This window comes from Carex rostrata, chromosome 1 (assembly GCF_964058835.1).
Source record: "Carex rostrata chromosome 1, lpCarRost1.2, whole genome shotgun sequence".
NCBI classification, from domain to species: Eukaryota; Viridiplantae; Streptophyta; class Magnoliopsida; order Poales; family Cyperaceae; genus Carex; species Carex rostrata.
The window spans coordinates 20,616,761-20,688,849 of NC_135918.1; the positions used below are offsets into that span (position 1 = coordinate 20,616,761).

At 34.2% G+C, this 72,089-nt stretch overlaps 4 protein-coding genes and 1 long non-coding RNA gene across 10 annotated transcripts; 2 read left to right on the forward strand and 3 right to left on the reverse strand.

The window, feature by feature from the left end:
• The first annotated feature begins 2,348 nt into the window (after positions 1–2,348).
• Positions 2,349–3,519, forward strand: LOC144575345 (uncharacterized). The gene is made up of 3 exons (XM_078325477.1): positions 2,349–2,582; positions 2,652–2,984; positions 3,082–3,519. The coding sequence occupies exons 1-3, from the start codon at positions 2,388–2,390 to the stop codon at positions 3,517–3,519; spliced, it is 966 nt and encodes a 321-aa protein (XP_078181603.1). The 5' UTR covers positions 2,349–2,387.
• Positions 3,520–7,323: 3,804 nt separating this feature from the next.
• Positions 7,324–8,485, reverse strand: LOC144563858 (chlorophyll a-b binding protein 5, chloroplastic-like). The gene is made up of 2 exons (XM_078313328.1): positions 8,257–8,485; positions 7,324–8,148 (listed from the first exon to the last, which is right to left on the reverse strand). Exons 1-2 carry the CDS (start codon positions 8,391–8,393, stop codon positions 7,497–7,499), a joined length of 789 nt encoding a protein of 262 aa, XP_078169454.1. The 5' UTR covers positions 8,394–8,485; the 3' UTR covers positions 7,324–7,496.
• Positions 8,486–11,766: 3,281 nt separating this feature from the next.
• Positions 11,767–17,394, reverse strand: LOC144563868 (phospholipase D gamma 1-like). Its single transcript, XM_078313336.1, has 10 exons — positions 15,952–17,394; positions 15,728–15,844; positions 15,409–15,603; positions 15,061–15,306; positions 14,826–14,894; positions 14,572–14,719; positions 14,341–14,489; positions 14,080–14,250; positions 12,319–12,522; positions 11,767–12,229 (listed from the first exon to the last, which is right to left on the reverse strand). The coding sequence occupies exons 1-10, from the start codon at positions 17,377–17,379 to the stop codon at positions 11,936–11,938; spliced, it is 3,021 nt and encodes a 1,006-aa protein (XP_078169462.1). The 5' UTR covers positions 17,380–17,394; the 3' UTR covers positions 11,767–11,935.
• A 10,813-nt stretch (positions 17,395–28,207) lies between these two features.
• LOC144563876 (protein POLLEN DEFECTIVE IN GUIDANCE 1-like) lies at positions 28,208–34,816 on the forward strand. 3 transcript variants are annotated; one of them, XM_078313352.1, is made up of 13 exons: positions 28,208–28,429; positions 29,857–30,514; positions 30,602–30,753; positions 30,966–31,024; positions 31,138–31,241; positions 31,331–31,419; positions 31,505–31,578; positions 32,618–32,768; positions 33,225–33,392; positions 33,568–33,665; positions 33,944–34,066; positions 34,167–34,235; positions 34,401–34,816. In XM_078313352.1, the coding sequence occupies exons 3-13, from the start codon at positions 30,738–30,740 to the stop codon at positions 34,599–34,601; spliced, it is 1,152 nt and encodes a 383-aa protein (XP_078169478.1). In that variant the 5' UTR covers positions 28,208–28,429; positions 29,857–30,514; positions 30,602–30,737; the 3' UTR covers positions 34,602–34,816. The 3 variants fall into 3 exon arrangements, with proteins under 3 accessions (XP_078169478.1, XP_078169471.1, XP_078169483.1); XM_078313345.1 differs by lacking the exon at positions 30,966–31,024 and having other exon boundaries at positions 28,221–28,429; XM_078313357.1 differs by lacking the exons at positions 28,208–28,429; positions 29,857–30,514 and having other exon boundaries at positions 30,580–30,753.
• A 4,744-nt stretch (positions 34,817–39,560) lies between these two features.
• Positions 39,561–44,455, reverse strand: LOC144546120 (uncharacterized). Of its 4 annotated transcripts, XR_013508715.1 has the most exons (13): positions 44,316–44,455; positions 44,083–44,145; positions 43,472–43,580; positions 43,281–43,369; positions 43,103–43,196; positions 42,898–42,923; positions 42,651–42,745; positions 42,401–42,500; positions 41,849–42,280; positions 41,214–41,396; positions 40,164–40,604; positions 40,014–40,046; positions 39,561–39,797 (listed from the first exon to the last, which is right to left on the reverse strand). It is a non-coding gene; the product is annotated as an uncharacterized LOC144546120 (long non-coding RNA). The 4 variants fall into 4 exon arrangements; XR_013508711.1 differs by lacking the exons at positions 39,561–39,797; positions 40,014–40,046; positions 40,164–40,604 and having other exon boundaries at positions 40,615–41,396; XR_013508724.1 differs by lacking the exons at positions 39,561–39,797; positions 40,014–40,046; positions 40,164–40,604 and having other exon boundaries at positions 40,615–41,396; positions 41,793–42,280.
• Between the last annotated feature and the right edge of the window lie 27,634 nt (positions 44,456–72,089).

Consider the following 72,089-nt stretch of genomic DNA (forward strand, 5'->3'; position numbering starts at 1 on the left):
AGGCCTCCGTTTTGAGTGAGCCGCACGGTCATATCCCTCACACACACACCATTGGCACTATCATTATCGATCTAATGTAATTGAAAACATTTTTTTTATCAATGTTCCAATCAAACAACACTTTCATAACTGCTTGAGATAAATTTGCACCTGAATGCCTCCCTCGCAAGCGCATAAACCTAATGATTCTTTTCTGCATAGCCCAATTTTCATCAATGAAGTGAGCTGTCACACACGTAGCTCATATTCTGCCGTGAAGTCCACAAATCCATGGTGCAACTCAATCGGCATGAAAGTGAATCAAAGAACTGATAAGCCTTGAACATATCCAATATCTCCTTTCTACAAGTAATCCGTGATTTCATTAGAAAAGAGGGACAGAGGGATTTGACAAAGTCTACAAAATACTCATGCTCAACAATACGAAATGGATACTCATGCATGACAATAGCAAGTGTCAACTTTTTACGGCTCAACTCCTCATCATACTTGAATGTTTCTACATTTGTATTAAGAACTCTCTGCCCCTTACAATGGCTATGTTTTGCCTTTTGATGATTCCATAAATGTGTAGTTCCCTTATTGCTATCTCCTACAAACTTTTGAGAGCAAACCTTGCAAGTTGCAGTGAAATGTTTCAGCTTCTTTCCATCTACTACACTAGTGCCAATCTCAGTTCTAGTAAAATGATCCCAAATTGCTGAACTCAGTTTCTTCTGCTTTTTACTAGGTTGGTTTTCATTTGTAGCACCATCAATATCAACATTAGCAGTAAGTGTTGGAGTCAAATTATGAGGCGGCTTGCTTTCAACAAGTCTGCTCAATGATGCCATTTAGACTAAACACCTAAAAGATTAGAAGAATTAGACTTTTTGCAAATAACTTTTCTACATTAATTTCATTCAGCTAGCATAATTAAAATAATTAAATAATAAAGGTGGTTAATTGTGTCTAAAGCTATAGCTGTACCAGGAAAGGAACTTGTTTCGCAAATAATCTCAATGGTATAATACAGATTGAAAATTAGATAATCAGGTATAATACAGGTTGCAAGTAATGAGGCTTAAATGAATTTTAGCTTTTTTTATGTGCGTTATATAATTTAAGCAACTTTGATAAAAGACAAAATTTGTACTTTTTTTATCACAGTTTCTTTGTTTCCTGGAAAAGGTATTTTTCTTGAGATATTTTTTATTAAAATACGTACATGGTCAAATATGAAAACTTCCACAGTAAAAAAAAGGCAGAGATGGCTGCGTGGCATGGCCCAGTGCCACTACTTGCAAGATTTTTTGAGAAATACGCTGATCAACGGAGAAAAATATTTGATTATCTTGTGATATTTTATTTACCTTGAAGGATGTCGGACGGAAATTGCGTTGAAGGTTTCTCTCTAAATCGCGTCGGTGGCGAAGAATTTCGCCTCGGTCGCTCTAAATCGCGTTGAAGGTTTCTCTCTAAATCACATCGAAGAATTTCGCCTAAATCATGTCTAGGGTTTTGTGCATCTGTCGGTGTTATGTGAGATAAAGTGGAGGAGCGGAAAAGTTATAATTGAGAAACAGGAAACAACAAAATAGGAAACCCAAAAATCCGGATATCCGACAAGACAAAATATTCGGATACGGATAATTATCCGTATTCGTATCCGTATCCGATTCAGAAATTGATACCGAATTCGTATTCGTATCCGAATAATAATATCCGTATTCGTATCCGAATTCAGAAACTATCCGTATCCGAATATCCGAATCCGCAAAAATTCGAATACGGATCCGAATACGAACGGATAATATCCGATCCGTTTTCACCCCTAAGCATTGGTCATGGTCACGGCTACCAGTGGGGGTACCTGCACCGAATGTCTCGCCAGATTGGGGAGAGCCCAATGGTTTTGAATGCCCGACATTTGGCAAGAAATGGCACGGAAAACACGAGTTCACGAACCAGCCTCATGGAAAGCCAGTAGGTATCAGGCTGGTCTGAAGTCAGATTCAGAGCCTGGGTGACACGCAGGTGATCTGGACTCCGTACTAGGAGCTATATAATGAGGATAACCTGCCGCAGATTGTAGCGGACGATAAGGAGGTGTGGCTCTACAGGGGTCCGCTGGTTTGCTTCTGGATAGTGGAGCACCACTATCCAGACAGGGTGCTCCATCAGTTTGGATATGATCCACTCATCCTTGCAGATCCAGACGTCCCGAGAAATGTGGTCAGGAGTCTACATGGGTACGGGTAAGTTATGGTTTTTTAGCATTTTGAACTTAATATTAGTTCTTGCATTTAAATTGTAACTAAGATATTAATTACAGTACGGCCCATGCTCATTACCCCGATAAAGATTGGAGTTCGCATTACTTGGTACACTACGATAGGGCAGCGAATATGAGGGACAACTTGTGGCAGATGCCAGTGGATGGGATACAGTTCCAAGGACATCCCCTATTGAGATATCAGGCTTGGTACCTGCGGATCTGCATGGCATCAGTATATCTAGAGGGAGATTACGGCAATTTTCTACGCTCGAAGATATTCGAAGATGATGGTTATACCCCCACTGGCCGGAAAGGGGCTCGCGATGTAAGTAATGCACCTAAGACAACACATTTTTATCAACTTTTTTTTTATCTTAACTTTGTTTTTTTTTAGCTGCTACTAGCGATTAAAGGTGCTGCGCGATCAATCGTCTGTCTTGGAAAACGTGGCTACCGAGCTTTTGGACATGCGATGTTGAACTTGGTTGCCCCCTGCATTGAGAACCACGGCCATGAGGCAAAACTAGTCGCCATGCTGCGAGATGCCGGAGAGAAAATTGATTGGCGCAGAGTACAAGCCGCCGAGCCCAACGAGCCATTTGTTAGGGCTAGTGAGATGCCACCGGAGCCCTCAGAGCAGCCAGAGTGGGACTACCATCGTTGGGTACTGGGCATATCCGGTTGGCACACCTTCCTTGATGAGCATGGACGTCCAGTTCTTCCCCAGGTATCTCATTTTTAATTTTATGTCAAATTAGTTAAATTAAGTTAGTTAAAATTTTCTCATTCGGTAAATTAAGATTGAATTATTGGTATCCTTGCAGGGTCCTACCTTCATGCCGCCACCGCCTCAGCCGCATGAGCAGCATGAGTTTTCGGACCCCCAGCCTATGCATGAGTCTCCGAATTTCCAGATCAGCGTTGATCCATCAGTGTACCCATTTGAGCCCACAGACATATCCCCACGTCAGCTGTATCCGGCGAGGGCTCACGATTGGGAGGCCTCTGGTAGCGGGACTCAGCCTGACTATGCGTCCCAGTTTGTGGATTCCGTATTCCATACCCCCCCGCCACCGCCAGCTACCCACGAAGCCGAGGATCCATGGAGTATAGCACTCACGATGAGCATAGAGGCCCAGCCCGAGGAGAAGATTACACCAGCTCGTAGAGCGCAAGAAGGAGAACCACAGTGGAATGACTGGCATGTCCGGAATTTTAGTAGGGAAAATAGGGGTAGACCACCTGACCGATATTCGCCTTAGGATTTCCATGGATAGAGAGTTTTCATATAGTTTTAGTTCAGTTTATTTATGTTATGTTTTATTATGTTTGAGTTTAGTTTTATAGTTTTTGTTTAGTGTAGTTTATCGTTCTATGGTAGTATTTACACAACTATTATTTCATTTGGATTGGTAAGAAATTATTGATGTTTCGAATGTTCAATTAATGTCATCCTTTGTATAGAAAATGAAATCTACCATAAATCAATGAGCATATTTTAGTATCTACATAGGCCCCTGGCATTTTTTTTTATATTAATATAATAGTCTTTTTCGGTTAGCAAACTCATTTGTAATTTGAAAAATAATATACATGTATGTAGAATTATAGATAGATCAAGCCATCTTGTTATACATTAATATTTTGGCAAATATTTTGTTTCATTGTAGAAACTTAGAAATACAGAGGTATGAAAATTATGAAATATTTTGAGGTTATCCAAGGAAATTGAATCCATTTAAAAAAATAAATAATCGTATTTATGCTACGGCCGCGGCTTGTCTTACCTTATGTACTTATTTATGCTATAGCAGCCAGCTTTCCGAAAAAAAAATCAAACAAAATACTTTTTCTACGAATCTGTACTACTAAAAGCACCCATAAATAATGCTAGAAGTCGAATCGTCTCTGTTTAGACTAAATCTCGGCCATTCATCAAATAAAATCCACGGTTTTGATTTTTAATTCAAAACCGTGGAATAAATCCACGGTTCTGATTTTTAATTCAAAACCGTGGAATAAATCCACGGTTCTGATTTTTAATTCAAAACCGTGGAATAAATCCACGATTCTGAAATGTAAATCAGAACTGTGTATTTATTCTACTGTTTTGAATTAAAAATCAGAACCGTGGATTTTTTTCACGGTTTGGGTATTTTTAAAATTCTGATCAGATCTTGGTTATTGTTATTAAAATATTTGTAAAAAAGGGTAAAAATAAAAATCACGGCTTGGAGAACTCGTCATCGTCATCGTGCGGCTTGACTCTTCATAATCGAATGGAGGAGAATGACATCAAGTTACTTTTCAGACACACACACAAAAAAAATATATCGAAAAAATAGAGTATTATAAAATACTAGAACGTTTGATTTTTTTTTTTTTGTTATTGAAATATTAGAGTTTTGCTTATATTTTTAGTAAAATAGATAGAGTATTATAAATTTTGAATTAATTACAAGGATTGTGACAAATAAAAGTATAAAACGGATGAATATTTTTCGGGCTAGATTTTTGACAGCTGTAAAAAATTAAGTTTCTTAGTGTGTTGTTAAAATTATAAATTTTTCGGATCCGAGTTATTGATTTCAATTTAAAAATCAATTACAAATAAAAAAAATATTGTTGTTCTTCTAATAAATTCAAATTCTAAAGTACTCCATCTATTTCTATCAATATTATTTAAAAAAATATATTAAAATATAAAAAAAAATGACTTTTAATGAATAGATGAAGTACCTTAAAATTTGAATTTGCTAGAAGGATCACCATATTTTTTTTTATGAGGGTTCAAATGCCTCTATTTTGTGTACCTCCACCATGCCTCCATTTTCTAAAACTCAAAATTTAATAAAACCGTTAGGTATGATCTATATCATTTTATCTAGTCACATGTAAAAAATTATGACATTTTAATTTTGTTTTGGTTGTCATCAAGAGCTTGTAAAAACGTACTAATGTGGGTAATTTCTGGACGTTGGTTTTTCAACTTATTGATCTACATAAAAACCAGCCATTTTTATTAATACCCTAAAAAAAAGTTAATTTTAAAACTGCCCTCATGTTTGGTTTTTTTTTTAAAATGCCCCGACCACCAGGCCCATGGGCGGCCCATTTCCCATAGCGGACAGCCTGGCTCATGGGTGGTCCTCTAGGAACCAAACTGCCCCCCCCACCCCCCACGGGCGGTCTGCTATTTTTTTTAGAGATCTGATCTTAATATTTTCATTTGTGAAGTTTTTGTTTTTGTTTAGGGTGTATGTCAAAAAAATAAGACATTTGATATATTTATGAGTGATGTCATAACTCTTTATAACTTTGATTTGATTTGTCAGTTGGATATCATTAAGTCTAAAGATAATACTAATTAAGGACTTGGCCTTGATTTAAAAATTTCCAAGTTCTGACAGCTTGTTGATCTTCTTCTCTTTATTTCTGGTACTAAAACAGTAGTTTAGAGCTACTAAAATATGTTCAAACCTCAAATTAGATCTTTGTCCATGCACAAGCACCTTAGACTGGCCTCTGGTTTGGTACCAAGTCCAAACTCAGTAGCCAAGCACTGGGCAAAGGCCACTGGTATAGTGCAATGCACTAAAAACATCAAATTTGACCTTTGCTGGTAAATCAGTAAGTATGGATTGATACAGGGACCAAACTGCAAAAGTGATTACACCAGCATGTAGAGCATTATAAAATACACAAAATTGACATAAATTTTAATTTATTTGGATTTTTCTACTGTTAGTTTATGAATTTGGGTAACCCCCGGGTATCCGAAGCATCAGAATTGTAAAAAAAACGTCGTTTAGTGCCTCAAAAATGCAGTTTAAGCTTTCGTTCAACGGTAGGCATACAACGATCGGTATTTTGTTTAGTCAAAAGCCTAAGTGATTACTCAAGAATTATCCATATAATTATTTTAAAATGCATTTACTATTTATTGTGTTCATTTGCTTATCTCCAAGCAAATGATATATGTTGACAATAATCAAATAATTCAATTATTCTCTCTCTCGCTCTCTAAAAAAATAAAAAAAAGTTGACATCATTGATGCAATCTAACCATATTTCCTTGTGTATATTTGAATAAAATATATTATTAAGAAGAGGAGGGTTCAAATGCCTCCATCATGCCTCCGTTTTTAAAAACTTTAATAACTCAAAATTAAATCTTAAAATTCAAAATAAAACCGTTGGATATGAACTATATCATTTTATCTATGCACGTGTAAAAAATTATGGCATTTAAACTTGTTTTGGTTGTCATCTTGAGCTTGTAAAAATGTATACTAATGTGGATAATTTCTAGACGTTGATTTTTCAACTTATTGATTTATATAAAAACAAAATCAAAATGTGATAATTTTTTTTATGGACACAGAGAAAAAATAATATAGATCACATCTAACAATTTTATTTTGACGTTTAAGTTTTGAATTTTGAGTTATTTAAGTTTTATAAAATGGAGGCATGATGGAGGCACAAAAAATGGAGGCATTTGAACCCTCCTCTATTAATAATCAATGTCAAGTTCTTAATTAGTGTTATCTTTAGACTTGTGATATCCAACTAACTAATTAAATTGAAGTTATAAAGAGTTATGACACCTCACTCATAAATATATCAAATGTCTTATTTTTTTTTTGGCATACATCCTAAACAAAAACTTTACAAACGAAAATATTAAGATCATATCTCTAAAAAAAAAAAAAAATAGAGGACTGCCCGTGCGGGGGGGGGGGGGGGGGGGGGGGAGATTGATCCCTAGAGGACATCCCATAGGCCAGGCGGTCCGCTATGGAGAATGGGCTGCCCATGGGCTTGGCGGTCGGGGCATTTAAAAAAAAAAAAACCAAACATGAGGGCAGCTTTAAAATTAACTTTTTTTTAGGGTATTAATAAAAATGGCCGCATAAAAACAAAATTGAAATGTGATAATATTTTATAAGCACATAGAGAAAATAACATTGATCACAGCTAACGGTTTTATTTTGATTTTAAGTTTAAAATTTTGAGTTATTAAAGTTTTGAAAAAAGATCATTAATTAAAGCACTAATTAAAGTTCTCATCAGGCAACAGAACAGAACAAAATGATTATACGTACGTACGTACGTACATATCACTTAATAATTATATCATTCCTCGCATAATTAGAAAGGCCTGATGATAATTTACACAAGCTAGCCACCAACGTCCATGCATGGCTTAATTTGCTTATTGATTGTTAATTTCACTTCACTTGCCGGGCACAAAGTTGGTGGCGAAAGCCCACGCGTTGTTCACCGTTGGATCTGTAATATGGTCGACGAGGTTCTCAATAGGTCCCTTGCCGGTCACAATCGCTTGGACAAAGAAACCAAACATGGAGAACATGGCGAGACGACCATTCTTGATCTCCTTCACCTTGAGCTCGGCAAATGCCTCAGGGTCATCTGCCAAGCCAAGAGGGTCGAAGGACCCACCCGGGTATACCTTGTCAAGACCCTCCCCCAGAGGCCCACCGCCTACACGGTAGCCCTCGATAAAGCCCATGAGCACCACCTGCACGGCCCAAATGGCCAAAATGCTCTGTGCATGGATAAGATTGGGGTTGCCGAGGTAGTCGAGTCCCCCCTCAGAGAAGATCTGAGAGCCAGCCTTGAACCACACAGCTTCCCCGAACTTGACGCCGTTCTTGGAGAGGAGCTCGGGGAAGACGCAACCTAGGGCTCCCAACATGGCCCATCTGCAGTGAATCACCTCCAGCTCCCTGTTGCGTGCGAAGGTCTCTGGGTCAGCAGACAGCCCAGCTGTGTCCCACCCATAATCACCGGGGAACTCACCTGTCAGGTATGACGGCGTCTGCTCTGAGAATGGGCCCAAGTACTTGGGTCTGTCCGGTCCGTACCTGATTACGTGACAAATATGAATTTATTAATTTAACTATATATTAATGCTAGCTTAATTTGTTAATTAAATGAATAATTTATTAATTTAACTATATATATATATATACCAGATGCTCTGGGGAGCACTCTTGATAGTGCGGCGCATGGTGATGCGGCTATTGCCGAATTGGCGGTAGAGATCATCTGACTTGCTGATCACATTTTGGCCAAAGAATGAGGAGCTTTGCAGAGCAGAAGTTGCCATTTATATATATTTATATTTATATTATAAATGCCTTGATCCTGGAGATGGAGAAATTAAGGAGGAATAATGAAATATGTTAACTGCTGTGCTGATAACTGAAGGCAGAGAGAGAGAGAGAGAGAGAGAGAGAGAGAGAGAGTTTTAACAAGTAGCTAGAGTAGAGGAGGTGGATGTGTCCACGTCACTGGCTTTCTATTGGCTGGCTAGCTTGCCTGCCTTGATCTCCTATCCTCTAGATTGATTCTGTTTGGCTATCACCAATTGTGTTGCGCCACGTGGTGGTAGAGATCTTCCTGTCTCATCTCAGACTTTTCCAAACGCAAACATAGTGCCTACGGGCTTCTCATTAAAAGAAAATAGAAAAGCCCAATATGATATAATATAGACTTCAAGATTGGCAATGGATAAAAAGCCCGTCTTGTCACACCGCATATATATACTTGTCGTATATTTGCAAGGCATTCAACTTCAACAGATCAATTTTTAACATCAAACATATGGAAATTCACACAATACCATAAGAAACTGTATCTATCACTCATGATTTAACCACAAACAAAAGTAAGGTATATATAGAAGGGTAAACAACAATAAAAAATAATATCAACTATCCCCTTCCTTCTAACCTGAACTACTACTATATCTATATGGTATCCCTGACTACTAATAACATGGCCTAACGAACTGCTGGAGTTGCAAGCAAGCTCAAACCTAGAATTAAATATCAAAATCATAACAATAATAGTTCAATACTAAGATACATTTACAATAAATAACATCTTATGGAAATTTCAAACAACAACTTAAGCACATATGTTGGAATTTAATTAGTAATCTAAACTATTTTTTTTTTTTTTAAAAGTCGGTAACTACAAGTAATTAGCTTAAATTGATTAAATGATTCTGGTTCATAGTCAGGCAGTCAGTTCATTGGTTTGGTTAAGATTTTTTACATTTTACAATAATTCAAAAGTTTGCCATGCCTGAGAAGCAATGACCAGTATGTCGCACCTGAGAATTAACGACCAAAAAATTTAGGTGTTTACCACAATTTTACAAAGCTTAACCTACAATCACAGTATTCAGTACCTCTACCCAACCGGTTGAGATCAGTGGGGCCGTTCACCAAATGTGCATTAGGATTCCGTAATATTCAGAAGAAGAAAATTCGGTGTGTGGCTTTCTATCATTCGAACAAATAAAAGAATGGACAATCAGTAAGCATGCCAAAATGATCATTATTTACCATTATTCTAATTTCACATTATACTCAAAATCAAGGAAAAAGATTTCATAGCCTATGAGCATTTGTATTTCTGTAGCATTCATGTTCAGATACTCTTCTACATATTTATTAATTTGGTAACCTTGAAAATTAAGCTGGAGCTACAGCTTGCACCTTCAAATGTTTAGTCAGGTTAATATAACACCCCTACTGTGCAAGTATAGCAACAGTGTAATTATGCAGACCATGTACAGTTCGAAATGCAACATGCAGAAATGACTGTTATTTGATTCCATGTATGAACTTACAAACACACAGAAATTCTGCCCCTGATAGTATGGCCAGCCAGAACAAGAGTCACGGATAGTCTGCAGCTCTGAGAAATCCCGTCTCGTCTGGTATCTCAGTGCTCGCCCCTAAATCATCTGAACAACGGATGTCGATTATTATTTATAATTTTATTGTAATGCAACAACTACTTTATCCCAATAAATAAGTTCTATTTATTATTTTTTATCTAAGCCCAGTTCTATTTATTCTGGCTTGCAAGCTGTCCAAAAAGATTGATTCAAAATCAACTAAATTAAATTGAAGTCTCAAGTCAAAGCACCCAAGTTCATTTCAATTTTGGTTTCTTCTCTGGCTACCGTAGACCCAACCATTTATTTCCCATCTCCAAATTTTGATTTCAACAGTCCATTCCAAGTTTCCAACTAATAATACCAACTTGTGCTTAGACCCCTCTAACAAGAAGTATTTACTCCAGTTTTGAAATTTATAAAGACAGACCTTCTAAAATATGAAAATTCACAATTAAGTTGATGGAATTTGTATCAGTAAATACCAGAAACCTAAAATGCTTTATAACAGTAAAAGTATGACGCTAGTACAAGGCCTTGCAAATCAATGCCACATTAAAAGAAAAGTGATGTGGTGGAGAGTAGAAAAATAGAGTCCAGATTCAATAAAGAAAAATCACAAAAGTTCCTTGTATATCAATCATTACCAATTCCTTTCTAATTCATTTCAATATTAGATCCATGTGTGAATCAACCTCATTCTTCCAAAGTCAACCATAATTAGAAAGGAAAATGATTGGCTGTCAATAATCATTTTAAGATTAGTTACACAAATCACTAACCATTCAAGGTACTGGCACAACATATACCCTACCCAAACTCTCAAATAAGGAACTCGGAATTGAATTAAATTGAAACTCTACTCAAAGACAACAAAACCCAAATTATCAAGGCTAGCAATTGTGTGTTGACTGCAAACCACAATCGGGTTCAAACCCGTTATAGAATCAATAGAGAAAAAGAGGAATATTCATAATTTCTGTGACATTACTCCATCTCAGCTTGTTTTCCTTTTTAGTTCCACAATTTAGGTATAAATTTCAGTTTCATTTGGAATCTCACAGAAATAAAAAGGAGAACAAGTTCGTATCAATCGAATGATGAGTAATTACAAAGGCCTACCTTGAAAGCATAACCTAAATAATTATACTATTCAATTCCCCTCTTTCTGTAACGTAACAAATGCAATTGCCATATCGTTGAATTAATTCATTAATAAAACAAAAGAGAAGTAATTCAATTGCAACACATGAACAAAATAAGGTTATAATACTCAAGCAAGGCAAGACCTAAAACAAACACTATAACCTTGCTATTAACTACTGAATTCCAACTTGAAAGAACTCAAAAGGTAGAATACTAGAGTTACCTGCAATTTGTACAATTCTAGATAGACGGGGAAACCGAGTCTCGAGGCAGTCGTGAGTGTTCCCGCCGTGAGTGCGCTCATGTATGATAATGAGTGAGAGAGGCACAAATATGAGATAATGGAAAGATAGAGAGAGCCAGATGACTTTGGGGGTGTTGAACGGAACAGTGAGAAAATTAAGCAGTAAAATATACAGTGAGTCTCCATATGAATATAATACAATTTTGTATGTGCTCCATTGTTTTTACATTTAGCTGAAAACACAAGGTTAAATTATAAAAAGTCAAGAGATCAGTCTTCCATCTCAGATTTTATTTAAGTGTACAGCATGCAGCTATTGTTATTTGTTTTCATTGCACTGTGTATACTGACAATTACTGTACAAATACAATCGCAAACAAAATCCACAAATTCTACAATAAAAAGGGGAGAAATTAAGATATATATATGAGAATCATGCACACAAGAAAACCAAGGGCATCAGACCTTGATGCATCCATCATGTATATACCTTAATTAATTTATCCTACTATATCAAGTACCCAAAGGCCAAAACTAACAATAAAATTACATCATTTAAATTCAATAATCATATGGTAAGATTCTCTTGTATAGCCAAAAATGCACCGCCTATTTCACCTCCCAAATCGGGGAAAGTCTTACAACCTGGAAGGGATGTTACCTTGCCCCTTTGTTCGACATTTAGAGGATACTTTAGTAGGTGGCCTCTCATCTCTGTTACTTCATCTGCAACAAACTGCTTCCAGTTGAGTTCTCCCATGGTGCGTACCCTTTGTACACATTCAAGGCTCTGTGGTTGGTTGAATATTTCCTCACTGGTACCGGTGTGCTCTGCCCATAATGACATTCTGTACCCATATATCTGCATTTAATATATTTAATCAGATTTATTATTATATGTTATATATATAAGTTCAGGCATGCATATATATCTGCCGATATTGCCATTACCTGACCATGAGGAGCAGATTGGTTTTGGTTTCTAGCCCAAGTGTATTGCGGCTGGTACGCACCCATTGCAATCTCTGTATCTCTGGTTCCTTCAAGTGATCGCTGGTTTATGTTTGCTGATCCAATTATCACATACTCATCATCCACTATCATACCTTTAGAGTGAACATATATCATAAACCTCCTATTTTTCCTTGCATTTTCCTGTTGGAACATGTCATGTCATGTCAGCATATATATATTCTTGGTAACTGAGTGCTATCAAATCAAATATGAAATATACATATAAATAAGGGAGAATTTCCGGTGTACCCATGGAAACTTTTAAAATAGCCAATATCCCCATGAAATCACTATAATATCCAATATGTCCATAAAACTTGATATTAATTCTTCTATCCCCTTTTATTTAATTAGACTTTTATTTAATTATTTTAAAATTGAATTGGCCAAAATACCCTTTCCATTCTATCTCTTTATTTCCAGTTTGTCTTCAAATTTTGAAATATTTGAAAAGCTAATTTACATTGGTGTATCATCCTGGCAGTATTTCTTTTCTTTCTGTCTATGCTCTCGATTTTCTGAAAATGGTGTGATACATATCATTTCAAGCTAAAGATTCACAATACATCATGAACCAATAGAAACCAACAGATCCAGCTTTTGTAATCTATGCATAACAAATCCAGCTTTTTTAAGATTGACAATATTTTTAATTATTGCTTTCCAGATCCGAATACTAACATAAATCTCACTTGGAAAATACCATTAACACTTTCTCTGCATCTATATAGGTGAAATTACGAGAAAATCACACACCACAAACTACTGCAAATTCCGGAAATTCAGTATATAATGAATCAGCTTCAGTAACATTGGTAGCAGATCACAGTCGTACTTGCAAGGTCTAGATATCCAATAACATCTCATTTGAAAATTTCGTCGAACACTTGATGTGCATTAGAGTTGTTTACCTTACCAGTAAAAGCATGCCAAACCTTCTGTAAATTCCATCAATTCACAGGGACACAAAACCAACCGACACAACATCAATCCCAACCCACTATCTTTCTACCAGATTGTATACCCAGACGCAAACTTAGGGGAAACCGTTAGTGTTAAATTGCAAGAAAATAACAAAGATACTGAACTGCCAAATATAATATGTTCAGTCTAACCATAATTTGGTGCCTTTGTATTGTTGCCGCTCTCAATATTTCCACCCGTTCTCAGTTATCGTCTCCTTTTATATTTCGTAGAGAGAGAGAGAGTGTGTGTGTGTGTGTGTGTATAGATATAGATATATCTTCTTCATTGCCTTTTTTTTTTATTTTGGTGTTGTGCACTCGTTCTCACCAACTCATCATGCTTTTAGTCGTTTGTTAGCTGTTGCTAGTTTGTTGGAGTGGTAACATGTAAGGTTTGTATTTGTTAAGCACTAAAGCATTGTTGCTTATTCAAGAAAATGGAGAACATAGAAAAAGAAAGAAATACAGGGAGGATGATACACCAATGTAAATTAGTTTTTAAAATAGTTCAAAGCTTGAAAACGAACTGGAAATAAAGAGACAAAATGGAAAGGGTATATTGCCCGATTCAATTTTTAAAATAATTAAATAGAAGTCTAATTCAATAAAAGGGGATAAAAGAAATAATATTAAGTTTTTATGGGTATATTGGATATATGGTGATTTTATGGGGATATTGGCTGTTTTAAAAGTTTCCATGGGTACACTGGAAATTCTCCCTATAAATAAATACCTGGGGGTTATTTGAATTAGATGAAGTTTTTGACGGCGGTGCTCGGTCTGGAGACTCACGGTTACCAAGGCAAAAGAAATTGAGGTAATCCTGTGGCTCATACTTGTCCTCTAGGCCAGCTTCCTTTAGAGCCCTGTAGATTGTCTCATACATCATCTGCATTGTCTTCTTCTGCAATCAATCAAACAACAATTTATTGTAAATACTTGCAAAATTGTCTCCACAAAATATTCATACAGCATAAATTTATACAATGCTAACCTGCCAATATAAAATTCTCTGTGTAGGCGCACTTGTTGGATTGCCCTCTGGCCACATTGGAATTACAATGTATGCAGCAAACCTCTCATTTGCTTTTATCTTGTTTGCAATTTTTAAGGCAATCTCAATTGGTATCAGATTATTGGCACCTGCAGTTCAATGCAGTGATATCAATGCACAATTTACATACTAACATCTCTGTGTATTGCATCAAGTGATATCAAAATTTACCTATATCTTTGTTGGAATCCCAGTTGAAGGAAGAACCGAGAAAATACTGATTTTCAATGTAAATGAAATGCTGGGCTGCACGGATGGCATTTACATAAGCAGCATGTATGCTCATATCAATCAAAACATTCTTCCCACACACAAGGTTCTGTTGTTCAATACAAAGTTTGGAAATGTTTTTTAGAAGAATAAAAAAAACAATATGTAGCCCAATTAAACCAAAAACACCACGAATGAAAAAAGAAATTATGTACCCTTAGGCTTGCTTCCCTTGGATCCTTGGGGAAATCTTTAGCCGAGTTTGAGTCAATAGATCTGAACACCTATTTCGGCAATAATCATCAAAGCAAACAACATATAGTATATGATTTAAATAACAGGTGTTTTTATGCTACATACAGTATCAATCAGGGCCTGTACTGGACTTGTATATAAATGTTCTGGCATGTACCATTTATATATGGTATGACCACATGCATAATATAATACCTGTACGTGCCAAGATTCTGGATCACTGTCGCTCACGTAAGGTGTATCATCAAGGCATATCTCCGGAATTCTCTTAAGATTTAGCAACGTGTCATCGTAAGACTTGCCCATTTTCTTAAGCCCGTGACGTTTTGCCCCTTTTAACCAGCGCTCTTCAAAATTTTTCAACACATCATAAGCTGCTGGGCCATCAATTTTAGAGTGCAAGTCGTGCCATGGCTCTCTTGGACCACGACTATCCACCTCCTACAGATGCAAAGGAAAAATAACATACATACAAGCATATATATTATTTTATTATGAAGGTCAAATTAGGATTCAACAAAATGCAAAAAAGTAATTAATTACCGCAAAGTTGGGGTTGTGATAGTCATCCTTGTGAACTGTGTCTAGAGTCCTAAATAAAGGATGTGTTGGGGTATCATATCGGCCTCCACATAGATCAAGCCCTCCGACAAATGCAATTATTTTTCTTCTATAGTTCCCAGCATCAGCATCCACAACAATAGTTTTCTGATGATGTGTGAAGATAGTTCCAGTTTCCTGCACTCAAACATATATTTATATATATATTTAATTCATGGACCAGTGCCATTATCATTCAAGTCATTAACATAACTTTTCTTTTACTATATATCATAAAAGGTTTTAAGTCAGATCACCTGACCTGTTGTTTAACAATGCCGTTCTTTTTGCCAGCAGCACGAGGGCAAAGCAGCACATTGACTGAAGAATGCTTAAAAAATCGCCGTGTCTCCTCGTCATCAGTGCCCATGATCCCGTCCTGCCAAGAATTTTTGTGTAGACAAACTAAGACACGCACGCACGCACACAGTGATTTGTGATTATAAGGAACATCATTCCAAATGAAAAACAATGAAATTAACTTACAGTTTTGATACCCAGAAAGCTGCGAGATGTTGGGTCATCCCAAATGAGGAGGCAAACCCTAGCCCCTTCTTGTGACTTGCGTTTGAGGAGTTCACCCAACGTAACCATATTCCCTTTTCCTCCATCACGAACCAGAGTGACTGTATGAAAAACTGACCAACCAACAATATAAATCAACCTAGTAGCACCACTAATTGCATCAAACACATCTCTCCAACACTGCCCATGCTTATACTGCATTCCATTTTGAAGCCAGAAGTCTGGCAAGCAATTGTCAGGCACATGTGCATCTTGGTACAATGTCACCTTACCTCCCCTTCTAAGAGAAAAATACGTATTGGGCACTCCTTTGCAATCTGACCCCACAGTAACACCATGGTGGTACATTGTAAGCTTCGCAACTGGTATGTATTGTATTGAGAAACTCAGAACAGCTCCTTGGTTGCATGGCTTTCCATTTGGCCTGAGAACTGGAAATACGTCATCAATCCTCTCCCCTGTGTAGATCCTTTCAGCCGGGATTGACACAGTACCAATAATCTGTGCACCAAACACATCATCATCTTTTACTGTGAACAACACCTCAGCAGCCTCATGGGCCACAGGAACATAGAAATGCTGGTCCCATATGGGGTTCTCATTGTTGTCAATCACATATGTACGTGCTATTACAGCGTAAGAAGTGGAGACAGTTACATATGGGTCACTAGTCATAGGGCCCCCCACTGCAATTCTCTTGTGAAACATATCCTTATTGGGCAAATTTTTGGCAGATCTGATAAATATCTCCAGACTTCCGTGAAGAAGGAGAACCTTAAGTGATGACTTCCCTTTGCTGCTTGGAGATCCATATGGTACAATCGGATTGGTATTGCCGTGCTGTGAACCAGAAAAGGTGCCACCATGTTGTGATCCAGAAAAAGAATTAGAATAGTTACCAAATGAATCATACCTCTGGTGCTGGTACTGCGGCGATGACGATGACGTGGCGACTGTATCAGAGATGTGCATATTAGCCAATCCATCATGAACTGAGGAAATGGTGTCAGAATGGGAGGGAGGAGGAGGGGGATAAGAGAAATGGTTGGGCGTGTCATACCGATCAGTGCCGGTATGATGGAAGCTAGACAGGTTGGGCGTGCCATAGTGATCAGTGCCGGTATGATGGAAGCTAGACGGACTTGAATGCAGGTTGGGGTTGTCATAATCATAATGGCCACTTGCAGTGTTGGATGGTTGCGGATGCGGGTAGAGATTTAGATTGGGATTGTCGGGATAATTAGTGGAAGGAGGAGGATAGTAGGGCGGGTAAGCAGGTGGAGGGTATTGCAATGGATACGGATTCCCATGATCATTAGGTGGAGGTGGAGGTGGTGGTGGGTATCCGTATGGTGCATACGGTGGATACGGATTCCCGTGATTATCCATTTGCTTTTCTCTTCTCCTTAATTGCTTTGTATCTATGTATCTATCTATCTATGAGACTGTGACTGCCCTCCGCTCCGCGCCTCATACTCATGACTCATCTCATACGATGATACGAGGGTATGACTTAATTTTTAATTAGATCTGGTTGATTCTCGTCCAGATGAGACAAAGATGATGACTCGTCTCGTCTCGTCTCGTCTTCAGAGGAGAAATTGATGACTCTTAATTTATTCTTTTATTCCACAAGATTTCAAGACTAGAACACGCTTCTCAATAATAACCCTTTTCAACTATATGCAATATTTACTATTACTTTTAACTCTAACAAAATATAATCTAATATAATATAATATAATATACCAAAATTATTTACTATTAATTAACTATAACATCAATAATCATAAACTCATAAATTAAACTTGCTCATTGCTTTAAAAAATTAAAACGCCAAAGGGTTTAATAACAACAATAACTGTTCACTTGTTTACTATGCGCTTAGGAAAAAAAAAATCACTCATACTTCATAAAAATCAGCCCATACACAGTATTTCGGTCATTCAAAAATTTTCATTCCCGTTTCCATTGCCGTTCCCTTTAGGCCCTAATGGGGTTGTTCGGCAACACCTTTTAATTATAGTTATGATTAAGTCTTAAAAAAGCTTAAGAAACCGATTCCATCTATACTTTTAGCCTTTTAGGTTAAAAAAAAACAATATATTTTATTCCACCAAATTGATTTTATAATTTTAAAAATTATAAGATTGTAAATATTCAGTACAACCTCGAATGTTGGTAAGGGGTGCATTTAATATATATATATATATATATATATATATATATATATATATATATATATATATATATAGTGCCTAGTCTAGAGATCATATATATATCAGGTGTTGACAAAATTTTGACCGCAGTTGAGACTTGTATTAATATAATTGAAGCTGTATATATAAGCATATATTTGTACATGTATATATATAGTATATACCGAGGATATATAGCAAATATAATATATCTCATTGTTTTATTAAATGTGAAATGAACCTTAAATCCTTATATATATTGTACCATAGGTTAGTATTGAAATTTTTCAGACTACTACAGTCTATAGGGGACCATAATTTATATGTAGCAACTTCATATATATATAATTCATACGTAATTAATTTCCTCAAAATGTATTGAACATATATTAATTAATTAGTTTTGATTCTTGAAAAGAACTTTCAATAAATTAATTGTGCGTGTCCATTGGTTTTGTTTAATTCTTGAACATTAATCAGAGTACTACCTACTTTCCTTTTTGGTCGCCTGAGTCACAAAATCAGTCATGTTTTGCATATCTTTTTGTATCCTCAGTGTCTTCAATCGTAGGGGAAAACATGATGCCGATATATATATATATAGATGGGCTATGGTGCATTGCAATGCATGGAGGGGTTTGTGCATTGGACCATAAATCTAAAATTCAAAATTCAAATGGCCGATCCAAACCGTTCATCTTGTTCTCCATATTAATATGTGCTTTGAGACCAAATTTTACATTTTTCTGAATTTTTTTACTATTTATTAAGTATTTTACAAAATTGTTGATCCAACGGTGGCTGCTGATTTTACTGTTTTGTTAAGCCACTGTTGGATCAACAATTTTGTAAAATACTTAATAAATAGTAAAAAAATTCAGAAAAATGTAAAATTTGGTCTCCAAGCACATATTAATATGGAGAACAAGATGAACGGTTTGGATCGGCCATTTGAATTTTGAATTTTAGATTTATGGTCCAATGCACAAACCCCTCCATGCATTGCAATGCACCATAGCCCATCTATATATATACCACTATGATTGAATTTCGCTCCATCTTCTATGTGACTTGAAATTTATTTATTGATCATTCCTTGGTGGTTCTTTTCATTTTTTTTTTAATATTATACAACATGTATGTGTTCAATTCCAATATTTTCATTTCATTTTCAATACAATTTAGTGGGATAAAAAACCAGAGCATACTTCATTTTTTTTTCCTACCCAATCTTCTCTCTTTTTCTATTTCTACCTCCACCCCCATGTGCCTCTCTTTCATCATTTTTTACTTTCTCCATCGTACACGTACTAGCCTATGCATCTATAAAGAACCACTCATCTATTTGATTTTGAATTGTGGGACTAATTCTATGTTCTGGATCCGGATTTTTTCTTCTTCTGTAATTACCAAGAAGCACAATATATATGCTCCGGTACAATTTATTATGTCGAAAAAAATAAGATGCAAGAAATATACATGCGTAATTTTTATTCTTTGGTCTGGTGCTCTAATAATTTATGATATTAAAGCAAAAAATTGTATGCTATATATTAGATTAAATGTTTGTTTTTTTTATAATTAGATATATAGCATACAACATTTAAAATATCTAATTACAAAAAAAAAAAAAAACAGTTTACAAACATTTGCAAAAAAAAAAAAATCAGATATTTTAAATGTTTGTAAACTGTTGTTTTTTTATTTTTGTAATATCAAAACAACAGTTCACAAACATTTGCAAAAAAAAAAAATCAGATAGTTTAAATGTTTGTAAACTGTTGTTTTTTTTATTTTTGTAATTAGATATTTTAAATGTTTATTTTTTAAACGTTTTTAATTGTTTTTCTTATTCTGTTATATAATAATTATTCTATTATAATTATTTTATTGATATCAACTTTTTTAGAAAGAAAATAGGATTTTCCATAATTATTCCCACAGCAAATGTTTTTAATAGTTTATTTATTTGTAAATGTTTTTAATTACATATTTTAAAATGTTTGTTTGTTTTCTAATTTTTGTAATTACATAATTTAAATGTTTATTTTTCTGTAAGTGTTTGTAAAAGTCTATTTTTTTGTAAATGTTTGTTTGTTTTCTAATTTTTGTAATTATATATCTTAAATGTTTGTTTGTTTGTTTGTTTGTTTGTTTGTTTGTTTGTTTGTTTGTTTATAAATGTTTATTTTTTGTAAATGATTTTAAATGTTTATTTTTTATAAATGTTTTTAATTGTTGTTTTCTTATTCTTTTAATTTATTTATAAATATTTTTCTTATTTTATTTGTATCATTTTAGTAATATTTTTTATTAGAAATGGTTCATCTTTTTAATAATATTATTTAATCAATTTATTTAATTTCATTGATATAATTTAAAAAAAAATTATGTTTACCAAATGTTACAATTTACAACCCATTAAAATATTAAATTTACAGTATATTATTGGTCTAAAGAAATAGATGGTGGCACAATAGTTTTTTTTCATTGTATTTTTATATTTAATTACTTTTTTATATTAAGCTAACTTTAACTCAATTGGTTAAAATCAATACAGAATAGAACACTATACTATTTAAAAACAATAATTAAATAAAAAATTATTTATAACTAAACTAAACTAAAATAATTAAATAAATATATATATTTTAAAATAAATAAAGATTTCCCACAATTAATCTCATGATACAAACGAACACTCATTTTCTCATATTTCCATAATTAATAGTATGAAAGGAAAGGAAAGGAAAGGAAACACACTAAGTCCAGTTTTACCTTAAGAAGACATGCACCATTTAATTAAGTCCAGTTTTACCTTCTCTCTTGAGTCAATATACATATATACATGTGGGCCTGAACAAAAGACACCATTTTTGACCTAATCGATTTCTAGCTACTTGCCAGTATTATATTAACTCTTTCTCTTATTGATTAAGTGACCATCTATCAATGATGCACAATCTCTCTATACAAATTAAGCATTTGTTTATTCTACAGTATATATATAGTAAGTCATTCAAGATTGTAGATATATATACTTAATATAGAATTAAATTTGTACCTCACAAAAGAGTCTCCTTTAGAGATTTCCCTTGTTCAAGTGTGATTAGTTGCAATAACTCACTATACAAAAGATAATAAGTATTCTGAAACTTGAGTAAAGCTAGGGTGTGATGTGCTCACCAAGAGAGTTTGGTGAGCACAACTCCAAAAGTTCATCGGATCGATTTCAAACGCCAAATCTAAACCGTTGAAATCCATGTGCTTCATGAGTGATGCTTGTGCATGCAAAATTTTGAAAGTTTCGAGTTCATTTGCTACACGGTCAAGCGGTCAAAGAAATGAACATTTTATTAAGTTAATTTATAAGTTGTTTTATATAGTCAATTTTTATTATTTTTTTGATCGCTTGACCGTGTAGCAAATAAATTCAAAACTTTCAAAATTTTGCATGCACATGCATCACTCATGAAGCACATAGATTTCAACGGTTTAAATTTGGCGTTTGAAGTCGATCCGATAAACTTTTAGAGTTGTGCTCACCAAACTCTCTTAGTGAGCACATTACACCCTAGCTTTACTCCTGAAACTTTTCTAAAAATGGACTCTTTAATTTGCATAATAAGTTAATAACCAAAGTTTGATAATTAAGGTAAGGACAATAACTTAATTATGCGAGAAATATTAATTAAGTGAAAGATAACAGAATTATACCTCATTTTCTTTTGCATAATATATATATAAACCAAAAAGTACCTTAATTATTTGCATATTAGAAAGTGATCGAGAGATAACAGAAACGTCCTTCATCTTATTATTTATATAAAAACTCCATTCACAAGTACTGTCATTAATTATTCTTATTTTTATATATACATATATGTCAAATTGTCTCAATTATGTAAAATTGAGGTAGGTAAAAGATAGATCAAAAGCTACTAATAATATTTGTACACAGTAAAAGATAGACTGAAAGATGGATCAAAAGAATATCAGTATAAATAGGAGCAAATAATCTAAACAAATTTTTTTGCTAAATACAACCCTTTCACAAAGAACTAAATTCAGAATCTGAATTAAACTTCCAGAGCTGCGAAATGAAGTTGGATAAAGTAGCTAGAGGAAAAAATAGACAAATTAATTAAGTATAATTAGTTAATTATTAATTAAATTACCATGGATAAGAGCAGTAAGGTGTAGCCAATTCTCATTAGGATAATCTCATCTAATTGCCTTGGCAGATTGTAGCAGGTGTTCAGTTTGGAGCTCATTGAGATCCGGATCACTTTCAGCTTCCCATACTCTTCCTTCTTTCTCTTAGCCTAAATTTGTCAATTTGCTAAATTTTGAGATTTCTACACAGTTAACAATATGATACAGATGCATATATAAAATTGAAATTAATAATTAATGGCAGAGATTGAAATATGATTTTGATGAGTGGCTCAGATCCTCTAATAGTTGTTTGAATGCTAAAAGTTCATGGAGGGTGTGTGGCACAATATGCAGGTGTGGAGGAGGTGAATTTAAGATGTTATCAAGATTCAAGCCTGCTTTATGTTGCACAATGAGCCACATGGCTAACGCAACAGAAAGATTTCTAAAAAAGGGAATTCGTGATATTCGAACAACATCTATTCTAGTGATCCTATTGATTGCATCGTATAGCCAAAATCTTCTCCAATCTTTCATTTTCAGAGATTAAATATTACAGATTTCAGAGATCACATCTTTCATTCCAATAGAAATTAGATAAAAACCAAAAGAAATAGATTAAGAACCAATAAAAATCAAACGACTTGTTTTTTTAATTAATGCATTACTTATCATAAACATCAAATAAGGATCTGAAATTCTGAATAGGAATCTAAATCCAATAGAAAAAGCGGGTCTCATAAAATATTTTGTTAAAAAATTTAGGAGGTAAGGACCATATGTTTCAAGGTTTTTGAAAAAGGTGAATTTCATTTAATTTCCCAGAGTTAATTATAGCAAATTCCTTAGAAAATTGGTTGATTCATATTTAAATTAGTGATCATAAGCTAGTAATAAAAACAAATTCAAAGAAAAAAAATATCTTCCTACAACACAGAATAAGGATTCATTCCTCAAAACTATAAAGTGATAAGCACACTATTAAGTATTTGAAATATTAAAAAAAACAAAGAGTTTAAAAGGGTTAACTGGCATGAGTGGAAAGGACACACAACAAATAAACAAAATTAAATGTCAGCAATAGTGAAGTGAATGTGTGAACAAAATTAATTAAATGATCTAATTCACATGTTTTTATGACAATGTAGATTTATTTTTATGGCAATGTTATATATATTCATCGTCTGGTTTGGTTAGACATGTAAATTTATTTACTGTGTAACATGTGTAGAGAGTAGAAAGCAATACACAATAATATCTACTATAAGATCAAAGGATTCCTTGATATGTGAAAAAGTACAATTGGAAAATAGTTAATTAAATTTAATTAAAAAAAATTGACTGATGATAGATAAAAAAAAATCATAATATTTTGTCTTATTTGAATTATATATATATTTTTAGCAAGCTGTCCAGAAACATTTGAGTTATATATAATAAGTTGAATTATTAGAGTATGTTTGTTAATTAGAAATTAAATTGAGAAGAAGAAAATGTTCAGGTGCAATTTCGCCACATCCCATTTGTCATATATATTTTTAAAATTTCAAATATTAGAAGATCATTTCTCAAATAATAAAATCCAAGAAGTACATAAGCGTGAAAAAAAAAGTTACAAGTCTATTGCTAGCTAAGCGTGCAAAAAGATGATGAATGAAAACTGTGGAACTTTAGAGAAAACACAGCAAGAGAATTGAATTTTCGAAGTGGTGAAGTACCGTTGATTTTATCAGGAACCAAGCTTACCAGGTTAACGATAGCCCTTGCGTGAGTGGTGAACCTGTATGGTCAATTTCCTCTGGGTCAATGGCAAATCGCATCTCTGGTACGACTACTTTAGTGATGTCATCGTCTTTGGCTCGACCAATGGCTTGTTTAAGTACAATAAATCAGTGACACTCACGCGGGGAGAAATCACCACGTCCGGTTCATCATTCTCGGCTGGACATTGTTACTTGACCCTACATTGATCTGAAAAATGATTTGGATTTCTCTTTGTCTCTTGCGGAATCCTGTAATCTGTATCCATTTGAACAGTTGGACCACCTTCAAATTTTTAAGAAGCATTTCACACCATTTTGTCTTATGATGGAGACCGAATCATCTGCCCCCCGGGGGGCAGGAATTTCCTGTCCCCAGAGTCTCTGCGGGTGAGACTCCATTTAAAAACAGTAACAAAAATTAAACCCTTAAACAGTAACGGTCCCACCCCGGTTCTACTGCGCAGAGACTCTGGGGGCAGGAAATTCCTGTCCCCCGGGGGCAGAGGATTTGATTTCCTTATGATGTCCGCCTAAGAAGTAAGAACCAATCTCCATCCGTTATGAATTACGGAGACTTCAGGGACCCACCTTGAAAGCTTGACATGATGACATCACTACAAGTCTACAATGTAGGATAGGCCCTGCTGGGTCAGGACACAATGGGTTCCACTTTTAGTGGTACGGTTTACGGTGAATGGACCACCTATAAAAATTATTTCCTCTTAACCCCTCCTCGGCTTCTCTCTCTCTGTTACCCTTACCCCTTTCTCCCTTTGTGCTTCACAAAATGAATTAGAGGGGGAGGGGAGAGCATGGGAAAGAAGAGAAGAATTTAAAGACATTCACCTGCTCCACAAGTTAATGCTGATGTAAAGGAAGGAAGTTTGTAACTTCTAATATTATCTTAAATTTGACTACTTTGCCCTCATCAACAAAAAATAACATTTTTAATTCTTCAGCTTGTGCGGCGCATGTAGTTATATGTGTATTTTCATTTGATTTTATGCTATCAATCCAAACACTATAATATTATCAATAATTAACATTTTAATTCTCCAATTTGAAGAATCGGCACCAACCCTGTTCAAAAGTCAAAGATATCATTTTTATGTACCCAAAAGTGATATTTACCAGTTTCTAGTTTCTTTAATACCTTATAGGTTCTCACATTTGTGTACCAGTTCGGGCTGGTACAAACCACATTTGCAACTCAACACTGACCACTGTTAGACCAATTTACTCTTTTGAACATTTTTTTTTTTATTTTCTTAGACTGGTACAGATAACCAAAAAATTGCACAAATCCATTTAGATATCAAGCAGAATAGGGATTATTATGCTATGAATTAAATAGAGAATAGGGATTACTATGATATGAATTAAATGGAGATTCTTTATTATTTTAAAGTTAGTGAACTCTTTGCTCACCAACTATTTTAATTAGAAAAAAAATATTATGTACAGTACATCAGTTTCTAAAAAAATGAAATAAGGGAATTATTACAACTTGGCTATAGTGAAAATAAAACTGCTATGAAACAGGAAAACAAAGAAGGGAAAATCTCGTTACTTCTGTTCCATTGCCTGATTTGATGCTTCTGGTAAGCATCACCTTACATGATTGCATTCCAGTGCCTGATCTAAATATTGACTTCATGTATGAGCTGCGCCTCTCTCTTCCTCTCTTCCTCTCTTCTAAGAAGACTTTTCGATTTCTTTCACGCCATAAGCCCATGCTCCATCCGCCCGGATTGTGCCTCATAAGCACTTGTCATTTGGAGCCACCGAAAACTGTGTATTAATCCTATCCATAAGCACTTGTCACTTGTCTTCACATTTCCACTTGGCCCCACAAATCCAAAACTGTGTATTAATTAATCCTATCCATAATATTTTTGCGCAAGTGCTAAAACAAAAACTGGTACATATCAAACATTTACGTATGACCAACATTTGCTCACCGCTACTGACTTGTACATACCAAAGCAATATTAATCGACAAATACTAATTGGTTCATTCAAAGCATTACAACCATAATCAAGTAAATAGAAAGCGAACGATAAAACAAATTACCGAGTCATTGGTACCAGTACACATTACACACACAAAAAATAGAAAGACATTGGTACCAGTACACATTAGAGTCAATTTTTCAACGATTTTCACCCACCTGCTTTGATAAAATAGCTAGGTGCTCCATCTTTTTTTCTTGAATCATTCATTAATCGTATACCAAAACAATTTTTTCAATAAGTTTATCTTACTTGATTTGAATTTTTGATTCAAAATCTGTAATTATTTTGATTGAGAATGATTAATTTAAAAAAAAAGAATTGATTTGAGGATATATTTAATCTTATTTACTGTTATGCCATTGAAAACCATTCGCTTATTTTCGCCGATTTTTTTATTAATAGAAATAAAATAAAATAAATATTTAAAAAGAGCATAACTTTTATGTTTTTGCGAAAAGTAGATAGATCGGGTCTAGATAACCCGTTCCACCGGACGGGTCCAATTGACCCGTCCCGGTTAATCCTCATTTAATCTTAACTAGCATCACGGAAAAAAAAAAAAAAAAAAATTCCCGGACGTGTTTAAGCGTCCCGTCCCGACTCCTAAAAAAAAAAAAAAAAAAAAATTTCTGAACGGGTTTAAGAATCCCGTCCCGATCCGTTAAAAAAAAAAAAAAAAAAAATTTCCTGGACGGGTCCTCTTAACCCGTCCCCCCTGCTTCCTCTCGCTTCGCTCGCAGTCCGCTCACTCCACTCCGCAAGTGAATCAACCAATGATTATTAATTTTTTATTAATGGGAGCTTAGAGTATCCGCTGGTCATCGGATGAAATTCTATCTGATGCATCGTCTGGGTCGTTCAATCTATGTTAAGATTCGTGCAAAATTAAATTAGAAACCACCCTAAACAGTTGCTCAAATCTTATAGTGGATCGAACGGTTCATACCGAATTTGGTCTGATGGCCAGACCCCCTTCGCTCCACTTATTAATGGGCTATAAATCATATAAATCACAAGAGCAAATTAATGCAAATTAAATTCTCATACTACAGTGTCTAAACTAAACTCTCTCCTCTATCTATCAATATTAATTTGCTCTTTAATGGATGACCTCTCCGGTATCAGATCAATCTTACCATTTCTTCCTATATCTCTTTCTCCAACACCTTCCTCCCCTCATCTCACATGGCCTGAGGAAGCCGAAAGGTCTCTGTGTGACCTGACCAAGGGCCCCACTGTCAGCCATGTCGACTCGGGCTCCAAATTCTTCGACTTTATAGATAACGTCCGTAATGAACTTGATTTCTCTTCACAGCCTCCCCTAGCTTATGCCACCTCCAATGGTTTATCTTTCTTCTTTGATCAAGTAAATTGCTGTTTCTAAATTATTTCTTTGATCTTTTTTTTGCACTTTGGCACTAAATTATTACTAAATAAGGATAAAATGTTTTCTTTCCTTGAATTTTGACTACAGCACTTGTCTAGAGATGAAGCAAAAGTGTGGTTTGATGAGGTTGTCCCTAGCTTGGCCGCACTGTTATTGCGCCTACCTTCTCTGCTAGAGGCTCATTATTGCAAATCCAATAAATTAGTTGCAATCGACAAATTCAAACTTCGTCCCGAATTTTCTTTTGTTTTTTGTTTTGGACCCGGGACGGGTTGTATAGAGCCGGCCAGCTTTTTTTTTTCGGACCCGGAACGGGTTGTGTAGATCCGTCCGGGATTTTTTTTTTTTTTTTTCCGGATCCAGGACGGGTTGTGTAGAACTGTTCGGGTTTTTGGTTTTTTCCTCTCGTCGACAGAGATTAGCGTTGACAGTGATTAGCGATAATCCGGGACGGGTTTAAACAACACGTTCTACTTAGTTTTGGATAAAATTCAAAAGTAATATTGTATTTCGATATTTTAATTATTTTTTTTCTATTAATAAAAAATTCGGCTTATTTTCGCGTCCGCATTAATTCTGAATTTCCACCGTTGATTAAAATTAAATGGTCAGGATTAAAAATAAAAGAAAGAGAGTAATTTATTAGATGTCTTTCTCTCTCCCAGCGCTGCCCCCATTCTTGCCCGTCTATCATTTCCCAATTTTTTTCTCTCCCTCGCGATTTCAGGCTTCAGCCGCCGCACCGCACTGGAACCCTCCTCTCTCCCTTCCTCGAGCTGGCTCTGGCTCTGGCTCTCGCTCTCGCTCTCGCGCCGACTCCCAACGACGCTCTCTCTGTCTCGCGCTAACTATCGCCGACAAGTCTCTCTCTCCGTGCATGCTCACAGGTGTCCTTACTTCTCAGGCACTCTTCAGGAGTAAGTTTAAATTTACAAGCTGCTATTATATTTTGTTTCACTGGCTTGTTTTGTACAATTCTCAACTGTGACATGATCCTAAAATGGAAACCCAGTGATGCTTTACTGGTGTCGTATTTGCAGATTTTAGGAATCACATTTAATTGAAGTAAGTCTTGGCGTAGTTGCAGCACCAGTATGCACCTTTACTAGCTTTGCATAATTGACATTGAGGCCAGTTTGAAGTTGGTTCAGACTATAACTTAGTGAGGTAGTGCAAAATGGACCTACTGAAAGTAAGGCTTTGGTTAAGAAAAAGAAGACTAATGCTTTGCTAGGATTTAGGCAGCCTCATTGTACACACTGGAAGACTTAATTTTTGCTAAATTGTGGGTTCAAAATGGATTGGTCTAATGCTTTCATTGCTTAATTTATGGTGTAACTTTATGCTTATGCATTTTGTCCCTTGGACATTTGCACAGATCCTTGGTTTTAATTTCTTCAAAATATCTATTGCAGTTGCTTTCATACCAGCTCTGTGTTGGTCACTTGACCATGTATCAAGGTTCCTTAGACACCACTTTAGCTTAGTCCAATAAGCACTAATTAATCAACAAAAGCCTATGGAAAAACATGAATTTTTTTTACAAGTCAAGGATGCTATTATTTGTTTTAAGGAAAAATTTCTAGTGTACCCATGAAAACTTTTAAAATAGCCAATTTCCCCATGAAAACATCTAAATATATAATATCCCCATAGAAATCTAACTTTCTTGTTTTTATCCCCTTCTATTTATTAAACTTATCTTTTAGATAAATATACCCCTTTCTTTCAAATAGATCGAAGGGATCTCTCCATTTCGTGCCTTGGAATGAGAAGAATCTAAGTACACCGGTGGTGCCTTCTTTGGATAAAAAACGAGTTGCAAAGAAAGCTACCATAGGAATATAGAACTGTTATTATGAAACAAATAAATTTTACTTGATCTGCACTTAGTAGTTGATAATCCTTAAGACCTCCAACACTTTCAATTCAATCTCTCAGTTTCCTCCAAATTGGTAATTTATTGAAAGTAGCATTGGAGGTCTCAAGGAAGGATTACTAACTACCAAGTGCAGATCAGCTAGTCGAAGCAGTTGGTTGAATTTGTGTGTGCTACGCAATTTTTTTGCTTTCTGGGGCCAATCAAATATTATATGGTAAATTTTATTTTGTTCAATTACATATAGTGGAGAGATAGGACGGAGAATAAGTTTTGGATGTTTGGCTGAAGCCCTATCTCTTGATTTATCTGATGTTTGCTTTTCCAGTAAATGCTTTCAGTTCTAATGAAATTTTTTTCCTAGAGATGATCCATCTCTTATTGGACCGGACATCTGTCAGGTGCCCGACAACCCAAGAAAAATGCATTTGATAGATCTATATTCTAATTTCTTTTTATTGTAAGGTATAAGACAAGGCACAGCCAAAGAAGGCAACACTACCATCACGAATCTGAGAGCACCTATAAAAATTATTTCCTCTTAACCCCTCCTCGGCTTCTCTCTCTCTGTTACCCTTACCCCTTTCTCCCTCTAAGCCCTGCCGCGCCATGTCTTTCAGATCCAACGGCCGAAACCTCTCCTTCGAGATCCTCTCCGGCTATATCCCATCGTCCGGAGAGCCTCCCCCCGGTGAAGTCGCGCCACGCCGCAAACGCAAACGCAAGCCAAGGAAGAAAAAACACAACACGGACAGTAACATCCCCTTGGAGATGATCCCCAACTCAGACGACGAGTCGCTGTTGTTGCATGCGCAAGATATTGGATTTAAGGTCCTGGAGAGCTCCAGATCAGTGTGCGGGGGCTCCACTACAGTGGTGAACCAGGTTGACGATAGCCCTAGCGTGAGTTGTGTTCGCTTTGAGTTGAGACAGAGAAATGTCAATGGTGGATTGGGCGATGCTGACGTGTCAGATGAATTGGGAAGTAACAAGGACGTACAAGATGTTAATACTGGATTTAAGAGGGAAGGTCATGATGTTGATGTTCGATTTAAGGGATTGGAAAAGGAGAAGTCTCTGGATTGGAATCAGGTTTTGAAAGATAATGCTGGTTTTCCACATGGTAAATTTAATTTTTACTCTCTGTTTTGTTGTTGAGTTGATGCCATTATAGAAAATGCAGATTGTCATAGTCCACTATTGATTTCAGATTCATCATTTTTGGAGAAATCACCATTGAAGTACTTCTTGGGAGAGGTATATAGTGGGAATTCATTGAGGAGCACCATCTCTGTAGGGAATGAGAAGAAACGACAGAGAGTATATAACTCTATGTTTCATGTACCATGGAGATGCGAAAGAGTAAGTTTGATCTGTTAACTATCAGCTAGTGATAAAGGACCAACTAATTTTGTTGGTTTATATCTAAATGACATCCAATTGCTGTTATCAACATTAACCTATAATAAAAAGGTGAGCAAATTATGCATGACTTTCTGTTCTAATTAAATTGCTTCATAGCTGCCTGGAACCCAACATTTAAATCATATCGGTTTGATATGATGTTAATACAGACTTAGGAAAAATGGATTATTGGATGTTGCAAAAACTTGTCAACTTAAAACCAAATAAGGTTAGTGCTACTGCTAATAGACAAGATTTCGAGCTTATTATTTTTCTAGCAGAGACCCTCAAAATTTAGCATAAGCTCATTCTTACCAATATATGACTGTAAAAATTGTGTAGCTCATAGTTGCGGGATTCTTTGTGTGCTTGGACTCATTTCTCTCTCTCCTAACAATCATGCCGGCAAGAATTTTAATGACCATTTGGAAATTGCTTAAGACCCGGTAGGTTTAACCTCTTCACCTAAGTTTCTACATATCTTTTTGTTCAGTTTAACTTGACAATTTCCATTAACGAGTTAGTCTTGTGGCAGGCAGTTACTAAGGCCGAACGCTGCTGAGTTAGCTGATTATGGCTGTTTCATTGTATTAGGTTTAGGTGTTGCTTCTTTGCAAATGATAGGTAATCTCTATTTGTTTTTACAAAATTTTCAAATATACTTGTCATACATCTTCTTGTTCTGAGATCTTAATTTTTCCTTTGTCAGATATTAGCTTGATTTATCATGTCATTCGTGGTCAGGGAACAATTAAACTCTATGTTGTTTACAATGTACTAGAGGTGAGTTGTTTTAGCAAAATGACTGATTTTTTTATTGGGAGAATTTTCAAGAAGCCCTTCTATTAGCTATGAAAGTTGCAATTGTTTTAATGCTATTGGCCACCGACTGTAATAGTTCAGGAGGTGGCACAAGTTTTTGTCTGACAGTCTCTATATTTTCCTGGAAAAATTAAATTTATAATTATCATTTCTTCTCTATTATATGTTTCCTGCTTTAAACTTCAAAATTTGATATTTAGCCATCAAATATTCCCAATAAATTTGGTAAATTATTGAACATATGGTTTGTTTCAAAAATAAAAATTTTTAAGCTTATGATTAATTTGGTACTAGTGGTAAAAAAAGAAAAGTTCATCAAATTCATTTTCTACGGGAATTTTTATTCATGATAAATAGAAAAAAAGAAAAATTGAAATGAGAAAAGACATGGGGGAAATTTCAAAAATGAGAAGATAGATATATGGTATAGCCTCCTTGCGGAACGCCAAAAAAAGGGCGTCCCACTTAACTTTTATTTTTTTACTTTTTTCCAATTTTCTAGATGGTATGGCATCCCACTTTAAGTTTTTTCTTTTTTTTCTGTTTGTTATGAATAAAAATTTCGGCATTTTCTATTTTCTCTCACACCTTTAAGGTTTCAGCCCACCATTACCCCTGTTCCTCTGAGAAACAGCTTGTTTACTCGAAAACTTATTTTGTTTTAGTGAGAAAGGTGGTGGGGATGAGCTCAAAAGTATGTATTGTTGGTTTGTTTATAACTGAGATTAACAAAAGGTAGAAATAGTTCTCCTTACCAACCAAAAATAAGTTAAATGTTTACTGAAATTAAGATTATAAAGGATTATCTACAGGACTGAAATTTTGATGAGTACTTATTATAATGAAAAGTTTTGATGGGTATGTATTGAAATAGTTGGAGTTTTGGCGGGTAAAATGAAATTATGCTATGACAGAAGAATTTGTGAATATATGACCACATGCCCAACCTTGCTTTTATATTTCTTGATATTAAATTTTTGGTTTTGTGAAATTTGGACAGATTTTTGATAAGTTATGCCAGTCTTTTGGTGAGGATGTGCTTCAAGTTCTATTTAACTCTGCTGAGGGACTATCAAGTTGTTCGAAAGATAATCTCACTTCTGAACTGATGCAGTTTGTTTTAGATGAAGCTATAGCTGTCATAGCATTTGATATCCTTTCTAATGAATTCAACATTTTTCCACTTCTCAATTGTTTTTTTTTCAGTATTTGGCTATTTGCTCATTCCTCATTTTTGACACTTGGCAAGCAAATACAAACGGGGATCTGAAAAATTGAAACACTAATAACAGCAAACATGGTAGATAAAAACTTCATCTGCAGAAAAAAATTTAAATTTGAATATTTTTTGCACGTCCTTGCAAAAGAAGAATATTTCCGCACTTTTCAGAACATGCCCAACAAGCCCCTAATTTTTCATTTTCTTCCCAACAAGCCCCTAATTTTTCCGCACTGTTCAGGATATTTTGTCATCTCTTTTAAGGGTTTGTGCTGGATATGTTTATAGGGATTAGGATATGCATTGTATATGCATCTGTCTTGCCTTGGTACTATATGTGAAACTTCAGTATATACAAACAATTTGGAATTCCTTAACTACTCAGTACTTGTGCATTCTTTTGTGTTATTAGCTCAGGCTATTACGTTATCTACCTGTATTATAGCCCACAACAATGCCTTGCTTGCACTTTTGGTGTCAAACAATTTTGCCGAGATAAAAAGTAACGTGTTCAAGCGTGTTAGCAAGGAGAACCTGCACAATTTAGTGTACTATGGTTAGTTACTCTGAACATATTTATGTAGATGTATTCTTATTTTTATTTTTTTAAACTTTCAAGTTTGTAATTGTCTGTCATATACTAGGGAAGGGTTAAGTTGCATTGTGAACTTTTTAGATTTGATGGCTAAGTCATATGCATGTCACTAATATGTTATTTATGTGTTGAACAGATATAATCGAGAGGTTTCACATAATGACATTTTTATTATTTGTGCTTGCTCAAAATTTATTGGAGGCTGAGGGACCCTGGTTCAGCAGTTTTGTTTGGGTAAGTTTTCCAGTAGCTGTCATATGTTATTGTACCAGCCGTTTCATGTCAAAAAGGGTACATGACAATAATGTTGATCATCACAGAACAATTAGGATGAATCTACTGCCTGCCAGTTGCTACCGGACAATTAGAAGTGATACTTCACTGGTACCAAACAGGAAGTAGGCACCTCTTGGAAATAATGAGAACAAATGTTCTTCATACGCCTTTTATGTTATATATTTGTGTTTATTACTTCTGCATTACTTATATATATATTTTCATTACTTGTGCAGAATGCACTGGAAGTATATGTTTGTGAAATATTAATAGATGCAGTGAAGCATTCATTTCTTGCAAAATTTAATGAGATTAAACCTGTTGCATATTCTGACTTCTTGGAAGACCTTTGCAGACAGGTCATTTTCTTTCCTTCCTACTATGATAGCCTCATATATTATCTTATGCACAGTAAAAACTAAAAACAAAAGAATAACTAAACAACACTTTTTGGTGCAGATACTAAATGATAAACCTGACGAATGCCAAAAGGATCTCACCTTCATTCCTCTTGCACCTGCATGTGTGGTAAGATCTATAGAACTGACCATATGTTTCTAAATGCAAAATGACCAAGACACCCTCATAAAACATAAATTGTCCAACGTACTTTCTAAAAGAGAGAAGATACTGTAATAACCTTACAAAGTCACATTTATTTGAAATTAATACTTAATTTCTTATACCATATAGGTGATAAGAGTTCTAACCCCAGTGTACGCTACATTGCTTCCAAGTGGCCCCTTTCATTGGAGGGTTTTTTGGATTATAGTATGGTCTAGTTTGACCTACATTATGCTCGCGGTTTTTAAGACACTTGTAATTTTGCTTCTTCGCTTTCTGGCCACATGGTATGTAAATCTTCGTCTTAAGACTAAGCAACATGTGGATTGAATCTCAAGACTGAGCAGCATATGGGTACAGATTTCTTTGCAACACACCAGTTTTGCCAAAAGGATTTGACTGAGACGCTCCTTTGGACATACATGCGAATGTCAAGCAAATTTGAATAATTTTTTTAATGTATATAGTTGAGGTAAAGTTTCACAAAAAATGTGAGTATTTGTTGTACTGTTACACTGGCACAGGGATAAATTGTTCTCTACTGATGAACCGTTCGTTACGCAATGTGCCAATGTCGCATAACAAAGGGCAATAATAAGAATTATTTTTAGATATTTTACATAAAACAGGCAGTAAATTGTACTTTCGATCAATAAATTTTGTTAGTAGCTGTTACTTTTTTGCAATTGCAGAAAACAAGATAATTAAAAACTATATGATAAGAAACAAAAACCAGATGTTCACTACCATTGGAACATGCTTTTTTAAATGTGCTAGCGCAAAAATCAAGAATTGCATCTGAGAAATCATGATAATGTATTGACTATTGAGCGGCCATTTTTATTAATAACCCCAAAAAAAAAGTATTTACCAAAATAACCCCAAATTTTGAGTTTATCACTGGCGGTCCAGTTCCATACCAGACCGCCAGGAACCTGGGCGGTCTAGTAGGGACCAGACCGCCAGTGATTGTTTGTCCAGTTCAAATCAGCATTTTCTCTCTCCAGCACACTGCAAAGAAGGAGAAAGAGAGAGCGCAGGCGATTGTTTGGGCGATTTCAGACGATTTTCTAGGCTACTAAATCTACAGGTAATTTTTTTTTTCATTCATTTGTAATTATTTTATAATTAGTCTATGTTTACTGTACAATTAGTCTATGTTTCTGGTTCTGTTGAACAGGATGGACAATAGCGAAAGAGGTACTCATGCTGCCAAATGTCACTGTAATGCAGTACTTCTTTTGAAAAGAGTTGGTGTCAAATGTCCCATTGAAAATCCACCCCTTTCAGACGATGACTTTGTTAAAAATCCATATGGATATGGTCTGAAAAAAAAAAAATTCATGAAGACCCTCCAACCCCAGACTTTGTTCCATGTACTTATACTAGTAAGGCGAGCACATCGTCGGGTGTCACCAATCAGAAGCCGGCGGCTAAGAATACCGCTGTTAAGAATCCGGCTGCTAGAGATTTGCTTTCGGCATATACTACATATAAATAAGGAAATAAAATAATATAAGTAAACAATTAAAATAAAAATATGTTCACAAAGTACAATAAGACATGTAAACAATTAACAAACACATACCTTTGCAAATTTTCTACTCATCTCTTCCATCCTTCTCGGCTTCTTCTTTTTGCAATTACGTCTGAATGTTTCTAGGACCCATGTATCGTGTCCGGTTGCCTTGCTAAGGTTCTCCGCAACGTGTTGCATACACAACCTGTGCACACACTCGCCAGTATGTGTTGACCAACCGTATTCTTCACGATCAAAAACATATTTTATTCCTTTGTGCTGGTCTGATATTACAGAGAAAAACTTTGTTGGCCCAATCACCCGTCTTCTTAAAAATTGCATAAAGAATCCCCAGTTCTCACCATCCTCTTTCTGAACAATTGCAAACGCCAAAGGCAACAGCTGGTTCTCAGCATCATATGCACATGCTATCAGTAGCCTCCCCTCGTAACGGCCAGACATGAAACATGCATCAATGCTGATAACGGGTCTGATGAATGGCACAGCTTGGATACAAGGACCAAAAGCCCATGCTATGCCATTGAATTGTTGAACTCCCTCTATTAGAACTCCATTACTGTCATAAATGGGGTCATGCCATCGCTGAAATACAGTGCCAAGATTTGTACTTGCCATGGCCTGGAGCAATGGTGCCAGATAGTTGTATGAATCCTCCAACTTGAAATATTGAGGTCAAGATTTGTATATATTCTTAGTTTGAAAGTCAAATTAAACAAGTTGAATGATCACAGAAAAACTTTTGGTCACAAATCCAAAAATAAATCCGGGGTTTACATTATTCAAAATCTGCTTTACCTCAGATCTTGGGTTTAGAATCTCGACCGTTTGATCAGAATCTAGATTAATTTGTCCCACACATGTAATGCACAGGGTGTCTTTAAGAAAGTGTACTCTCTGTAGTACTCTATTACTGTATGCAATCTCAATTATTGTATGATTGTTTTTTCAGGTCAATTGAGAAATAAGTCCTCAAATTGAGAAACATTCAGCATTAGTGCATCTGAAAAGGGAAACATAATTAGCCAAATATATATATATATTTGATAATGAGCATTGCATCGTTGAATCAATACTATAGCAAAGCAAACAAGAAATAAGTCCTCAAATTGAGAAACATTCAGCATTAGTGCATCTGAAAAGGGAAACATAATTAGCCAAATATATATAAAAAAAAAACCTATTCACGCATCAACCGATGATATTAGGCTGCCCCCCGTACTAAATTATATATAATAATTAAGTGATTACCACCATTAAAATAAAGCAGAGGAACATATTCACAGATTGTATATAACTTCAATTAAACTCGATCTGACATACTACCTTCATCCGACACAAAAGAAAGGAAATCATATGAGGTCATCATTCAGATTTTTGTGCTGATTTGAGGTTCCCATACAATTCTTAAATTCAGCATTCCATCTCCTAACCTGCATGTGTAGAGAGAGAGAGAGAGAGTATGAGAGTTTTACTTAAAAAGATCAAATAATAAAGCACTTATTCAGAATCTTACCACATTCAGTGGACCAGATAATTTTTTTAATATTTTATGGATATTTTAGTGTCACTGAACTCAATGAAAATAAATCCAAGACCGTGTTCCATAAGGAATTGTAGCAATATCTCATTGGCCAGGCCCAGTGTTGGCATAAACAGAGAGAGAGAGAGAGTCAAGTAGCTTTTGAACTGTATCTAGCGCGCTTGGCAGATCTTTATTTTTCTTCAATTCCTCTAAGCGACTTCTCATTTCATTATTACTTCTCTTCACCTTAAACAAATAGAAGTCGCAATCACTTATACAAAAAAAAAAAGTTGGACCCAAGCAGATTGCAAGATAGGCAAATATTATAAATTCTAAATATACAAACCTTCTCAAGCAAGTTCTTCAGAGAAGCTATCTCATCCTTTTTCACTCACTAGTACAAAAAACACTTTCACTGTTCAAATACCCCTACACCGACTGTTATAGCGGCGTCAGTAAAACCAGCGCCAGTGAAGATTATCTTTTACTGACTCTTTAAAAACAGTCAGTATTGAGCACCAACACCGACTGTTTTTCAAAAGAGTCAGTGTTGAGCACCAACACCGACTGTTTTTCAAAAGAGTCAGTGTTGAGGACCAACACCGACTGTTTTTCAAAAGAGTTAGTGTTGATGTTAAAAACGTCAGTATATATATTAAAAACAGTCAGTGTTTTCTTTATAACCGTCAGTGTTGATATAAAAATTTCGGCATGATTATGTTTATATTTGGGCTAGCCTCCATATTTTTGCTAGCCATATATTAGTATTTAACATTTATTGATGTTAAACAAAGTATCATACAAACAATTTAGACAACATAATATATTCATTCACCATTTACCAAAAAAACACAACATAATAGATTCATTCACCAAAAAACACACTATAACAAAATTTACATGACAAATATGAACAACACATGCAACATATGAACAACATATGAACAACATTTTCAACTATTGTATGGTTTGGAAATCGTTTTTTTGTAAGATTTTTTGGAAATCGTCATTGTAGCACCTAAAAAAAAAATACTCAAGTTTGTATTTATTTATTTATTAAGTTATTTTCATACTATTGTATGGTTTGGAAATCGTTTTTTGGTAAGATTTTTGCATATGAAGTGGAAATATATTTCAAATTTGAATTGAGTTAATTCATGGTAGTGGTATCAGAGACTTTGTTTTAATCGATTTTTTAATTACTTGTACACATTTCTTGCATGGTTGATGCAATGATTTTTAAATTTCTTGTATGATTTTTTTATGAATTTTTTTTATTACTTCATGCAATTCATAATTTTTTTTAATATTTTATGAATTACAACAATAAAATATTTATCCATCCCTTATGAAATTGTATTGTAAAATATCCACAAATTACTTAATTTGATTCCCTTATAAAATTTGTATTGTAAAATATCCACAAATTACTTAATTTGATTCCCTTATAAAATTTGTCAAGCGACGCAAAATCCTGGTTGAAATCACATTTCAAACCAAAATAGTATATTTTTAATTATTATATTTGAAAAAAAAACAATTAAGGAAAAAAATGAAAACTAGAATGGAAAATGAAACAAACAAAAATATGAAAAATATACATAATTGAAATTTAAACAATTAAACAATTAAACTTAATCAATTTAAACAATTTAAACAATTAAATATACATAATTGAAATTTAAACAATTAAACTTAATCAATTTAAACAATTTAAACAATTAAACAATTGTACTAGTAATTTAAACGGTTCCAATCGACCCACGGATGACATATTCCCGTGCGTCTTCATTAACTCATGAAACAAGAGTTTATGTTTCATGTTCATGCATAGAAGATGTGAGTCATATATGCATGTAATGCTATATAATATAATGTGTTAAAATCATATATGCATATGCAATATACATGTAATGTTGTATTTTACACTAACTCAAAATTTGATTCTTACAATATTGCTATTTAGATAGATAAACGATGAATCTCATACTTTAAATTGAATTCTTACACTAAATTATCAACACTGATGGTTTTTCAAAAAATAGTTAGTGTTGAGAACCAACACTGACTGTTTTTATAAACCGTCAGTGTTGAGTACCAACACTGACTCTTTTGAGAAAACAGTCAGTGTTGAGTACCAACACTGACGCTTGAAAAAGAGTCAGTGTTGGTACTCAACACTGACTGTGTTTTGAAAAACTGTCAGTGTTGATAACAAACACTGACTGTTTTTAAAGCGTCAGTGTTGAACTGCAACGCTGACTGTTATTTAATAAAAGAGTCAGTGTAGTATGAGCAACACTGATGCTTTGCTTAAAACAGTCAGTGATTAAGGGTCGGTGAAGGAGTTTTTTGTACTAGTGACTGTTATTATCTTCTCTTGCAAGTCCCCAGTATAAGGATAGAGCACATCAAGGGATTGTTCTTCAATTATATGTTCGACCTTACTAAGGACAGAGCCGACCTATGAAAATGTTATGATTCATTTATATATACAAGGATGGTATAACAACATGTGCATACAATTAGTACGTTAAATTAGATTTTTATTGGCAGAAATCACGGGAAAATCAAACAAGTAACAATGAGAAGTTCCTTGTTTTGTTTATTTTTTTTTTTTTTAGTGAGGGGTTAGCTTGGTGAGCCCCTATCTAACCTGAAACAGAAAAAAAAATGTAACCTTTGCAACATGACAGATCTTGTCCAGGGCCCTCTGCAGTTAAACAAGGATAAAATTTAGTTACTTCACTAGGGGCAACATAGCACTTACAAGGACAAACAGTTATTAGAAAAAGAATGATAATGATATAAAAAGAATTTCGTAACATACCTCTATGTTGTATGGTAAAGACTCAACAACCTGAAAAGAAAGGCAATTAAATGAGGGCAATTCTGTCAAACTAAAATGGAAATAAATATAATATTGGTACTTTTTGCAAACATATGCCAAGAGACTTGGTGAGTAAACAATAGAAAATTAAAAACTTGACAATGTCTTGAAAACACACACACACACACACACACACACATATATATATATACTAGTATCGTGCCCGTGCGTTGCGACGGGGACATTATAAAATTGAATAAAATATAAAAAGATTTTGGTTTGATATTCATACAAAATTAAGAAAAAAAAACAAAAGATAAGGCAAATAATAAACTAACAGTAAAAAAAAGAACAATAAATGAAAAAATGATCAAATATAACATGAAAAAAAATTCTTGAAGTATCATTGCCATTGACCCTCTTCGATGTAGTCCAACATTTCTGAAATTGAATAAATAAAATATGAAAAAGTAGATTATAATTGTTCAAATTGAAAACATATAATAAAATTAGAAATGTTAAATTAATATGATACTTCAAGAATTGCAGCTTAAGTCTTGATCATTTATTAAAAAAAAATCTGAAATGTCAAATTGCAACTGTTAAAGTTAAATGCATTTAGGCATGTCTAATATAATAATGAAGACTATGTTTAATATAATGACCATGTAGTTATTAGTTATATACGAATCATGTCTAATATAATGATCAAGACTATGTTTGTGATGTAAAATATCACATATTCAGAATTTTATATATGAAAAAGAAGTAGGTTTGACTTTTTCTAAAAAAATTGTTCACGCACTTATTACAGATTTGAAACAGAACAAAAGATTTGAAACCAAAAAAAAAAAAACGAACAAAAGATTTGAAAGGAAATTATAATTATTGCCGATTTTTAGGACAAATGAACTAATAGGAATTATCAAAATAGTTAGGATTTCGAAACTGGCCTGTAAATAAACTTAGCACTATCTAATTCTATAAAGCAACTACTCAATTTTCACCACTCAGGCGGATGAACTCCTTCCAAGGTAAAGATATTCTCACAATTACTACTACACGATAGATTATTAACTCGAGAAGTACTCCTGACAAGGGGCATCCAAGTTGACAAATATTGCGTGCTATGTGATGAGTGCGCATTAGAAACTTCCCACCACCTCTTCTTCCAGTGTAGTAATGCAAGAGCTGTGTGGGCATAATTTGTAGATATCATGCTGGAAATGGATCCTGTAAGTGAGACTTGGGAAGCATCAAGGCAAAATTACTGTACCAGTGTAATGAGAAAAAAAGAGGAGTGGGTAGTAAGATTCATGTCAGTTCTATGGTCGTTATGGAGACAACAGAATGAATTAATTTTTAGAGGGTACAAAGCTTTCATCTACGCTTGTTGCAAACAGAGCAGAAGAGGATGCGAGAATGTGGCTGAAAATTTATGCAAGGCGCAATGTACCAGTACCATGGGCTGGTATAGTGAGTGGTACAAGAAGTTCAAGTGCAAATGATGCTATTACATAATCTTTGTATTACTATAATTTAGTATTTGTTGTTGTATACAAGTTTATTAATGCATTTTTTTGGTAGTCACTACCAAGTTTTCAAAAACAACAACTCAATTTAACTAACAATTCTGAGGCCAATTTCCATCTTCTCAGCATCCAAACGGTCTGATATAACCTGACCTGGAACAGTACCAACTGACAGCGCAATTCCCATTGTCCCGACCAGCTCAGCTGCATGCTTTGCTTCTCCAGCAACCTCTATAAGCGACAGTCCTGCATCTGCAGCTGCTCCCTCAACCTGTCGAACAATTGACCAAAAGTTTAGACGGTGCAATAAACAAGAAAGGAGATCAAAACTTGCACACCTCCACTTTGTAACCCTCAGACTTCGATTCTTCAGCTGGCAAGCCAAAATTAAGACTATCTCCTGTGTAATTCTGATATATCCCTGTAACTAAATACCAGAAGAGCAGGGTAAAAAAATACAAACCTTAAGAGCCTCAAAAAACTTAATTGGCTGTATAACAGTTGAAATTTTTTCAAACCAAATAAAATATTACCATACCAAAATTTTTGGTGACGTCTGGTGCCAGTATTTGTATGATCACTTTCCTATACAACAAGTCACAACATCACATTTCAAAAATAGATCATCAAAGATAAATGAAGAACTACTAACAATAACAACAATTAAGAAATAAATAAAAATCCACATGTTTTCTAAGCACGGACCTCAAGCTGTTTGTAGATTTTGATAAATAAGCATTGCAGGACCGTTTCTGCCCAGAAAGTTCTCTCCAACAAAAAAGAGCCACAAATTCAGAAGTATATACTGCATTGAAAATAATGGGATTTAGATAGAGCAACAAAACAAATATATCAAAGAAATGTGCAACACCCATAGATTTTATGCAAATAATGGGATTTAGATAGAGCAACTAAACAAATATATCAAAGAAATGTGCAACACCCATAGATTTACCATAAAAGATGACATCAGTTATTTCGAAGCATGTAATACAGTTCGCAATATGAATTCTCCCAATCCAGGCTTCTTTTTTCTAAAAAAATCCACATCTACATAAACAGAAGCACAAAGAAAGAAGCTCAGAATTGTATGTACATAACTAATACCCGAAACGTAATAAAATCAGTAAATCCATAGACAGATAGCAAGTTTATTAAATCAATCAATTGAAATTCTATTAGAAGACAAAACAAATATCTACCTTTTATGTTTCCCGAGAGCGCAGATCTGCAATAGCAAAGAAGTAAAAAAGAAAAAAAAAAGAGTCAATGAGGCTCTTTTAATAATATATTCTATAAATACCTGAAATTTTTTGAATGAGTCATTTTGACTGTAAGGATGCACGCACAAGTACTTTCTGGTACAAATGGACATTCTATGACTAAATCCTTAATTAAGAAACATACCGACTGATTTGAGGCCCAGCACTCATAATAATGCATGCATGTATCTTTCAAGGGAGTTCTTCGCCATCTCTCTCCTTTTCTTAGTCTCATCATACTACAAAAGGCCAAAATATTAAAAATACAAGTTCACATCTAGAAATTAAATGAAATATCAACAATAAAAAAATAATTTACATACCACTCCTTCCTTCTTGGCTCTCTCATAGCTGTTGTAGGAATAAAATCCACCAGTTCTCTCTCTATGAGACTGCCATGAACCAAGACAACCTATTAAAGCAAACATTAGCTTTGTTATTACTTTACAAAGAATAACTTACAAACAGTCAAACCTAAAAGTTTCAGAAATTAATTAAAAAATCAAATTTGTACCAGCAAAACTAAAATCTACAAGGAGGGGTACAAGTCATGTGCATGCATCCCTGATTCTTCTCTATTGGTCTTTTGCACTTTGGGCAGGGCCTTGAGTTTGCCAAAAATCCTAAACATCAAATAACAAATATTAACTATTAGTATTGAAAAAATTGTTAACAGTAAAATAGAAGCGAATATTAAAAGGGAATAATAAAGAAGTGATTCAGCAATTCATGTTCTCAGACTCAACACTATTCTTAATCAACCACTTAGTGTCAGTTTCACAATCCACAGGACGATGTGCCTTCTCAGTACACTGTAATATTATAATGGAAAACATAGTGACCAATTTAACCTTAAACAACATAATGTTACGGCACTTCCCTACCAGTCCATGCATAGCGCATATTGGTCCGTACTATGATAACAAACAAACCTAATTGAAGAGTTGTTGTAGTTTCTCATTTGTCAAATTTAAACAAAATTGCTCAAAACCCATTGGGGCTCTTGTTAAAAAAACAGTAAAATACAAATAGATAAAAACTATACCACTTATCTCACATAAACAATTCGTCAAATTCAAAAAAAAAATATGCAGAAATAAAATTTAAAAAAGTTACAGGACTAACTCGACTGAGATCCGCTTTCTCCTTGGTTAAAGCCGTGACGTGTTCTCTCTTCTCCTTTAGCCGCTGCAAAATTTAACAAAATGAATCAGGTGTCTCCAAATAAAATAGAAAGAAATAAGGAAGTATCTATAGAAAGAAAAAAATAGGGAAAGAAGAAAATGTTTTGATTTGAGAGATAAGTGGTATCTATAGAAAGAAAAAAATAGAAATAAGGAAGTGAAATAGGGAATAACCATCGGAAAGAAAGACATAGGAAAAGTGTTTTGATTTGAGAGAGAGAAATAGAGAAAGAAAGAAATAGAAAGTTCAAATTTCGGATCCGTCAACTTCATGTTTTGATTTCCATTGCCATCGGAAGAAATGGAAACAAAGAAACAAATTATGTCGTATCTAATTAGACCGATTTTTTTATTTTTATCCAAAAATATTATTATTTTAATTAAAATACCCAGCTTTTCGCCGGAATTTTAAAAATACCCAACCCGTGGAATTTTTCCACGGGTTGAAATTTGAATTCCCACGGTGGAAAAATTCCACGGGCCAGACCCATTTTTTTTTTTTAAAAAAAAAAAATAGAAATTTGTATTTATTTTTTATTTTTTGTATTGAAATATTAGAAATATTGGATATATTTCTTTGAAAATAGATGGAATACAATATAATTTGATTTATTAGAAAGACTGCAACAAATAACCCGGATCAATATTTTTCAGATCAGATTTTTCGCGGTAGTAAGAAAAATTAATATATTTCTTTATGTGTTATTGGAAAAAAATAAAAATGCTTAGATTCCGAGTTATTGATCCCGGTTCAAAAGTCACTTCTATGTAATTTAGAAAATATTATGATCTTTCTAGTACATTTAATTTATTAAAAGTTTTATCTATTTTGAGAATTATTTTTGAATAATAATCATTAAATAAATTAAAGTTTTTGTTTTTATTTCAAAATAGATATAACTTTTAATAAATTAAATGTACTAGAAAGATCATAATATTTTTCTAGATTACATAGAAGTGACTTTTGAACCGAGATCAATAACTCGGAATCTAAGCATGTTTATTTTTTTCCAATAACACATAAAGAAATATATTAATTTTTCTTACAGCCGCGAAAAATCCGATCTGAAAAATATTGATCCGGGTTATTTGTTGCAGTCTTTCTAATAAATCAAATTATATTGTATCCATCTATTTTCAAAGAAATATATCCAATATTTCTAATATTTCAATACAAAAAATAAAAAATAAATACAAATTTCTGTTTTAAAAAAAAAAAAAAAAAAAAATGGATCTGACACGTGGATATAACTTTTGAATAATAATAATTAAATAAATTAAAGTTTTTGTTTTTTTTTTCAAAATAGATATAACTTTTAATAAATTAAATGTACTAGAAAGATCATAATATTTTCTAGATTACATAGAAGTGACTTTTGAACCGAGATCAATAACTCGGAATCTAAGCATTTTTATTTTTTTTCCAATAACACATAAAGAAATATATTAATTTTTCTTACAGCCGCGAAAAATCCGATCTGAAAAATATTGATCCGGGTTATTTGTTGCAGTCATTCTAATAAATCAAATTATATTGTATTCCATCTATTTTCAAAGAAATATATCCAATATTTCTAATATTTCAATACAAAAAATAAAAAATAAATACAAATTTCTGTTTAAAAAAAAAAAAAAAAAAAAAAAAAAAAGGGTCTGGCCCGTGGAATTTTTCCACGGTGGGAATTCAAATTTCAACCCGTGGAAAAATTCCACGGGTTGGGTATTTTTAAAATTCCGGCAAAAAACTGGATATTTTAATTAAAATAATAATATTTTTAGGTAAAAATAAAAAAATCGGCTAATTAGAAAGAGAGAAATAAGGAGAGAAGTAAATAAGGAAACAATACAGTATAGTACGTTTCAATTAAAATTAAATTTGAGAATATAATTTTTTGTGTGACGGTACGTGTGACGAGTATGTTTTGAGTTAAATTTAGACTTCTACACATTATTCAGATGCATTTAATCAAAAGAAGGTAGATTATCTGATTGGAGGGCTGAGATTGAATCCGAAATTTGAACTTTCAATCGTAGCCGTTGGCGGATCGGACACCCAACGTGCTTAATAATAGAATGGATATATATATATATATATATATATATATATATATATATAGGATTTGGCTAAAATGCTATGGGTTACATAGAGGCCTCCCATGCTACGGCTCAATATTCAACTTTTCAAAATCCTAATGGTCGATCCGAACCGTTCATCTTGTTCTCCATATTAATATGTGTTTGGAGCCCAAATTTTATATTTTTTGGAAATTTTTTACTATTTTTTTAGATTTATTGAAAATCGCTGTTTTTCAGACAAATCTGGACCATAAAAAACAGCAATATTCAATAAATCTAAAAAAATAGTAAAAAATTTGGGCTCCAAACACATATTAATATGGAGAACAAGATGAACGGTTCGGATCGACCATTAGGATTTTGAAAAGTTGAATATTGAGCCGTAGCATGGGAGGCCTCTATGTAACCCATAGCATTTTAGCCAAATCCTATATATATATATATATATATATATATATATGAGTACGGCTAACGCGCTTCCTCTAGCATATGGGCCGAAATGCTTCCGGTGGAAATTTGAAATTTTAAAATCCAAAAAGTCGATCTGAACCGTTCATCTTCTTCTCCATATTAATATCTGCTTGGAGACCAAATTTTACATTTTTCTGAAATTTTTTACTATTTATTAAGCCATTTTGAAAATTGCTGATCCAACGGTGGCTTACCAAACAGTAAAAATCAGAAGCTACCGTTGGATCAGCGATTTTCAAAGTGGCTTAATAAATAGTAAAAAATTTCAGAAAAATGTAAAATTTGGTCTCCAAGCAGATATTAATATGGAGAAGAAGATGAACGGTTCAGATCGACTTTTTGGATTTTGAAATTTCAAATTTTCACCGGAAGCATTTCGGCCCATATGCTAGAGGAAGCGCGTTAGCCGTACTCTATATATATATATATATATATATATATCCATTCTATTATTAAGCACGTTGGGTGTCCGATCCGCCAACGGCTACGATTGAAAGTTCAAATTTCGGATTCAATCTCAGCCCTCCAATCAGATAATCTACCTTCTTTTGATTAAATGCATCTGAATAATGTGTAGAAGTCTAAATTTAACTCAAAACATACTCGTCACACGTACCGTCACACAAAAAATTATATTCTCAAATTTAATTTTAATTGAAACGTACTATACTGTATTGTTTCCTTATTTACTTCTCTCCTTATTTCTCTCTTTCTAATTAGCCGATTTTTTTATTTTTACCTAAAAATATTATTATTTTAATTAAAATATCCAGTTTTTTGCCGGAATTTTAAAAATACCCAACCCGTGGAATTTTTCCACGGGTTGAAATTTGAATTCCCACCGTGGAAAAATTCCACGGGCCAGACTAGTGGTTTGCAAACGGGTTACCCGTGACCCGTTCCGGGTAACCCGTTAGGGGTAACGGGTAGGGCGGGTAGACGGGTAGGATGGGTACGGGTACAACCCGCAACGGGTAGACGGGTAGTTTTCCCAAAACCTCTACCCTACCCGTTTATTACCCGTACCCGTTGCGGGTTGACGGGTACGGGTATCCCGGGTACGGGCGGGTTTTTTTTTTTTTTCTTTTCTGTTTTTTCTGAATTTTTATGCTTTGAGATTCGTGCCAAGTTAAAGGACATATCCCGAAGTCCGTTTAGATATAGGAGTCCGTTTTGAGATTCATGCCAAATTAAAATTAACGACTCAGATCTCATTCTACTCAGTCAGGTATTGCACTGGATCTGAATTCTATAGGGGTCAATTTGAGATTCATGCCAAATTAAAATTGACGGCTCAGATCTCATTCTACTCAGTCAGGTATTGCACTGAATCTGAATTCTAAAAGTAGGCCGCCAAAAATATTTTGAAATTCAAATTTTGAAACGGGTCGGGTACGGGTAGGCGGGTAGACGGGTACGGGTAGGCGGGTCCGGGTAGACGGGTAAACGGGTACGGGTACAACGGGTTTTTTTTCAAATTGGGTTGTCCGGTCCGTTTATTACCCGTACCCGTCTACCCGTCTACCCGTTTGTACCCGGGCAACGGGTACGGGTACCTCGGGTAACGGGTACGGACCGGGTAAAACGGGTTGAACCCCTAACGGGTTTAGCAAAACACTAGGCCAGACCCATTTTTTTTTTTTTTTTTTTTTTTTTTTTTTAAACAGAAATTTGTATTTATTTTTTATTTTTTGTATTGAAATATTAGAAATATTGGATATATTTCTTTGAAAATAGATGGAATACAATATAATTTGATTTATTAGAATGACTGCAACAAATAACCCGGATCAATATTTTTCAGATCGGATTTTTCGCGGCTGTAAGAAAAATTAATATATTTCTTTATGTGTTATTGGAAAAAAAATAAAAATGCTTAGATTCCGAGTTATTGATCTCGGTTCAAAAGTCACTTCTATGTAATCTAGAAAATATTATGATCTTTCTAGTACATTTAATTTATTAAAAGTTATATCTATTTTGAAAAAAAAAACAAAAACTTTAATTTATTTAATTATTATTATTCAAAAGTTATATCCACGGGTCAGATCCATTTTTTTTTTTTTTTTTTTAAAACAGAAATTTGTATTTATTTTTTATTTTTTGTATTGAAATATTAGAAATATTGGATATATTTCTTTGAAAATAGATGGAATACAATATAATTTGATTTATTAGAAAGACTGCAACAAATAACCCGGATCAATATTTTTCAGATCGGATTTTTCGCGGCTGTAAGAAAAATTAATATATTTCTTTATGTGTTATTGGAAAAAAATAAACATGCTTAGATTCCGAGTTATTGATCTCGGTTCAAAAGTCACTTCTATGTAATCTAGAAAAATATTATGATCTTTCTAGTACATTTAATTTATTAAAAGTTATATCTATTTTGAAAAAAAAACAAAAACTTTAATTTATTTAATGATTATTATTCAAAAATAATTCTCAAAATAGATAAAACTTTTAATAAATTAAATGTACTAGAAAGATCATAATATTTTCTAAATTACATAGAAGTGACTTTTGAACCGGGATCAATAACTCGGAATCTAAGCATTTTTATTTTTTTCCAATAACACATAAAGAAATATATTAATTTTTCTTACTACCGCGAAAAATCTGATCTGAAAAATATTGATCCGGGTTATTTGTTGCAGTCTTTCTAATAAATCAAATTATATTGTATTCCATCTATTTTCAAAGAAATATATCCAATATTTCTAATATTTCAATACAAAAAATAAAAAATAAATACAAATTTCTGTTTTAAAAAAAAAAAAAAAAAAATGGATCTGACCCGTGGATATAACTTTTGAATAATAATAATTAAATAAATTAAAGTTTTTGTTTTTTTTTTCAAAATAGATATAACTTTTAATAAATTAAATGTACTAGAAAGATCATAATATTTTCTAGATTACATAGAAGTGACTTTTGAATCGAGATCAATAACTCGGAATCTAAGCATTTTTATTTTTTTTTCCAATAACACATAAAGAAATATATTAATTTTTCTTACAGCCGCGAAAAATCCGATCTGAAAAATATTGATCCGGGTTATTTGTTGCAGTCATTCTAATAAATCAAATTATATTGTATTCCATCTATTTTCAAAGAAATATATCCAATATTTCTAATATTTGAATACAAAAAATAAAAAATAAATACAAATTTCTGTTTAAAAAAAAAAAAAAAAAAAAAAAAAAATGGGTCTGGCCCGTGGAATTTTTCCACGGTGGGAATTCAAATTTCAACCCGTGGAAAAATTCCACGGGTTGGGTATTTTTAAAATTCCGGCAAAAAACTGGATATTTTAATTAAAATAATAATATTTTTAGGTAAAAATAAAAAAATCGGCTAATTAGAAAGAGAGAAATAAGGAGAGAAGTAAATAAGGAAACAATACAGTATAGTACGTTTCAATTAAAATTAAATTTGAGAATATAATTTTTTGTGTGACGGTACGTGTGACGAGTATGTTTTGAGTTAAATTTAGACTTCTACACATTATTCAGATGCATTTAATCAAAAGAAGGTAGATTATCTGATTGGAGGGCTGAGATTGAATCCGAAATTTGAACTTTCAATCGTAGCCGTTGGCGGATCGGACACCCAACGTGCTTAATAATAGAATGGATATATATATATATATATATATATATATATATATATATATAGAATTTGGCTAAAATGCTATGGGTTACATAGAGGCCTCCCATGCTACGGCTCAATATTCAACTTTTCAAAATCCTAATGGTCGATCCGAACCGTTCATCTTGTTCTCCATATTAATATGTGTTTGGAGCCCAAATTTTATATTTTTTGGAAATTTTTTACTATTTTTTTAGATTTATTGAATATTGCTGTTTTTTATGGTCCAGATTTGTCTGAAAAACAGCGATTTTCAATAAATCTAAAAAAATAGTAAACAATTTCCAAAAAAATGTAAAATTTGATCTCCAAACACATATTAATATGGAGAACAAGATGAACGGTTCGGATCGACCGTTTGGATTTTGAAAAGTCGAATATTGAGCCATAGCACGGGAGGCCTCTATGCAACCCATAGCACCGTAGCCAAGTCCTATATATATATATATATGAGTACGGCTAACGCGCTTCCTCTAGTATATCAACAATATGCTTCCGGTCTCTAAAATCTATCGAATCGGCTTCAAATGACAAATCTAAACCGTTCAAACCAATGTCCTTAACGAGAGCTTCGTTTCCATATTAAAAAATTTAAGTTTTGAATTTATTTACTATTAAGTCAAGCGGTCAAAAAAATGACCAAAATAGTGCATTAAAATGCGCATAAAATCCTCCATCTTTTGACCGCTTGACTTGATAGTAAATAAATTCGAAACTTAAAATTTTTTTATATGGAAACGAAGCTCTCGTTAAGGACATTGGTTTGAACGGTTTAGATTTGTCATTTGAAGCCGATTCGATAGATTTTAGAGACCGGAAGCATATTGTTGATATACTAGAGGAAGCGCGTTAGCCGTACTCATATATATATGAGTTAGGCTGGGGTGCTATGGATAGCATAGTGGTCTCTATGCTACGGCTCAATATTCGAGTTTTCAAAATCCAAACGGTCGATCCGAACCGTTCATCTTATTCTCCATATTAATATCTGCTTGGAGACCAAATTTTACATTTTTCTGAATTTTTTTACTATTTATTAAGTATTTTACAAAATTGTTGATTCAACGGTGGCTGCACAAAACAGTAAAACCGTTGGATTAGCGATTTTCAAAGTGGCTTAATAAATAGTAAACAAATTCAGAAAATTATAAAATTTGGTCTCCAAGCAGATATTAATATGGAGAATAAGATGAACGGTTCGGATCGACCGTTTGGATTTTGAAAACTCGAATATTGAGCCGTAGCGTAGAGGCCACTATGCTATCCATAGCACCCCAGCCTAACTCTATATATATATATATATATATATATATATATATATATAGGAGGGATCAAGTTACAACAAGTTACCATAATTATTTTCTACATTTTCAAAGTCCAAATCGTTGATCCAAACCGTTAGATGCGATCTCTACAATAAAATGTGTTTGGAGACCAAATTATATATTTTTTGGAATTTTTTTTTTACTATTTATTAAGATGGGTACAAAAACTAGTCAAATTCAGACTATTGAATTTTGTATCCATCTTAATAAATAGTAAAAAAATTCCTAAAAATATAAAATTTGATATGGAAGCACATTTTATTGTGGAGATCATGTTGAACGTTTGGATCGCCGATTTGGACTTTGAAAATATAGAAAATGATTGTGGTAACTTATTGTAACTCGAAAGTTGTTGTAACTTGATCCCTTATGAATATGCTAATATGCTATGCGTAGCATAGAGGGCCTCCGTCCAACGGCTCAATATTCGACTTTTTAAAATCCTAATGGTCGATCCGAACCGTTCATCTTGTTCTTCATATTAATATGTGTTTGGAGACCAAATTTTACATTTTTTGAAAATTTTTTTACTATTTTTTTAGATTTATTGAAAATCGCTGTTTTCAACAAATCTGGACCATAAAAAAACAGCGATTTTTAATAAATATAAAAAAATAGTAAAAAAATTCCAAAAAAATATAAAATTTGGTCTCCAAACAAATATTAATATGGAGAACAAGATGAATGGTTCGGATCGACCGTTAGGATTTTGAAAAGTCAAATATTGAGCCGTTGCACGGAGGGGAGCTATGCTATGCGTAGCATGCTAGCATATTCCTATATATATATATATATATATATATAGAGAGAGAGAGACTAATGTGCATTCGAATGTATATGGGCCGAAATACATACGGTCCAAATTTGACTTTTCAAAATCCAAACGGTCGATCTGACCCGTTCATCTTGTTCTCCATATTAATATGTGTTTGGAGACCAAATTTTACATTTTTCTGAATTTGTTTACTATTTATTAAGTATTTTACAAAATTGTTGATCCAACAATGGCTGCTGATTTTACTGTTTTGTTAAGCCACCGTTGGATCAACAATTTTATAAAATACTTAATAAATAGTAAAAAAATTCAGAAAAATGTAAAATTTGGTCTCCAAGCACATATTAATATGGAGAACAAGATGAACGGTTCAGATTGACTGTTTGGATTTTGAAAAGTCAAATTTGAACTGTATATATTTCGGCCCATATACATTCGAATCCACATTAGTCTCTTTCTCTCTCTCTATATATATATAGCTCATAATGTTTTGAAATAGGTGATAAAGGGTGATATTGCTATATCCGACCTATTGTTTTGACCAATTTCAGTACCAAAACACGAATCTTGAGCCATTAAATAACATCTATTATAATGATTATGCGTAGAATTGGTACTGCTGTGCTTTCATTCTTATCTTGCAGGAAAATTGGTGAAATCAAGCAAATTGCTGAAGTTAAGACCTTGATGCGACCCTCATCAGACTTGACGCGAGGCGCATCAACCACTCAGAGCCGCACCAGCAGGTCGCAGCACCACTGCATGCGAGGCGCATTCATCACATTCTGATGCGGGTCGCTTCAGTGGTGATGCGGGTCGCATCGCGAGCTTCCAGAGCAGACAGTAAAGGCCCAATAAGGGCCCAGAATTGAAGCAACCGTTTTGAAAGGTCTATAAATAGACCGCCTCTGTCACCAGAGAGGGAGTTCCGAAATTTGAAGATTCAAAGCCTCAAGAATTGGAGTGTTGATCAAGAAAGAGAGAAAGGAGGGAAGATCCTTGCAAGATTGCTTCAATTGGTTCTATCATGATCCTATCTCTTATCTTTTCTTTTATGATGTTGTTTGAGCAGATCCTTCTTTGTTTCTAAGGTTGATGTAGTCTAAAGCTTTGATTGTGTGTATTTCATTTGGATTTGAGTTGTTCTTGTGATCAATTGATTGTGTATCTTTCTTTTAAAGCTTGATTGAGATTGTGTGATTGCATTTTATTGACTATTGTTGAATGAATCTTTCATCTCTTCTAATATCTTGATCTAGATCTTTCTTGCAATTTAATCAAGCACTTGAGGTAGGTTAGAAATCTGAAAAGATAGATCAATTGAACCGAAAGGTGAGATTTCCATTTATTGAGAGATAGTGGATACCTTTAGCAAACCGATCAATTGACTTAGATTGAATACAAATAAATGAGAGTTGAAAGTTGTAGATCTAAGAAGGTGAAATTGCAATTCCCTACTAGGTTACTGGTGCTAATAAACGAGAGTTGAGGCTCAGGAATCGTGGGTAGGGTCAGTAGAACCTTGCACAATCGAATAATTCAGAAACAGGTGAAATGCTGCATTCACTCGATGGTCATGCGAGTCGCATCAGAGATGATGCGAGTCGAGTGAGGGTCCAGAGAGGCAAAGCTGAGGATGAAATCTGAAACCCTGGAAACATCCTTTTAAACTTGACTGAAACAAACATTTACTTTCTTTTGCAATCTTTTGTTATTGAATTGAGAAATTGAAACGAATTCAAACCAAACCTTTCACACTTCTAGTACCTAACTCGGATTTGTAGGAATTTAGAATCGAATTAAACCGTCCCTGAGGATCGATACCTTATTATGCTATACGGATAGGGTTGTGCACTTGCAACCCTAGACGAGAGTAGATTCAAGGTTTAAACTGGTACAGCTCGCTGTACCTGAGACTTTGTAGCATACCTTTGTAAGCGAACAAAGGGCATCCTTGTTAGCTTCAGTAAACCCCTCGAAAGCTTTGTTAAAGTCCTGTATTGTGACAACAACTCAAGGTTAATTTTAAATCCCATATTTATTTAGATGATACAAGTACAACAAAACAACAATCTACCCTGGTACATAGTCTACACTGACCCGCCACACAAATTGCTACACAGGAGCAAGAGACAGTGAAGCTAAAAGAATAAGAGACAAGGAATGGTTTAAGAGACTTATTCTCACCTCCCGAGAGCTAGGGATGAGCAGACGACGAACACCTTCGCTCTTGAATAACTTCTTCAAGATTTGGTGCCTAGCGCCGATTAGCACTGAAGACGAACTCTCGGCCTCCATTGATGTGGCAGCAGATCTAAGGAGGAGATTAGGAGAAAACTTGAAGTCTCTGGATTCTACTCTTCAAAACTGAAATCAAAATAGCGGGCGCAAGGGAGAATTCGTATCCTCTGCATTAATCTTTTGAGTTAATAAATTCTGACCATCTGATCTGTTTTAAAATTTGTGCAGACTAGATCAGCACTAATAATAAAGGCTCCCTACATCATAAGCAGGGGTCGGATTGGCTCCGTTTAAAATTAGACGGTTGAGATTCATTAACTCAAAAGATTCTTTTTTGAGGTAATGTAGAGGATACGCATTCCATAAGGGAAGGGAAGTAGCTTGCTTCTGATTTTAAAGTCATATCTCGTCTGGCTTAATGGATCTGGGGCCCGTATCAGCGACACTCAGGCCCAGTAAAAGATGTGCTCGTAGACTCATAACGGATCTACATAAAAAGCAAACAATGGGCTGGGCCGTTGTATAGTTTGAAACTTTGAATGGGTTGAATGGGGATTTGATAAGTTCACATAATGTTCAAAATCTAACTAATACTGAAATGGTAAGTTCACATCATGTTCTAAGAGATTTTAGATTTAAAAAGTACGAGGAATTTGAATTTGCAAGCTTTCTGCGTCACTAAAAAAAAATATGGAGTCACAAAAGTTTTCAACTATGTAGTTTAAAAGAAGCGAATATTCGGTAAAAACATGTATTATATTAGAGCTAATTTGTATCGGTGCATACTTGAAGATATTTACAGCGTACGTCTATGGATGGTATTTGGTTGTGGACTTTACTAATGAGGTCTAACTTGATTATTTCAACTTAGACCAATCTAAATTATTTATGTTTGGTTGATGCGTAAAGTTATACATTGACTTAAGTTATTACTTGTTTGGTAAATATTTGGTAGCTTAAGGCATGATTTGATATTACAAATTATTTTATCTTACAATTTTTTAAAAATCAATAATAAAAGAAATTGTACAAGAAAATTAGTATGTATAAATTAATTCTATATCTTAGAGATGCATATTGCATTTAGTAAATCTTTTTTAATTAAACTTATATATATACTAATTTATTTTGTCAAAAATATGTTGGATTACTAAACAAAAAATATTTATTTGTAGTACAATTTCAAATAAATATTTATTTAATAATTTTGTAGATTGCATATTTTGTTAATTTAGAAAGTTATGTTATTTTGCAAAAAATAATTGTTCATTCCATAATTGATAAAGTTATAAGTTTCACTGTACATTAGTTAAACCATCGGTAGGGGTGGCAAAAAAGCTCATAGCTCGTGGAAAGATCGTGACTCGCTCGTTATTGGACCGAGTTGTTGATAAGTCAGTGATGACTCTGTACGTGGCTAAGAGTTGCGCTAAAAAGGAGAGATCATATTTTTGAATGTATATGCTGGTCCCTTCAGTGCAATGGAGACATGTGTCTCGAGATTTCTCTCGGCATTCCTTCTAGTTCACCCTTGTGATAGGCTTACCAATTCATAATCAGCCTATCAGGATTTTATTGATTGTGGGGACGTTTAACTCTTGACGGGCGTAAGTCCCCACCGTTAATTACATCAGACGACCCTTTGGGTCAGTGCTAAATACCTTTTTCATTCTAGGATTTAAGCCTATTTTGGTGTAAACTGGGTAATTAGGGCTAAGATGGCTCATGCAAGGTTTATTTGGTCATTTGATAGGTTCTCAATTGATTTGGATATGATTCGGACATTTATTTTGGTCCTTTGTGCATTTAATATTTCCAAGACATGTGGATATGCATAACAATATCATTTATATGATTTATATTTAAGAAAATATGTTTAAACATTATTTTTATATTTTATTTATAAAAATATGTAAAGAAAGGGGTATTTTAGTCATTTCAGGTTATGACTGAACCTTGTATATGTTCAATTACTACTTAGAATCGTAGATAATTAAATTTGGGTTCATTTGGAACTTGTTTGAGTTGATTTGGAGTTAAAACGAAGAAGTTATGGCCAAAAAGGACTGAAAAGGGGTTGTCTGTGAAGTTTTTATACTTCCAGGGACCTAAGGCTGTAATTTGAGTTTTTAACAAGGCCTGGAGTGAAAAATGATCTTCCAAGGGCTTGCTTGAGAGGATTTTATATGGCCAGGGACTTGTTTATAAATTCCCAGGGGCTTTTCTGCATATTTTAAATAAACAGAAGGGTATATATGGAAAGGAGATATATTTAATGATATATGGATTTCAAGATTAGTGCTGGGCCTCTAATATTTGGGCTTAGTGCATCAATATGCGTAATAGGTCTTTAATTAATGTGCAAAGGCATTGGATCTTATCACATGGGCTTTAAGATTAATACAATTGCCTTAGTTTTTGGATCGATATCTCATTTACTACAAAGATAGATTGTTCACTTACAATTCAATTTTTTTTGCGTATTTAGGTTTTATAAATTTAAAGCGAAAAAGTGTATTGATTTGACCCAAAATAATCACACCTAAAATACACAACATGAAGTCACCTTTAGCTCTACAAGCAAGGTATGCCAAATCCTAAGTTAAATAATTATGAACACAATTTTGACTTGACCAACAATAGTGAATCTACTAGTGAGTCAAACATTTTTCCGAATCAAGAGTTGACCATATAAAATGAAATTAGGCCGATGACCTTGCTTGAGGAGACACACGCCACAATATACTTGATAGACGACATGAACAAGAAATTAAGACCCATGGTTCTTGAGTTAGAGATCAGGGTAAAAGAGATTGAGTTTATGACTTTAGATTTACACCAATGTAGCAATCATATAGATGATAATGAACCTCTAAAACTTGAAATAAATAAATTGTCGGATGAAAATAGGAACCTAAAAGCCACTATGGTAATAAATAAAATGATAGAAAGTAAGGTTGAAAATTATGAGTCTAGGATTAGAGAATTTGAAGAGAAAAGTAGAAATCAGAATTGTCAATAACATATAGATGAGATAGATACTTTAAAATTGAAATTACAAAATTTAGAGACCGAGAAAAGGACTTTAAGGTCACTTAATGAATTGAAAAATGTCATTAAGCTAGATCCACATCTTCACTTTCAAGCGAGTGATCAATCACGAGACCTATAATGCGATAAACTTGGTCTTGGATACAAGAAAGACGAATTCTCATTTGAATTCAATCACTCGGGAAGCCCCAAATTTAAAAGGGAACAAACTCAATTCTTAAATGATAAACAATTTCTAGAACTTAATATACAACTTTTCAATCTAATAAAGGTACTAAAACACTTGACACCAAGGAACCGAGTAAAACATATTTGAAAAATCAAAGGGTATGATAAAAAACTTTATCCTCAAATACACTTTCGACTTAGATTGCAAGTATACAATCCTACCGTGTAGTATATTATCGGGTATCGAACCACAAGGAGTATGGTAAATACTATGCTTAAACTTTAAATAATAAATTTCAGAAAATGAAGAAAGTAAAGTGCAATAAAGTAAATGGGGGGGGGGGGGGGGTTTATTCTAACGATTCCTAAGGTTGGGTTCAATACCCAAAAGAAAGGAGTTTGAAACAATAATTGTAAATAAAAGTAAAAGAAAGGAATTGGTTTGCTTTCAAGATTTAGAGATCTAGGGGTCTTTGGTCTGCAATCCCTTGCTAACTCTATTTATTCGGTATTTGTTTGAATTCATGTATGATTTGATGAAGTTTCTAACCTAATATGTTATTAAGGATTACTTTCGTAAATTAATAACGTGCCTAGGTAATTCGGACTTCTCAATTAGGTCCATCACCCTAGCTACCTAGACCATAAGCTCTTGTTAGTCTCTCATCTCCTCAAATATTGGTACTTCTCAATTAAGTTCATGATACCAATATTCGATTCGATTTGAGATGTCCTAATTAGGGTTTGACTTCACGGTTAGGTTCTTCACCAAGTCCCTAACCTTAATTTCTATAGTTTGGCTTAGATTAAATTGGTTATAATCTTAATCTAAACCTAGAGTATTTACATTCATAATTTGGTACTATCCTATTGATCACAGTCAATTTTGGTTCTTTCGAATCCAAAACGGGATACTACAATTCAAGTACTAACTATGTAATTAACACAAATGATTAAATCACAGAAATTAACAATCAAATCCCATAAAACAATCATAGTAAAAACAAATAACTGAATAAAATAGAATTAAACAAGTTCATGCATTGATCTAAACCCCTAGAAAGAGAACTACTCTCTCTTAGAGAGATCCATTACAAAAAGTTGGCAAAGTAAGAAGAAATAAAATAAAAGAAGTAATTACACCCTTTAACAAATAAAAAACCTCTATCTTGCCGAATCTTGCTTAGGAAACCCTTCTTCTCCTTGCTTGAAAACTTTCCTTACTTTAGAATTTATCGCTAAGTATTGTGTGTGTGGAGAGAGAGAATGAGAGATAATGATTGGATCCCTTGAATGGGAATGAACCTCCTCTTTTATAGCCAAAGACTATGCCCAATCAAGAGGCATAGTTGTGGAGTGAGTGGGTGCTATATTTGGATTGTTTCTCAGGATGCCTTGTCCAAGTTTGGCTGTCAAAATGCGTCCAGGTTGCGCTAAAAATAGTAAAACTGTTAAAAATGTGCAATTTTGGCTTTCTGCGGGTCCAGTGCGGATGGCCTCATCCGCACTGTGTGTGATCTCACCCGCACCGAGGCTAAGTTTCCTTATTTAACTTCTGCGAATTTTCTGAGTGCGGGTGGAACTGCGGATGGATGACCCGCACTGCGTGTGGATACTGCTTTTTTTGAAGTTTCTGAAATCGGCCAAGTATTGAGTGCGGCTGGGCTCATCCGCACTGCGGGTGGAACTGCGTCTGAACTAAGCTCGGGAAAAATTCCTGTGCAGCGCTTGGATGTTGAAAATGCGGCTAAGTACCCAGTGTGGTTGCACTGATCAGCAGTGCGTGTGGTTGATCCGCACTGAGAGGTATTCTCGCCATTTTTCATCATTTCCTGCAATGAAAAGCCAAATAATCGCAGTAACTTGATTCCAGGTGTATTTTAATCACTTTATATTATAAATACAAGATATTTGAGGTTGTTTATGATAAAATCTAGATCAAATGTGTATATAATTTATGCTTATCAACCGCTATTACCGCCATATGAGACCCGCTATAGCTACCGCTATACTACATGAGTTTTTTTTTTTTTTTTACAATTTATACGAGCTTCTGTATTTCTATTCTTATTTTTAATGCTACATGGTCTTCTACGATAAGTATACTAAACCAAATTATATGCTTCTATTTTTATTTGTGATTTATTCTATCATTCTATATCGAGAAATATTCAAATATTAATTCTTCATTTTGATTGCTCTTCGCATAATATTCATTTGTAAAATTATTATCATTCGTTTCAATTGAAAGCTGATTTTGATTATTATTATAATATATAAAATATTTAAATATGTATATTGACTTCATTTACCTTATAAAATTAATTGTTCTTTGTCTATTATAATATGTAATACTATGAAGTATAAACTATTAAATAACATTACTTTTTAGATCTTTTTTTTCCTTCTTATTTGCATAATTGATAAAAAGTATAGACTTATATTAGTTGTCATTTAGTTGTTACATGAATTCTCTAATATTGATATGTTGATAATCAGTAGAAATATATAATATAAAATTTGAAAAGGAAAAATCGCTATGTATGATAGCTTCCGCTATAGCTACGCTATTCGCAATAACTTTTTTTTTCTCTCCCCGCTATGCCGCTATAATCGCTATTTACAACCTTGACATGGAGAGATGTATAGATTTGATAGGACAACGATAGGATCACCAATTAGAACCCCTTTTAGGAGCATGGAAACCATGTTGACTTAATCCCATTTTAAGAACCTTTTAGAATAAACCAACAAAACTCAAATACAACATTCCAATTGAAGGTGTTTGGAGCACTCTAGTGGTGACTCTATATAGCAAGATAAAAGGGCATTTACAATCCAAATACAACAATCCAATTAAAGGTGTTTGGAGCACTCGAGTGGTGACTCCATATAACAAGATAATAGGGCATTTATTGTCAGTTTGTAATAATCTAGAAGTCAATAATACGATAAATTATCATAAAGCTTTGTTCATGAATTGAATGTTTATTTATATATCATTTTTTTACCTTGAGTATTATTGAAATTATGGTTCATTTCGAGTTCATGACTGAAATTGTGAAACTCCATAATATAGATAATATATACTCTTAAAAGTCACTGACCAAGGTAATTAGCAGGAACACTAATTACCGCGATAAGGTTAGTATGTGGATTAAAAGATGGTTAAGTTTTACAAACCACCTGACACGAGATGTCATTTTAATCACATAGATACATGTTATAGGAACATGGTATTTGACAGACCCCGAATGAAACATTAAATATAATTGTGTTCGTGTCATTTATGTTTTCATTCAGTGTCAAGTTCTACAGTATGAGATATTTATCGTTCCCACTAAGAAATATGTATGTGTGAGTGTTATCTAACGCTGTCCGTAAAAAAGCAGTCATAACAGTAGCATTTCCATATGTATAGCTTAGCTGAGGAAGTGATAGTCTGCCAAGAATACTATTTGTCCCTCGTATCTTTATACGAGCTATAACATCACTGGGCCCCTTGGTAGAGTTAGATTATCTGCATGCGGTATAATTACAAGAGTAATTATATTTGATAATCTACTCAAGATCAAGAAAAGATACAGTTAGCAAGGATGACACACATCTACCTTGAAACTTGTCACACCCCGAGACAACCCGCCACGTATTTCTACGTAAGGCGTATGCACATCACATACATTATCAATAACAACAAAGCATAATGCCACATTTATTTCATAAACAACTGAGTTTAACAAACGATCATGGCGGACATGGCTAGTAGCACACGCACTGCCATGCCTGCTCAATGTATCAATTATTGAATCATGAAAAAGAAATACAACAAAAACTAAACAATATGTGGCATTTATTAATCATGGGTCTTTCCGCTTAGTCTCACTCTTGTCCTTGCTCGAATCCTTCCTCTTCATTACCTGGAACCCACATAAAAGTGGAACGGGTGAGAGATCGAACCTTCTCTCAGTGCGGGATTTAGTTCCAGCCCAGAGCTTATAAAACCTTTACTTGCATTCACAAATATGATAAGAAAATAAAATGCATATGCTCCTTTTTAATGCAATACACGTTCTATCCGTTCTTACTACTTTCATTTATTTAAACAAAAATTCGTTAATCTTGTTCGTTTGCCTCACTAGACGGTGAATTCATGTGCTGCTAGGTCTTGGCGTGATAGGACCGCTTCTGCCTGCCATCACGTCCGTGAAAGGACCGCTTGCGCCTACGATCACGTCCGTGAAGGGACCGCGTCAGCCTACAATCACATCCGTGACAGGACCGCTTTCGCCTACAGTCACGTTAATGAGGGGTCCAGTCGAAACTAAACCCAATGTATACATCCCAATATGCAAGCATATTGGCCCCTGTTCAATTACCATATTCGTTTGTTTTCAAAAACACATTTATTCAATCACACAGTTCATGCCACGCTCAACACATCCTATTCATGCAAGTCCATTGGTCAATATATGAATCCTATCATTTCATGCAATTTATTTATGTCTACTCAAGTCGAATGGTTCGAAAACAAAATGCATAAATCCAACTAATGCAATAAAAATAAACAGTTGAATGAACAATAGAAAAGTAAAATAATTTTATAAAGTCTAGGAAACCCGCACCTAATCGATATATATACATTACTCCTAAGTTAGTACTTCATATTTATTATACTACTGTTCTTTAGTTACTAATTAAATTATGTAATAATTCCTTTAATCCGGATTATTTTGATTAAGTCATTTAAGAGGACATAATGAATCATTAAAGTTTAAAAGGTGGATTAAATCTGAAAGAAAAAATATTCATGAAGACTTCTTGCAGAGAATAAAAGCACTGGAAAGAGGTCATATAAATTCCGAAAGGTCGAAAAAAATAACCGAAGTATTAAACAAAGGAAATAAATCACTAATTCTCTAATTAATTATTTAGGCCACAGATTAATTATTCATTACGAAATAAGAGGAAAAGACTTGTTAAAATCTAAGAAGCTTAATCTTATTATTTCAATGGATGTTAGATAAATAATATACACTGACTACCCTCGGCTGAGACAAGAACAGATATCAATATTTCACTAGTTTAATAAAGTTCAATAAAGTTCAATCTAGAAAACCATCTCTATTAAATTTAAATGAGAAAAATGAACCTAATTTAAGATTGGTCGAGACAGTAAAGAAAAAACATAATATTTTGACGAGTAATTAATTCAAGGATAAAATGGTGTGTGTATATATATATACATAACTAATAAAAATCTTGGACGTTTGAATCATGTGACATATTTAGAAGTGCATCCTCAATGCTTGGTAAAATATAACTATAGATATAAGTTAAGTGTATGTAAGGAAAGTAATTCAACAGACAAGGAAGAAAACCAAACGTTATAATATTTAGATGAAAATATTGCAAGTGAATTATTAAAGGAAAGTGCCATTAAGTTATATATTAAATCTTGATTTTCTTCTACTTCAAAAATCTTGCTTGAGTATTAATAGGGTACTTATATCCAGAAAAGAAATTCACGATGATATTTATGTATATTTATGGAACTAATCATTTTTAGTTGGGAGGAAATGAAATGCAAGAAAATTTGATAGAATCATTGTATGAGATTCAAAATTATCGTTACTCCAACCATTGGAACGTCTATGGTTCCTTTTTGGGGTTGTCATCGTAACATGACCCGTGTAGGTGTCTTGCACCGATTATAGGTCGAACTATGCATGAAATAAAAAGACAAGGAAATAACATAAAATAAAAATAATAAATAAATAAATAAATAAAAGAAAGAACAAGAATCAAACCAAGCCGTATAGATGTCATGCATCGTTTATACATTGGATTTCAAAGAGAATAAAAAGAAACGAAAAGAAAAAAAAAATAAACAAATAAGATATTACAGAGAAAACTTAGGTGTTCGTTTATTTGGGAGATGTATCATTAATTCACTAAAGTATTTAAGTAATAAAGATAATTTAACTAGCTTTTGAGAATGAGGTACCTTGGTAGCCGACGGGAAAAGAAATTGAAGCTAGGTTCTCAACTTTGTTTATTTTATTTGATTTCTTAGGAATGGTGTCGGCTGTGTGGGGGGAAAATTATGAGGGATTTAAATAGTGGTTAACTAGGTTTAGTAGTTTAATTCGGGTATTGGGCTTGGGTTCGTGGGCTCGGTTAGATTATTTTTATTTTGGGCCTACAATTATATTTTGATAAATCTAATGGATTAATTATGTTTAGCTTCTTTATCTAATTAAATAATTTAATTAATTGAGCCCATTACCTAAGTGCCGTGGTATTACAAAACTGATCTGATAGCTATGAGACAGAAGAACAGACACAAGTAAATTATTTACTGGATCGTGATATTGTACAGTACATCATCATCTGTGTAATTGGATGGTCATAGTGTATACTGCCAGATGCCTCCTATGATTATAGAAGTTAAAACAGTTTTAATTCTATTTACCAACATGACACAGATCCTATTGAGTCACACCATATAGGAGTTAATCGGGGAATCTTATTGTGATTGATTATAAATTGGTTATGATCAATATTAAGATGGTTATAATTAATTATACGTGTTATAATTAAATTATATTTGTCATGTTAAAAATTACAAAGCAAAAACTAATGGTTATAATTAGTTATACTTGGTATAATTAATTATAATTAATTGTACGTCATTTAGAATGACAAACAGAAACACAGGTTTGTTTATAAACGTGTTTGACATGTTGTATAAAAATTACCAAACAAAAACCGTAAACGAATATAATTGTACATGACAATTATACATATTTGATTTGGATAGTTACTATTTACTATTCCTTGGGGTTAATGGGTTTAGAATCCATTAAACAAATCCAACCAATATGAAATAGCAAAATCCAAATTGGATGCCTCATCCAAAAGGGCAAAAATGTAATTTTGTCAAGTACGGGGGTATTTCGGTCTTTTGGCGAACCTCCTCATTTACCTATAAATAGAAGGGCATAGGTGAAAGAGAAAAACCACTAATTCACGTGTTAATCTGATTACTTCGTTAATTGGAATTCTCTCTTTCTCTTGGTGACTTTCGTGCCTTGGCGTGCCTACCCTATCAGAGGGCTTGGCGGTACCCCTCTGTTGCTGTCTCTCTCTTGAATATAAGGCCTATCTCTCTCTCTCTCGTTTTGGCTCTGGTTTGTTCTTGTTACACCGCTCATGTGTTGAGAAAATCTCCTCTCTCTCTCGTTACCTTTGATTTTCTGTTTTCAGTTGAGAGTTCGAAAACCCTAGAAATTAGGGTTGAGGTGTGCCTACTGTCCTGGTGCTTGCGTGGTGCCGTTCTGGTGCTGGCTTTGTGCTGTCTTGGTGCTTGCTTGGTGCCGTTCGGGTGCTCGATTTTCTGACGGCCGTTCTATTATCGTCCCTCTGTGCTTGCTCTAATCGGGTAAGCTTTAGCACCTTGCCTTTTTCTGTGATGGTGCTGTGAAAGATTGAAATTTTGCAGCTTGCTCGGATTGTTGATTTTCCCGGCAAGCCAATGCACGTGGCTGTGTTGCCGTGCTCTCTGACATCTGCCTTGGCTGTGTTCTTTGCTGTGTTCTGGTTCTGTTTGCCTCTAACTTATTTCCTTGGCTGTGCCTTGCTTGCTCTGTGCTGGTTCTGTTTGCTCTGACCTGGTGCTTGTTTCTGTTTTGCTGGTCTAGTTGTCTTGTTTTCCTGTGTGTGCTTGGTGGCCTTGTTGAGGCTGTTCTGACCTGTTTGCCTTGTTCTGTCTTCCTGTCTTGCTGTTGCTTGTTGCTTGTTGCTTGTGCCATGTGATGTTGTTGCCCAATGTAATCCCTGGTATTGATTCGGGATTTACCAGACACTTACTTGACAGGGACCATATTGCAAAAATAATTTTAGTAAGGGTCTGAAATGTAAAATGTATAGCCATTGTGTTTTGTATGAATTAAAGGGGCTAAAACGTGAAATGATTTGTTTGAAATGGTGGCCGGCCATGTATATATGGTTATAAATGGGCTTTGATTACCATAAGCCTTAGAAATAAATTAATTAGGCTTGACTTGGCATGTGAAATATAATTATTGCAAAAGAATTGCTATGTGACTGATGCTTGATATTTATATTATTTTGTTTCCGCTGCTGTTTGATTTATTATTTATGATTAGCCTTGAGTGCTTAATGATTAATTAAGCACGAGGCGAGGTTGATCACACCTTAATCCAGAATTCCTGGTATGGGGTGTGACAATACAACTCTCCAATTGAAGGTGTTTGGAGCACTCTAGTGGTGACTCTATATAGCAAGATAATAAGGCATTCACAACCCTAATACAACACTCCAATTGAAGTTGTTTGGAGCAGTCGAGTAGTGTCTCCATATTGCAAGATAATAGGGCATTTACAACCCTAATACAACACTCCAATTAAAGGTGTTTGGAGCACTCAAATAGTGTCTCTAGATAGCAAGATAATAGGACATTTACAACCCTAATACAATACTGCAATTGGAGGTGTTTGGAGCACAGTGTCTCTAGATGGCAAGATAATATGAGATTTATAATCGTAATACACCACTCCAATTGAAGGTGTTTGGAGCACTCTCGTGGTGACTCTATATAGAAAGATAATAGGGCATTTACACCCTAATACAACACTCCAATTGAAGGGTTCGGGGCACTCAAGTAGTGTCTCTATATGGCAAGATAATAGCCCATTTCCAACCCTAATACAACACTCCAATTGAAGGTCTTTGGAGCACTCTAGAAGTATATTTAGATGACAAGATAATAGGGCATTGAGAACCCAAATACACCACTCCAATTGAAGATGTTTGGAGCGCTATAGTGGTGACTATATATAATGATATCATGCTATTATATCTATATTTTCGACCGAATTTTGTACCAAAACCTGTGCCCAAAACAGTAAAACCATGTTTATTCCATTAAATATCTATAGAATATGGTACTGCTATGCTTTTATTCTTATCTTGCAGGAAACAGGAGAAAATGGGAAGAAAATCTGTTTTCTGACTTTTCTACACGGGTCAGACAAGTCTTGACACGGCCCTTGTCAGACAAATCTGTTTTCTGACTTTTCTACACGGGTCGGACAAGCCTTGACACGGCCCTTGTCAGACATCTATTTTCTGACTTTTCTACACGGGTCAGACAAGTTTTGATACGGGTCTTGTCAGACAAATCTGGCAGGAAATCTGGAAATCGGGAAAGAAGTCTGAATGAAGGAAAATCGGTCTTGGGTCTTTAAAAACGTGATTCCCTGCACCAGGGAGGGTATCTGGGCATGCTGGATCAACCTAAGGTTTGGGAGCGAGTGCTTGGCTTGGAGAACAAGTAGAAAGGCGAAAAATGAGAGTTTTGCGACGGATCTTCTTCGTTCCTCGAGTTTTGCCATGAGCTCCCTTATCATTATCTTTACTTGTTTTATTTGCTTTCTTTTCTTTTAGCTTCTAGGATTAAGATATAATCGAATGTTTTGTTTTGCATGATAGTTATTTGATTCTTGTGTTAGAATTTGTGTTTGTTTGATTGTGTTTGATTTTAATTGCTTAGATTAAGTTGTTTGATTTTTATTGGTTTGTCACTAGATGCATGATCACATCTAAAGCGCATTCTCCCCTTTAAAATCTCTCAACCAAAGCTAAGTTCATGAGGTAGGTTTAGTGATCCGAAAGGTAAAACCAAATAGTAGTCGAAAGGTGAACATTTCCTCTTATCGACAGATAAGAGGTTACATTTAGTATACCAAACAAGCAACTAGGTAATTCGGACCAACACGAAAGTCGAAGTCTAGAATCCTAAGAGGGTAAATATTACAATTCCATACCAAGTCAATAAACCAATATACGACAGTTGAGGTTTATAAACATTAGGTCTGGTCAGTTGAACCCTACACAAAGGAACAGCACAAAGAAACAGTAACTGGTGCATTAAATCAAACTCAGTACAGGTCGGACAGGAAGCTGTACGACCCGTATTACCTGATACTACCTATACAGAAAGCTGTATGACTCGTGTCAGGGACTGAGAGGCAGAACTTAGATGAGTCTGAAACCCTGGAAATGCCTTTTTATTCTTATTAAACAAAACCACAAAAATATTTATTGTTTTGAATATTATTATTTATCTTCTTAAAAACACCAAAATCACATTTGCAACTTCTAGAGTTTATTTAATTTAAGTAAAGTCCAGTTAAGTTTCAACCGTCCTTGTGGATCGATACCTGATAATACTACGCGATTAAGATAGTACACTTGCAATCTGAGTCGAAAGTGTAATCAAGGTTAAAAGGTACAGCTTGCTGTACTGAAACTTTATGCATACTTTTGTGTGAATATATAACAAGATAATATGGCATTTACAACCCTAATAAAACACTCTCATTGAAGGTGTTTGGAGCACTCTAGTAGTGTCCCTATATGGCAAGATAATAGGGCATTTACCACCCTAAAAAATACTCTAATTGAAGGTGTTTGGAGCACACTAGTGGTGAGTCTATAGAGCAAGATAATAGTGCATTTACAAACTTAATATAACACTCCAATGGAAGGTGTTTGGAGCACTCTAGTAGCGTCTCTATATGGCAAGATAATAGGGCATTTACAACCCTAATAAACACTCTAATTGAAGGTGTTTGGAGCATTATAGTGGTAACAACATAGAACAAGATAATGGGGCATTTACAACCCCAATACAACACTCCAATTGAAGGTGTTTGGAGCACTCGAGTTGTGAATCTATATAGCAAGATAATAGGGAATTTACAATCCTAATACACCACTCCAATTGAAGGTGTTTGGAGCACTCTAGTAGTGACTTTTTAAAGCAAGATAATAGAGCATTTACATCCTAATACAACAGTCTTATGAAGGTGTTTGGAGCATTATAGTGGTAACAACATAGAACAAGATAATGGGGCATTTACAACCCCAATATAACACTCCAATTGAAGGTGTTTGGAGCACTCGAGTTGTGACTCTATATAGCAAGATAATAGGGCATTTACAATCCTAATACACCACTCCAATTGAAGGTGTTTGGAGCACTCTAGTAGTGACTTTTAAAGCAAGATAATAGAGCATTTACATCCTAATACAATAGTCTTATTGAAGGTGTTTGGAGCAGTCTAGAAGTGTCTTTATATAGAAAGATAATATGACATATACAACCCTAAAACAACACTCCAACTGAAGGTGTTCGGAGCACTCTAGTGGTGACTGTATATAGGAAGATAGTATGACATTTAAAACCCTAATACAACACTCCAATTGAGGGTGTTTGGAGCACTTCAGTAGTTTCTCCAGATGGCAAAATAATAGGGCATTTACAACCATAATACAACACTCCAATTTGAGTTGTTTAGAGTACACTAGAAGTGTCTCCAGATGGCAAGATAACATGGCATTTACAACCCTAGTACAACACTCCAATTGATGATGTTTTGAGCACTCTAGTGGTGACTCTATAAAGCAAGATATTTGGGCATTTACAACCCTAACACATCACTCCAATTGAAGGTGTTTGGAGCACTCTAGTGGTGACTCTATAAAGCAAGATAATAGGGCATTTACAACCCTAATACAACACTCCAATTGACAGTGTTTGGAGCACTCTAGTGGTGACTGTATATAGCAAGATAATAGGGCATTTGCAACCCAAATACTACACTCCAATTGAAGGTGATTGGAGCACTCAAGAAATGTCTATATATGGCATGATAATTGGGCATTTACAACCCTAATACAGCACTTCAATTGATGATGTTTTGAGTACTCGAGTGGTGTCTCTATATAGCATGATAATGGGGCATTTAACACCCTAATACAACACTCCAATTGAGGGTATTTGGAGCACTCGAGTGGTAACTCATATAACAAGATAATAGGGCATTTACAACCCGAATACAACACTCCAATTGAAGGTGTTTAATGCACTCGAGTAGTTTCTCGAGATGGTAAGATAATAGGTCCTTTACAACCATAATACAACACTCCAATTTGAGGTGTTTGGAGCACTCCAGTTGTTACATTCTGAAATTTTAAAACATGATTAATTGCTAAATTTATGTTTACACTAAATAAAAGTCCTTAACTAAATTAATAATCGATTCGATTAATCTGGTTATTTAAAACAAAACTAAAATTTCAAAATAAAAAATATATAAATTAATGGTAATTATGCGAGTATTTCATGAATTAAAAAAAATTCATTACCATTGCGAAACTTAAGAAAGAAAGTAAACCAAATTTTATCAATTCATGTAAATAAATAAATATGTCAAGTTCCAATTAAGAGAATAAATACACAAATGTTTGTACAAATAACATTATATAAACGTTACAAGATTTGTTCGTTAAATCCATAGAATTGAGTTGGATAAGTATATATATACATATATATATATATATATATATATATATATATATATATATATAGAGTTATGCTATGCTACTTTGCAAATTAAAGGGGCTGTATTAATTCGTGTTTCTGACCCTCGGATCTGCTTCAAAATTAGTGTTGATCAGATCGCCAAAACGCGGAACTGGACGTCTCCTTTCCAGCACCCTTTACATTTCCTTTAAAACGTATCTGAAATGGAGGCCTCCAATTAGAACCCTAGACAGCTCCCGACAGGAAGAACGGGGCAACTCTGAAAACCCTAGATTTCCCGCCTCTCCTTCTCTCTCACGCGAAAAAGAAGAACGACAAATCCGACTGGAGCTCAGTCGCTACCTCCGACTGGTCAACTAGTCGCTCAGTGCAGCCCCAACTCCGACTCCTCTCCTTCTCTCTCAGTCGAAGTCTAAACCTAGAGACGGATCCAGCCCCTCTCCGACCCCTCCGCCTCTCAGTGGCTCTGATCGTCGCCTTGCTTTGCCAGGTGCTCTCTCTCTCTCTCTCTCTCTCTCTCTCTTTCTACTGATTGAATTTTCACAGTTTTAAAATTCTAAATGATTGAGTTTTAACGAATTTACATAGAAATGAAATTTCCCCAAACTTGCACTAATACAATATCAGTACTATCAAAATCAGTACTGGTAAAGGCAAACAGAGCCAAAATTGCAATCCCTGACCCTAATTTATTCCCTCCTTAGTATTACAAGAAGTAGATTTTGTGATTGCTTGGTAATTACATCATGAATTGGTAACAAAGAAAAAAAGAAAAGCTGTTTCAGAGGGTATGAAGGCTGTTACATCATGAATTAATAACTCCATTTATTGGATATGAAATGAAAAATTAAAAGCTGTTTCAGAGGGTATGAAGGTTGTTTCATTCATATTATTTGTATTTATGGATTTGATATTTAGATGTTAACTGGAAACTGGAAATGATGAAACTAGTAGATTCTGTGGTTGGTCATATCATTTAAAATTGTGAACTTGTACATATCACTTGATCTAAACTGAAGGAACAAACTAGTATATCCATAGTAGCTTAATATTTTAATAGTTGCTTAAGATTCATAGTCGGCCTACGGGCCATGTAAGAAGCAAAAAAAAAAGAAAAAAAAAAGAAAAAAAAAAGATTCATAGTAGCTTAATATTTTAATTTCATGACACTTAGTCTATTTTGGTTGTAGCTTAATATCTAACCATATTTTGATTTTATTTGTGTAGACGAAATGAGTAGTCAATATAGTCGTTCTTCATCAAACCTTTCATGCAAGGCATGCTATAAGTCTACGGTTGTGAAGGTTGCAAGGACCAAGGAGAACTATGGAAAATAATTTTTTAGTTGTCCGAACTGCAATGAGTGGAATGGTTGGTGCGACATCACTACCGATTTCAATAACATAACTCAATTGCATTATCACCAAGGAGAACCTAATGCTTATTAATTTTTTGTACTAGTTATGTATGCTATTAATGTGAATTTTTCAATATTAGTTGGACTAAAGTTCATGTATGCTATTAATGTGAATTATTGTCATTGGGGTCATGATTCTAAAGTTTAACATTTTGCATGTGGTTGCGAAGGATGTGAATAATGATGTAAAAGTTTTTCAGATGAAGCTGTAAGTGAGTGGTACAGGTTCATATTTGTCTGGTACTACTGGAGAGAATGAGGTAGATATTTGGGAGGTAATTAGATAAAAGTTGGAAGAGTAGAACTTAACTCTAAACCATATCATATTGCCAGAATGTGATAGATAAAAGCTGGCAGC

Bases quoted from the DNA above. Each gene is read 5' to 3' on its own strand.
- LOC144575345 (XM_078325477.1), top strand. From the start codon at position 2,388: ATGAGGGACAACTTGTGGCAGATGCCAGTGGATGGGATACAGTTCCAA. The intron at 2,583-2,651 runs GTAAGTAATGCA...GTTTTTTTTTAG, and splicing joins GCCGGAAAGGGGCTCGCGAT to CTGCTACTAGCGATTAAAGG. The intron at 2,985-3,081 runs GTATCTCATTTT...GTATCCTTGCAG, and splicing joins GACGTCCAGTTCTTCCCCAG to GGTCCTACCTTCATGCCGCC.
- LOC144563858 (XM_078313328.1), bottom strand. From the start codon at position 8,393: ATGGCAACTTCTGCTCTGCAAAGCTCCTCATTCTTTGGCCAAAATGTG. The intron at 8,149-8,256 runs GTATATATATAT...TCACGTAATCAG, and splicing joins AGTGCTCCCCAGAGCATCTG to GTACGGACCGGACAGACCCA.
- LOC144563868 (XM_078313336.1), bottom strand. From the start codon at position 17,379: ATGGATAATCACGGGAATCCGTATCCACCGTATGCACCATACGGATAC. The intron at 14,720-14,825 runs GTACATAATTTC...ATTGAACAACAG, and splicing joins CAAGGGAAGCAAGCCTAAGG to AACCTTGTGTGTGGGAAGAA. The intron at 12,230-12,318 runs GTAATGGCAATA...TATTAAATGCAG, and splicing joins AATCTGCTCCTCATGGTCAG to ATATATGGGTACAGAATGTC.
- LOC144563876 (XM_078313345.1), top strand. From the start codon at position 30,001: ATGTCTTTCAGATCCAACGGCCGAAACCTCTCCTTCGAGATCCTCTCC. The intron at 31,579-32,617 runs GTGAGTTGTTTT...AAATTTGGACAG, and splicing joins TTGTTTACAATGTACTAGAG to ATTTTTGATAAGTTATGCCA. The intron at 32,769-33,224 runs ATATCCTTTCTA...ACTACTCAGTAC, and splicing joins TATAGCTGTCATAGCATTTG to TTGTGCATTCTTTTGTGTTA.